The following is a 72,089-nucleotide window of genomic DNA, read 5'->3' on the forward strand; positions in this document are numbered from 1 at the left end:
GTCGAGCACCGTCTTCCTCAAGAGGATAACTATTCCGAATCCACGGAACTTCTCTAGACTCCTCACAGAGACTTCTCGAATCCACGAGGAAAGAAAGCAGAAAATAGAAATAAATTCTAATAAATTTGAAATTGATTGATGAATAATTAAAAATGAGTTCACAACCCTTTAAATAAGGGTACCAAGCAATGGGAAAGAAATCAGAATCAAACTACAACTCAAACTCCTAGAATCCGCGACTTACTATAAATAGTAAACTTACTATTTATAGACGGTCGTGATGTCTACTAGTGTGCAAGGTTTTCGGCCAAAAATAGTAAGTGTCCAATTTGGATTCACCAAACCGTTCTCCTAATTATTCTAAGCTCTTTTCACGTTGGGCGCAACTCCTAAATCCTGACGGAGGAGGAGTTATAATCAAACTAAAACTTACTATTTATAGTAAAAACGGAATTAAAACAGGGAAACGACCATCGATCAAGGGGTTTTTCGCAATTTCGGGCTGCGCAACCCGACGTAGCGGGTTGGTTGGCTAAAGTAGCTCGTTCTACCACAAAATCATATATTTTACGTCGGATAACTCATTCCAGATTGCGAGATACGCTCGATTTAAGGTCCGATGGTCCGAATCACTTTTGTCGTCGACCGGACCTTTTCTGATCCATTTTAGCCATGAAACTGTCCGCGACCCGCTCTACATCACAATCTAGTCATACAGACCCAGGTGAAAGGGAAAAAATAAATATCAGCTTGATCCAAACTTTTATGGCCCCAATAAAATTTTAATGGTCAGTGTTCATTCAACACTATTTCCTGTAATGTGGTTCACTTGAGATTGTGATATACTTCATCTTTGGTATCATACTATAAAATGATCTAGAAAAACAATTATTCCTACAATTGAAACCTTCCTAAAGCACACACCGATGTTTAGTGATATATATATATATATATATATATTATATATATATATATATATATATATATATATATATATATATATATATATATATATATATATATATATATATTATCGGACTCCTCCGCACGCGCGGAGCTTAAATGAGAGCTTCTATATGTGCTGTTAGATCCCCTTCATCGGCTGTGATTCAGCAGCCATGAGAAGAGAGAGTCTCTTGAAGGAGGACTTGCGTGGCAATATTTTCGACATCTCACGGCGCTCCTACTGAAGTGACGTCTCCAAGTTCTGTGGGCCACACCATGATGTATGTTTTGTATCTACACTGTCCATCCATTTGGAGAGATCATATTAGGGTATGATCCAAAAAATGAATCAAATCCAAAGCTTGAGAGGACCCCACCACAAAAAACAGTGGGTAGAGTGACACCACCATTAAAAAGTTCTAAGGGCCACGACAATTTTCGTTCAGGTGAATATTTGTGTTTTCCTTCTTTCATATCTACTTTAACACATGATTCCCCTTATCGGCTAGGATTCAGCAACCGTGAGAAGGATATAAAACACATACATCACGGTGGGCCCACGGTCAGGATCACACCCACCTTGCTTTATCCGGGTCGCTCCTAATCCGCATACAAGCGCTTATGGCATGCATGCATGTGCAAAATCCTGCCTGTTGTGTCACGTGTATGGTCAGGCCTTCATGTAAGATCTTGTGTGTTCATCTGTGCCATGTGGCATGTCTGCTTTAACACATGATGCCATTGCTGTGAGCAGGCATTCAATGCCCATTGTTTCCTATAGTGTGGTCCACCTTAGCTTCGACAACAGCCGCTGGACTGATTCAAAATACAGGCACAACATATCTAATCTAACGTGGTGGATCCACTGCAATTTTCAAAGGACCTGATCTCCATGGTCTGGTTCATCTCTTGCATGATTTTGATGTCGCAAGAAAGACGTGTGACCATAACAATTCACGTACAGTGCCTATGCATAATCATTTCTTCATTTTGTACAAGTGGGTCCTTGATTAAGTAATCCAGACCATTGGTTTGGTCGGCCCCACTATGCATGTTCCACACCAGGAAAATCTCCTCTTCGGGAGAAGTGTGGTCTTTCAAGTTTCCGCTTGCAGATGCACAGTTAAAAATAAGTAAAAAGATCCACATGCAACTGGAGAAAGGGGTCAACATTGGTGGTCGGGATCTTCCACAAGTACAATATCCAAGCCATCCATCTAAAGGATACCACTATGTAGATTTCTCATCCCAAGAATCGGAACGGTCCAATAGTCAGGTGACCCACAATTAACTGAACAAATACACGGTTGTGAAAAAATCGACCCAAGTTCTCTAACCTACCCTCTCATTTCCAATATCATCACACCCCTTTTCCACAGGAGCATCTACATGGTGAGGTCCACATGATAGATGGCTTGGATTGAACCTTGGATCACTCACACACATGACGGCCCGGTCCAACCACCCCACTACCAGAAAATTTGGCAAAGGCTACGGAGCCCAGTCCAGCCATCCCCACTACCAGAAAATTTGGCAAAGCCTACGGATTTAATCTGTAGCCATAAAGCCATCAAAGATTATTCAATTCAAACAGGATAAAAGAAGAACACAAGTATTCCAAGATCACATAGAAGATGGAAACAAGTATCCCAATCAAAGGTTGGCTTACATAAATCCCAACATACTAAAACAAGATGCGCTGGGATTCTGGAAATTGGATTTGGGCCTTGTTCAAAGATACAAACTGTTTATACAAAATGCTTGGTAAGCATAAGGTCACCTGAATCAGAAGAGCTGGCATCCACAATGGGTAGAAGGTTCTTCATCTCATTCTGGCTAATCTGGCTTTAGTTTATCTTTGTAAACAATTGTCCTGCAAAATCAGAGCTATCTAGTTCTAGTAAACTCAAAAACTATAACAGCTTCAAAAAATGGAAGAAAAAAACATAACTCCTCTTTGTTGATGTAGGTTTTGAGTACAATAAGAGCTATCTAGTTCTAGTAAACTCAAACCCACAGTGATGGCCAAATGCAAATTCATATATGTTTGTATTTTTATTTTTTTATTTTTTTGCCTAAATCTCAATCTAACTTATTTTCTTGTTTAGCCCCAGCACATCTGCATGCATACACATATATGCCTTATATTGCATTGATAGGTGATCATGATCTTCGTCACGTGCAAAATGATTTGCGGTTTAAGTGACAATCAAGAGACACATTTATTTGAATAGCTAGCAATGTTTTTTGCACTCAACTAGAATACATATGTGAGTAAACCCATTATTTACTAACAATGCTTGATAGTGATAGCTAAAATACAGAGATAAGCAACTTTACATCTGAAATTTCCTCAAAATCATGAAGTTATGAAACAGAAGTGGCACCCTAAATAAAGGCTTTCGGCTATTGGAAACCACCATTGGTTGCATAAAGTGACATGGGGCGTATAAAGTAGATAACAACAATGAAGACTCCGTGACAGCAAAACTCAAATGAGGTTCTAGACATGCGTGAATGGTAATCTGTCCGAGTTGGGATTTCTAGGGTCACCGTGATGTAAGTGTTTTATCCACGGTTCATCACTTTTATCAGATTATTTTAAGATATTATGCTAAAAATGAGGCATGTCCATAGCTCCAGTGGACCACATGAAAGGAAGCTGAAGTGATACTTACACACCATTGAAACCTTTCTAAGGGCCACCATGATGTTTTTTTTTACCATCCAACCTATTCATAAGGTAACAGCTTGTGGATGAAGTGAAAACACAAATATCAACTTGATCTGAAACTTCTCCCGCTCCCAAGAAGTTTTTAAAGATGGACGTTCAATCACCACTTTGTGGTCCACTGCAGATGTGGACCTGCTTTATTTTAAGGATCATACCTTAAAATGATCTGAAAAAAGCGATGAACGGCGTGGATAAAACACTTACATCACGGTGGGCCCCACAGAGCCCTACCGTCCGGGCGGGGTTAGGATGCAATCCGAGTCCGAGAAAGATTCGTGTGTGAGGACGGGGATTGGATACTAACAGGCTGGCTACTGAAGTGATGTCACCAACTTCTATGTGCCCACCATGATGTCTGTGTTGTATCAACACCGTCCATACATTTGGAGAGATCATTTTAGAGCATGGTCCAAAGAACGAGGCAAATCCAAGGCTGGGGTGGACCCCACCACAGAAAACAGTGATGAGAGTGACGCCCACCGTTGAAACCTTCTAAAGTTCCACCATGGTGTTTGTATGAGATCCCACATGTTCATGTGTTAAAGCAGACATGAAAGAAGGAAAACACAAATATTCGCCTGAATGAAAACTGTCGTGGCCCTTAGAACTTTTTAACGGTGGGCGTCACTCTCCCCACTGTTTTTTGTGGTGGGGTCCCCTCGAGCTTTGGATCTAATTCATTTTTTGGATCATACCCTATTATGACCTCTCCAATGGATGGACGGTGTAGATACAAAACATACATCATGGTGTCGCCCACAGAACTTGCAGACGTCACTCTATTAGGAGCCCCGTGAGATGCCGAAAATATTGTCGCGCGAGTCCTCCTTCAAGGGACTCTCTCTTCTCACGACTACTGAATCCCAGCCGACGAGGTGGATCTAATGACACACATACAAGCTCTCATTTAAGCTCCGTGCGGCCTTGTGTGTGTGTGTGTGTGTATACACACACACACATATCACGGTGTGCGGAAAGGTTCTATGCGGTCAAGCTCATGAAAACTTCCCATGAGGTCGAGGTGTGTGGGCCCCACCATGATATGTGTAGAACATCAACACCGTGCATTTGTTGGGTCCCCTTTAAATTATGGGCTATCCCAAAAATCAGCCGTATACAAAGCTCAAATGGGCCATACCATCTAAAATCATGTGAAGACATGCCTAAAACATATAAAAGCACTTGTGGGGCCCACCTAAAATTTGGATGCATCTGAAACTTGGTCTAACCCCTCATCCAAGTGGGACACACATAATGGATGGGCTGGATTTCTGAACCACATCTCGGTGGGCCCAACAAATGATTATGAATGTTTTAATGGAGGGTAGCCCCTCTCAACTTTTATATGTGGTGTGGCCCACAATAGTCACGGATTGACTTGATTTTTAAGCCCTAGGCCCACCATGGAATAGTGCATCTGATTGATGGGGTAGATGTTCGACACGCATCACAGTGGACCCACACAACTCGACCTCATGGGAAGTTCCCATGAGCTCGACCGCATAGAACCCTCCCCCCCCCCCCACACACACACACAAATTTTGACGACATCAACACACCACCAATGTTTAGGAATCCTCTACAACAACCAAACATGCCCAGCCCTACACTGTACATGTAAAATCTAGGCGCGGATTGGGTCCTACCCTCGCCTGTTCCGAGCTAGGGATAGACGGAGGCTTCGAGGGCCACTGAGGGGCTACCATGATTTATGAACTTTATCCACACCATCCATCAATTTTTTTATATCATTTTTAAAAACTGGACCGAAAGTAAGATATATCCAAGGTTCAACTGGACCACACCACAGGAAGCAGCGGTGCGAAGGACGCCCACCATTGAAACCTTATTAGGGTCCATCGTATCGTTTATTTTCCATCCGACCTGTTGATATAGTCATATACACCTTTACGAAGTGAAAGAACAAATATTGTCTTGATCCAAAACTTCTGTAGTCCTTGAGAACTTTTCAATGGTAGAAATTTAATCCCCATTGTGTGGTCCATTTGAGGTTTTAATATGACTTATGTTGGGTCCAATAAATTAGAATGATATGGAAAAATGGATGGACGATGTGGATAGAATTCATACATCACAGTGGTTCCTCAGTGGCCCTCGGAGCCTCCACCTGTCCTGAGCTCGGAACAGGTCGGGGCATTGCTTAATCTGCGCCCGTAAAATCCACTTTGTTAGTTAGGTTTAGAGCTATACACGAGCAGATTTAGCTCAGTAACTCGCTCAACTCGACTCGGATTGAAACTCTGTTCGAACCGAGTCGAGCTGTTTTTTGGGAACTCGGAACATTTCGAGTCAACTCCGAGCTGGACTTAGCTCGACTCGGCTAGACTCAGTATTGAGCTCGACTCGGCTCGGACTAGACTCGGATCAAGTTTTAAGTGGAGTATATAAAAGTTTTTTTTTTTTTTAAAAAAAAAAAAAACCCATTCGCCCAACCCAAGAACCCTAATCCATTTCTCCCTCTCTTTCGCCTAAATCGCCTGACCCTAACCCATTTCTCCCTCCCTTTCGCCCAAATTTGCCATCCGTTCACTCAATACTCTCCTCGTTCTTCACCGCCCGGCGAAATTCTTTCTTCCAACATCTGTCTGGACGATCTCCTCTCCCAAAGTGAGTCCTCTCCTCCACTCTCTTCATTTTGTCCGGCGAGTAGCGTTTGTCTGAGTAACGGAACACATTCGAACTCGACTCAAAAACTCAGCTCAAACTCGGCTCGAACTTGGCTCGAACTAGACCGAGCTGCTGGCCAAGCCGAGCACGAGCTGCTGTTCCAAGCTCGAAGGTCGAGCCGAGCCGAGCATGACCTGAGACTCAAGTTGTCTGAGTCGAGCACAAGCTGGGCAAAGCTCGGCTCGACTTAACTCGTGTACACCTCTAGTAAGGTCCTATAGTCGGACACCCGATTAGATACTTACAATGTAGGGAAATGGCTACTGAAGTAACGTCACCAAGCTTTGTGAGCCTCACCATGATGTATGTGTTGTATCCATACGTACATCCATTCGGAGAGGTCATTTTATGACATGATCGAAAGAATGAACTGCTGGCCGAGCCGAGCACGAGCTGTTGTTCCAAGCTCGAAGGTCGAGCCAAGCCGAGCACGAGCTAAGACTCAAGTTGTCTGAGTCGAGCACAAGCTGGGCAAAGCTCGACTCGACTCAACTTGTGTACACCTCTAGTAAGGTCCTATAGTCAGACACCCGATTTGATACCTACAATGTAGGGAAATGGCTACTGAAGTAACGTCACCAAGCTTTGTGAGCCCCACCATAATGTATGTGTTGTATCCATACGTACATCCATTCGGAGAGATTATTTTATGACATGATCGAAAGAATGAGGTAGATCTAAAGCTCAAGTGGACCCCACCACAGAAAACAATGTGGGCAGTGACACTCATCGTTGAAACATTTCTAAGGCCCACCATGATGTATTTTCGAGATCCAACATGTTCATAAGTTAACATAGAGATAGATGAAGTAAAAACACAAATGTCAGCTTGATCGGAAACTTCTGTGGCCCTTAAGAAGTTTTGAACGGTGGATGTCACTATCCCCACTGTTTTCCATGGTGGGATCCACTTGAGCTTTGAATCTGCCTTATTCTTTGGCTCGTTCCCTAAAATTATCTCGTTAAATAAATGGACGGTGTTGATATCACGCATACATCATGGTAGGGCTCTCACTACTGACATTATCAATATCTAATCCGCGTCTCCTTCCCACATCTAAGGTGGGCCACACTGGGGATGGAATGATAACCGTAGGTTTGTGTGTATCCACTATGCTTGTATCTTTTATCAAATCCATTATTCAGGTGTAGCTCACTAAGATGAAGCTGAAATACCAAAATCACTCCAATCTAAATACTAGGCAGCCACACCGTGTGAACTTAGGCTGATATTTTGTAAGGTTAGGATAGTTCAAACCTGATAGACGGAGTGGATTTACATCTAAAACATGGTGGGCTTTTTGGACCCACCATATCATATATGTAAAATCCAATCCATCCTGCAGGTCCTATATTTAGTTCTCAGCTCTGGAGATAAAAATAAGTTATATCCATTAATCAGGTGGGGCACACGGCAGGGAGAATTGGGGATGGAATCCCTACCATGAGTTTGCATGTTGGGCGTCATTAATTAGTTGTAAGTTGTAACTGTAAAGATTAAAAAAATATGCCTGGCCCAAAACTCAAGTGAACCACATGGAAAGCTATGCTCTGCATCCCATTCCAGAGTTTCGTAGAGTTTGTGGAACTAGCTTTGATGGAGTTGATTTTACATTTAAAACATGGTGGCCCCCATGTGGATGGGTGTTTTCATGAGTGTTGTAGAGGACTCCGCTAGATTTCTTTTCATCACACCCATCTAAATTTATATGTTGAATTGTAAACAGGCATTAAGTGCCGGTTTGAATTCGTTAAAAGTATGAGAAATGAAATGGTGTTTATTGAAAAAGAATTTATTTTTAGAAAACTGTGAGAATGAAAATAGTGTTTTCCTTGTTTGGTTTTCAACAATATTTTTGTATAAATTTAGAATCTACTTTCAAATTTGTTATTTGGCTAAAAATAAAAAATAAACAATCACTAGCATGCATGAGATTAGCACATGCAACATATACAGCATATGTAAGCATTTTAAGCTAAATTGTAGCATGCATGGTATGTGTGAGGTGCTTGAAGTTGTATGAGGATACATGTAGCACAAGACATGCATTGGTACATTTGAAATGTGGGCACCAAAGTTAGATGACGATATTCGTGCACATTGGCACCATTGGCACGTCCCATATTTGAAGGATTGAAGATGGACAATGGCACGTGTGGCACATTGGTGCATGTGGGATGCTTTCCACATGTGTGTCATAAGTAAGATGAATGGTAGTACATGTGGGGCACAGGAGAATATGGATGGTGACCAATATGGCACATTGACACATTAGGGGCTTTTTACACATGTGGAACATGAGATTAAATAGATCGTGGTACATGTGGCAAAGTGGCACGTGTAGGCCGTGATTGAAGATGGGCAATGCCTCATTTGACACATTTGACACACGTGGGATGATTGAACATGAATAGGGGTACATTTAAGCTTTAACCGTTTAAAAATCTATTTTCTTTTTATTGTGAGAAAATGCATTTCTTAGGGATGGAGGTGAGAAAATAAATTTATTTATTTTTTCAACAAATAAAGAAAATGTGAAATAGTGTTTCCCACAATTTTCCATGAAAAAGGCTTAATAAATAACAAAAATTGAATTTCATGGGAAAACACTATTTCCTTCTCCATGCTTTTCATGAATCCAAACAGGCCCTAAGAGGAAATATAGAGACAAAAACGAGTAAGATGATAACTAACTTCATACCCATAATCAAGATCGTGATGAATAATGGCATAAGTCAAAGTTTAATATTTTCTTTTGGGTTGAGGTGCATACGATACCATTCTCTTTGAGATAGTCCATGTCCCTTGATGTGACAAACCAATGCAGAAGGCTCCTGATGCGCTACCCATAAGATCCAATGGCCAACAAAACAGATCTTCATAGCATGCATATGTCATGAAAGTCCCGCATACCTAAGTCTGTTTGAACCGAAACCTGTATCTTAGCGACCGCGTCGTCGCCGCGACTCGCGCACCGAATCGATACCCAGGCCAGGAGAAGTAGGCCAGCGTTTGTTTCGAAGAAACGCCGCGCGTTATGAATATCGAGGGAATCTCTATGATATGTCCCATCAATCAATCAATGTCAAGTACAACCATACCTCAAATACAACAACTCATCCCTACTTTTTTCAAAAGTCCACTCCCTCTCTCCACCTCACCATTCCCTTTTACAATTTTCAAACTCACCCATACCACTTTTACAAATTTTTAACCCAACCCATACTCTTCCTTACATCACCCCATCCATATCATTCCCATCGCCTCACTCCCTCTCTCATTTCTCAATCTCCCTAAAGCAACCCAAAATTCCAACGTCCAAACACTCTCCCCAAAGCCAAGTGTAGCCCACCCTCTCAACTCTCATCCTCACCATCAAAAGTCCATCAACCTCCATCAAAAGGCAAAGCAAGGAGCATAGAAGGCTAAGGGAGCAAGGAGGAGGCCTAGAGGTGGGTGATCCACCGTTGATTTCAACTTTTGGGCCCACTTGTTGGTGGGACCCATTATGATGTATGTATTTTGTTCATGAGGGGCCCATAGTGGCGGGGCCCCCCTCTATCTCACCGTATCTCTCTCTCTCTCTTCCACCCTCTCTCTTTCTTTATATGATGGTGATGATGAATGGGTGTGCGACCCATCTGTTGTGTGTGTCCCACCATGAAGTTTAAATTTTATCCATGCCATTCACCTACATGTGGGACCCACCTAACGGATGTGTTGGATCTACACCATCCAGCCCATTAGCGGGCCCGGATGGAAGGGAGAATGCAAGTATCAGGCGATCCAAACGGGTGGGCCACGTATGTGTGGGACCCACCATGATGCCCTGTTTGTCCATGCCGTCCAGCGTCTCTGGACGCTGGACGTGCTAGGGGAGTGGTTGCATGGAGTGCGTGTACTGGCAGGGTGTGTACTTGCAAGCTTTTTAAAAAAAATACTTTTGGAGTGGGCCACTCATGCAAGCCCAAGCTTGATGCATGTGCTTAATCCAAGCCGTCCATCTTCTTCCTCAGATCATTTTAGGCGTTGGGCCGAAAAATAAATAGAATCTGAGTTCCTAATGGCCCATAGTATTGAGAATAACAATTTTTGTCGTTGAAATGCACCTCGATACTTCTGTACACCGAAATATACCCAATATTGGGCTTGATAGGTGTGTATGGGGACATGGAGACCAAAGGCGGGGTCCGATTTTCCTGATGCGGGCCTCACCTATGCAAAACCTTAAGAAAACCCCAAATCAAAAAAAAAAAAAAAAAAAAGAGAGGAAGAAGGCAGTGCTGACGCTACTGCTGCAAACGCAGGCAGCGCTTGCGCCTGACGGACTGGCGGATTGGGCTGGGCCTCACGGCCCAGCTGTGGGCCCCACCATGATGCATTTTGAACATCAACACCGTACATTTGTTGGGTCCCTCCTAGTAGTGGCCCCCTCCCAAAAAAAATCAGCCGTATACGGAACTCAGGTGGGCCATACCGTCTAAAATCATGTGAAGACATGCCTAAAACATATAAAATCACTTGGTGGGGCCTACCTGAAATTTGGATGCGGGTGAAACTTGGTCTGAACCCTCAGCCAAGTGGGACGCACCTAATGAGTGGGCTAGATTTGTGAACCACATCACGGTGGGCTCCCTGTCCACGTGATAAAAATAATAATAAAAAAATATAAAAAATATCACGGTGGGCTCCCTGACCTGACCGTGTGACCCTGTCAACGGGTTGCATGGCAAATAAACGTTACGGTGGGCCCCAGTCCCACCCAGGTCCACGTGGCCTTGTGAACAGATTGGATGTAAATAAACATTATGGTGGGCCCTGGTCCACGTGACCTTATGTACAAGTTGGATGTAAATAAACATTATGGTGGGCCCTGGTCCACGTGACCTTATGCACAGATTGGATGTAAATAAACATTATAGTGGGCCCAGGTTGGGTGGAAAATAAACATTACTGTGGGCCCCAGGTCTGAGTGACCTTATCAATGGGTTGGATGGAAAATAAACATTATGGTAGGCCCCACATGGGACCCACTTGTGTATGTATTGTAATCCACACCCTCCATTAGTGTGGGCTCCATCATGATGCATGTGTTTCATCCAAACCGTCCAACCATTTTGGAGGATATTTTAAGGCCATGTGATAAGGCCCATCTTGGTGTGTTTGTGGGCCGTCCGTCGAGGCCCACCTTGATATATACAAGGCCCACTTTGATTTGTATAAGGCCCATATTATGAGGCCCATTGTGATGTATGCAAGGCCCATGTAACTAGGCCCATCTTGATGTAGTTGTGGCCCATCCGTTGGGGCCCATCTTGATATATATATATATATATATATATATATATATATATATATATATAAGACCTATATATGAGGCCCATTTGATATACTGGAGGCCCATGGGTCAAGGCCCAATAGGACGTATATAAGGCCCATTGTAGTGTGATTCCACCATGGTATATGTGTTGATTTTATAGTGGGCTATACCTTTGGAGCAATGATGGTTTGATGTCCACATTGTAAGGATGATGTTGGTTGAATGACCGCATTGTCACTCTCTCCCTAGGGCCCATTAATAGGCCCATACCTGTAATGTGTAGGCCATCTAGGCCCATCTTCATTTTGATTAGAGCCCATCACTATATAACATGTTTAGTATAGATTCATGATCTATGATCATACGCATCATATGTATGCCTGATGTAAGGATTGACTGATCATTGCACATGCCTTCGGGTAGATGGTTTATGGACTCCCTAATAGGCGGAGTTACCCTACATGAGCGCGCGGTACGCGTAAGATTGTTGCATGTCTGATGGTATGATTCATGCACTTGCATTTATGTGATTGTGATCATTGTATGCCCTAGCAACATCAGGGCCAAAGCCTCCACAGACACATCGTGGGTGGCTGGATTGGATACCGAAAATATTGTTACTAAGCATCAGGGCGCCATAGATGTCTCTGGGTGAAAATTCCTAAACCCGATGGTACCAGAGGATGACTCCAACGTCGAGACCGAGTGGATATATGAGCGCACGAGGGCCGAATACTAGGAGGTCGTGTCTTCCACTGTGTCGTGGAGTGTGGCCTTACTCGCCCGAGGGTAGGGGGTAATATTAGGCTGAGTTTGACCAGTTCGTGAATGGGTCCGCTATCGACGTTCCGGATAGGTATTGGCAGACTATTAGTCAGGCGGATAGTGAGGTTTCTTACGCTCACTTGGACTGTGCGGCTAGGAGAGCGATAGTGCCGTTTGGAGTGTACTGAACCCCGATGATTATCTAGAATAAGAACTGTACTGATATATGATGAGGATTGACATGCTTGAGTTGCATCTCGCATCGCATAGTCGATAGCATTTATATCTTACATCGCATAGCCTTGGTACGGCTGATTGCATTCATGTACTCATCACCATGATTCCGCATTATTCTAACATTGCATTCTGAGTACGCTTATATTGCGCACACACTTACACCACCCTCTAAGCTTTCTATAAGCTTATGCACGATTGATGCGTGCAGGTGACGCCAGGACGCAGCCGTAGTATAGTAGCAGCAGGAGCGTGCAGGCGAGCTTCTAGAGTTTTGTTGCTTTCGTCATATTGTATTTCCCTTTCATACGCATTGTATCCAAAAGTTTTTGATCATAGTGGATTCTGTGATGGTGTTCTTGTGGTTATTGTTCGTGGGTTATGCTTATGGTTATGCTCATTATGAATTAAATTGATATTAGAAATCCTCCTTATAGGATCCCAGGATCGGAACCTGGTAAATGGGTGCCGAGAGCCAAGAATGGGGTTCTACGGAGGCTGTCGGCGCCGGATTCGACGATCGAAAATTTTGTGAGCCCGGTTTCCGAGTTCGGGGCGTGACATGACAAACCAATGCAAAAAGCTCCTGATGCACTACCCATAAGATCTAATGGCCAACAAAATAGATCTTCATAGCATGCATATGCCATGAAAGTCCCACCACCAAACCTCAAAAGAAAACACCACCCATATTTCTTTATGCCTAGAAATAAGAAGGAAAAGAAATAGTTTGGGAGATTAATGTAGGGGAGAGCGTGAAGAGATAGTGAGGAAGATCAACATCTACCTCAAGTATGCAAAACCTTAAATCCACAAGGTGTAATGGCTCTTAAATCCATGAGTTAAATGAAAATTTGAAAATACTTTATTATTGTCTCTAATATTAAATTACAACGCTTAAAATAATAAAATGCAAACCTTAGTTAAGAATCATAATTTGACTAAATCAAGACTTACCCGAAAATAGTAAAATTTATTAAAAATATAAAGTTCTAATTTAACTTTTTTCGGATGATTCCTAATATAGAAAGAAGCAAATCCTAAAAAGATATCACATATTAAAACTCTATGATGAAAGAAATACATCCAACCTATAACTTATTAAAAATAATAATTTTTTTCGAAAAACAACAATTTTGAATAAGAATAAGTCACTTTCTCGTGAAATGGACGATTGACACACTTATCGGAGTCGGTTAACCCAAATAACCTGTTCCGGTCAAAATTCATAAGTCATGCGTCTCATAACAATACTCATATCAAAAGTTATGATCAATTAACGATTTACACTTCAAATGGCAATTTCTCCCTGTTCGGATTGAATTTCTTCGAATCGGATGCTCTTGGGGCCTAATTAAATCATGCCCTATGTAAGAATGGGCCTGGATCTAACTGACTATATTCACTTCCATTTGGCCTTCTTTTGGTCTAGCCATACTAAGAATGTACCTACACCACGTCCTATATCATAGATGTTTTTTTATAAAGAAAATTTAGTTGTATGAAGAACCCTTTAAAATATTTTTTTAGTAAAAGACTTATAACAGAAGGACCCATTGTGATAACTGCCTTAATAGGTGAGTCATAGTTGACGATTATAGTGGATTATAAAAAAAAAAGTTGTAAAATTGGACAAAACTATGGCCATTAAGACATAACTCAAAGGGAAATTCACACCCTCCTATGCGTGAGGATTGTTCACGCACACTCAATTAATTGATCTTGATTGGTTTTTCCCTCGTGCTGACCTTGTGCTCATGTATGGGCTAAAACATAATATAGCATATTTTTTATAAGCAGCTTAAGGAAGAAATGTTTTATATGCACTACTCAATCTCACTCCCTATTCGATGGTGGATTAAAGTTATACACACAAACAAAAGCACTGTTTTTTTCTTTTGTATTTTTAAAATGAATCAATAATTTTTCACTTGTTTAAAAACAATACAAAATTTGAATATAAGGAAGATTCATTGTGCATAAAAAATGGTGTTGAAATGTCTTGAGCCTATTTAATAAAATATATTTGGACTACAAGAAATTAGTGAGTCAATCTTAAATTAAATTGCTTTTAAAGTAGCTCATGCACCAACACATGGTCATTTAAATGTTTTCAATGTGTTCAAAGCCGAATGTTACTATTATGATCTCAGTTTCGTGAGCACTTTGGAGAATTAGTCCATTTTTCATTATAAACAACTCTAGTTTCACACTCTTATAGGCGAGTTTATCAAGGATATCTCTGTAACAATTGTCACTCCTTATAATAAGGTTATAAACTCATTAAGGGACATACACCACCTCAATACATTACATAAATTTGCATTACTAACTGTTAAGAATAATATAATTTCGATATATTCATTTTAATTTATTTCCATCTTTGGTTGAGATTCGATTATGTTGTAAAAAATTTAGAACTAATTTGATATCATTGTAATATTTTTTTTTAAGGTTATTCCTCCCATATAAATTCAAAATATTATGCTCAATAAAAATAAGCAATTCTTAATCTTTAAACTTTAAAGAGGGACTTAGAGAAATGATTTTTTTCTTCTTATAAACATGTAATGCATATCAATTAATGATTGCATGAAAACTTTTTTTTTTTTTAATATGATTTTTGGAATCCCTAGTCTTTTTGTTAGGTTACTATTTTCGATATTTTATTTTTCTACAAGCTTAAGTCTGGTCTCCTCGATGTTTTCTGGACTTTTTTCTCTGGCTTAGCCTTTGGTTAATGAATCTACTATAAATTTCAATGGATATTGCAAAGTTCAGAGTTAGTAAATTAATTTTTAATAGTTACCCCACACAATCATGCTTCAGATAAATTTGTTTGGATCTTTCATTAGAACACATTATCAGTTGTTGATGCAGAAATCTAGTTAGCCCCTTTTTAGACCTGTTTACTTGCAGAAGGAACAGATGGGGAAGACCCTGGTTAGAGCAGAAGACTCTTCGATGCTTAAGTTAGGAACAAGATCTAGGTCTAGTCGAGTTTTGGAGGTTTAGGACTAAAGATAGTATGTACCTTTCACCATTAGAGATACCTTATTTATATATTTAGGAGAGGCAGTGGCATAGAGGGAATCTCCCCATTTAGTAGGTGCGTGATGGATTTGGATCTTGGATTAGTAGGAGGATCTTCCAAGATCCTTGGCAAAGATCTCGGGGCTTCGATCGTGTCGCGGATATCCTCAGAGATCCTTGGAGAAAGCCTCGAATAGATCTCTCTTGGGTGATGTCTAATTATCTTAAACCAGTGGAAATGTGCAATGAGAGGCCGAGGTGGCCTTGGCTATCGGCTAACCTAACCTAGGAGTGGCGTGCCGCTTTTGAGCTATGTCGACCTAGGCTGCGAAGACCTAGGTCACGCCGACCTAGTTCATACCGATCTGGGCTAAGCCAACCTGTCTCCTTAGTCAAGCAACGGGGACGGGATGTTCCTAATGAACTTCGGGGATCTTGGAATCGACGAAGGTAGTGCTCTTTCGGGTGTTTGAGCACGTCAGTAGGTGTTTCGATCTGATGACAAGATATCAAGCTCGATCTTACTTCTTGCTTGGGTTCTACGGATGGGATTGAACCCGCTATCATGTCCGACTTGGGGAAGTGTGCAAGGTTCTGACCTGACCTTTCATAATTAGTTGTCCTATTTTTCCTATAACATCAGCTATTCCCATAACAACCGGACTATCATAATGAAATGATGTAAGTGGTGTCAATTGAAAAAGTTATACTTCTTTACCGGTTGTTGTCAAAGTAATTAGTTCAAATCCCATGGTAAAATAAGCTATATGAGTTTATTTTTTCATTTCAATGAAAAACTGTGTACCATAGTGAAAATATAACCATTAGCAGATTCACAATCATCTTATTATGAATTACAACTAGGATCACTATATCCTTTAATTATGAAAGGTGTAACATCCACTAAAGTGGGTTGGTTGTTACCTAGTCCGTACCATTGCGCAGACTTCGCGGTCCTCCCGGTCGGATTCCGGCGACCCACGACGCGTAGATAGCATTTACACGTAATTTTGAGACGTATCCCGTATTCCTGAGTCGACTCAACTCGAGACTTGTACCCTTGCGACCGCATCGTCGCAACGGTTCCGAGTCGCGTCTCGCACGCCGAGGCGATACCGAGGCCAGAAGATGTGGGCCCGCGTTCAATTCGAGAAAAAATGTCACGCAGCTACAAAATTCAAGAGAAAACTTTCAAATCAATCCCATCAATCACATCTAATGTCAAGTATACATCACCTCACACCCCATCCCCAAGCAACCCCAAAGTCAACTCTCTCTCTCTTACAACCCATCCTCTATCAAGTACATCCATCACTCACATCTCTCATCTCTCTCATTCTCCTAAGCAAACCAAACGTCCCAACCTCCATGAGAGAGCTTGGTGTGGCCCACCTTCCTATCACCCAATCCCACCATCCAAAGTCCATCTCAACCATTAAAATCCACCCCTTAGAGCTCTATATCGTGTTGGCAGAAGAAGGAAGAGGAGATCGACGGTAGGTGATCTTTATTTTACTTTTTTTTTGTGATTTAAGGGCCCACATATGGTGGGACCCATCTTGAGGTATGCAATGTATAGGGAGGGCCCATAGTGGTGGGGTCCCTCCCCTCTCACGTTCGTCTCTCTCTCTCTCTCTCTCTCTCTCTCTCTTGATGTCGTGGGCCTACTCGATGCGTGTGGTGTATCCACACCATTCATCACGGTGGAGCCCACTTGATATATGTAGTGCATCCGCACCGTCCAGCAACTTGGACGGTGGGTCTCCACCATGGCGTGTGTGTTTCATCCATCATTGTGGAGCCCACCATGATCCACGTGATATCCAAGCCGTCCAGATGGTGGGACCCATTTGCTGACTGGCGTTAGCAAGTTCTGTGGGCCCCACGTGATGTATATGTTATATCCAAGCCGTCCGGATGGTGGGACCCATCTGCTGACTGACATCTGCAAGTTTTGTGGGCCCCATGTGATGTATATTTTATATTTAAGCCGTCCAGATGGTGGGACCCACCGCTGGACTGACGTTAGCAAGTTCTGTGGGTCTCGCGTGTGGTATGTGTTGGATCCAAACCATCCATCCACCATAGGGCCCCCATGATGTATTTGTTTCCTCCACACCGTCCAGACAATGCTAGACCGGGCTGGACAATGGTTGGACGGTGCTGATTTACATAGACAATGTTTAGATGGTGTTGATTTATATAAACAATGTATGGATGGTGCTGATTTACATGGACAATGGTTGGACAGTACTAAGGGACCACCGTGATGTATTTTATTCACACCGTCCGTCTGAACGGTGTGTTGTGGGCTACCATAATGTATGTTGTGTATTCACACCATCCATCTATTGGTGGGGTGGGCCCACCCCACACGTGTGACAAGTGTGGTAGGTGGGACCCACCTTGATTTATATATATATATATATATATATATATATATATATATATATATATATCCACATCGTCCCTGGTGAGTGACGTGGATACCCACCCTGTTGTATATGTTTTATTCATGCCATCCATCTGTGGATGGAGTGGGCCCACCCCACACGTGTGACACGTGTGGGTAGGTGGGAACCACCTAGATTTATGTATTCTATAATCCATGCCACCCGTCTGGATGGTGGATGGGTGGGGCCCTCCATGGTGCATGTGTTTCATACATGCCGTCCATCAGTTTTGTATTGTGGACCCACCCACACGTGTCAAGTGGGAGCCACCTTAATCTATATGTTTTATCCACACCGTCCATCTGTACGTGTGGCGTGTGGCCACACTTGGTGTATGTGATTCTAGCCACGCCGTCCACCTTATTTGCTGGACGGGTGTTCCACCCCCCCCAATGATGTATGCGATGTGATCTCACCGTCCTGACGGTGGGACCTGCCTGTAGCCACGTTGTCCACCTGTCTTGGCTGACAACGTGAGGCCCACCTTTTGAGGTATTGTATATTCATGCCGCCCATCCACGTGGCCCCCACATGATGTTTATGTTGATCCAAGCCATCCATTGTGGTAGGGCCCATCTGGAACATGTGGGGCCCACCTTGACGTGGTGCTTATGTGGCCTGATTGTTGAGGCCCAGAGTGATATATGCAAGGACTATTGTGATACATTTTGCGGCCCATATAAGAGGCCCAATCTGATGTTTGTATGGCCCATATGTACGGCCCAATGAGATGTTTGTGTAGCCCATGCAATAAGGTCCATGTGATGTGTTTAAGGACCATGCAATGAGGCTCACCTGTTGTGTATTGAGGCCCATTATGATGTATTCCCGGCCCATTGTGATGTATTTTCGGCCCATTTGGTAAGGTCCATCATGATGTATTTTTGGCCCATGTGCGGGGCCCACCTGTTTGTATTTTTGGTCCATGTGAGTGATGAGTGTTAGGCCCATGTGATGTGGCCCATAGTGATGAGTGTTAGGCTCATGTGATGCGGCCCATAGTGATGTGTACTAGGTTCATGTGAGAGACCCATAGTGATGTGTATTAGGCCCATGTGATGCGACCCATAGTGATGTGTGTTAGGCCCATGTGAGCGGCCCATAGTGGTGAGTGTTAGGCCCATGTGATGTGGCCCATAGTGATGAGTGTTAGGCCCATGTGATGCGGGCCATAGTGATGTGTATTAGGCCCATGTGAGAGGCCCATAATGATGTGTATTAGGCCCATGTGATGCGGCCCATAGTGATGTGTGTTAGGCCCATGTGAGCGGCCCATAGTGGTGTGTGTTAGGCCCATGTGATTTGACCCATAGCGATGAGTGTTACGCCCATGTGATGCGGCCCATAGTGATGTGTATTAGGCCCATGTGAGAAGCCCATAATGATGTGTATTAGGCCCATGTGATGCGGCCCATAGTGATGTGTATTAGGTCTGTGTGAGTGGCTCATAATGATGTGTATTAGGCCTATGTGAGAGGCCCATGGTGATGTGTATTAGGCTCATGTGATGCGACCCATAGTCATGTGTGAGTGGCCCATAATGGTGTATGTTAGGTCCGTGTGATGTAGCCCATAGCGATGAGTGTTAGGCCCATGTGATGTGGCCCATAGTGATGTGTATTAGGCCCGTGTGAGAGGCCCATAGTGATGTGTATTAGACTGGTGTGAGCGGCCCATAGTGATGTATTTTAGGCCCATGTGATGCGGCCTGATGTGTCATATATGAGGCCCATATGATGAGGCCCGATGTGATGTATAAGGCCCATGCGATGCGACCCGCTTGATGTATAAGACCATTGTGTAAGGCCCATTGAGATTGTATGTGGCCCATTATGATTGTATGTGACTCATTGTGATTGTAGGTGGCCCATTGAGACTTGTATATGGCCCATTGTAATTGTATGTGGCCCATTGAGATTGTATGAGGTCCGTTGTGATATAATTATGGCCATTGATGAGGCCCGATGTGATATATTTATGGCCTGGTATGATATATATTAGGCCCTTGTGTGAGGCCATGGGCCCACTATATGTTTGGCTTTATGTGGGCTACTCCTTGGGAGCAATGTTGGTTAAATGTTCACATTAATGGACAATGGTGGTTAAATGTCCTCATTGTGACCTTCCCTTAAGTCATTTGATAAACCGATTATCGATGCCGATTATCGATACCGATTATAAGTATGTGATAGCATAACATCATAATACATACCCATACGCATCATCTACATGTTTGTTATGAGATGTGAATGACCATTGCATATGCCATAAGATAGTTGTTCGTGGGACTCCCTGATAGGCGGAGTTGCCCTATATGAGCGCACGATATGTGCAGGATTGATGCATGATTGGACTGTGTGACTCATGCATCTTGCATTGTGTGATTATGATTACTGTACGCCCTAGTGACATCAGGGTCGTAGCCTTCACAAGCATATCGTAGATGGCCAGATGGGATATTGGAAATTTGTTCTACATGGGGTGCTATAGATATTATTGGGTAAAAGTCTCAGAACCCTCTTGGTACCAGAGGTTGCTCCAACATCTAGACCGAGTGGATGCATGAGAACATGATGGTCGTATACCGTTAGGCAGCGTCTCCCACTGTGTCATGGTCGGTTGGAATGGGGTGCGACCTTACCCACCCGAGAGGAGGGGGCAAAGCTAGGCTGGGTTTGACCAGCTCGAGGAATGGGTCCGCTATCGACGAATCGGGCCTGATATTGACAGGCCAATAGTGAGGTCTCTTCCACTCACCTTGTTGCGCGCGATAGGGCGACAATTTGGTTTGGAGTGTACTAAACCCCGATAATTTTTCATAGAGGAACTATATTGATATGTGGACTTATTGAGTAAAAGTTGCATACTCATTCATTCACTATCCACTCGGACTGGTGGTGCACAACCAATTGTTGTGTACCTTCGTAATGGTAAGGATTTCGGTTGGGGCGCGCGACTAACCTGAGATCAGGAGTCTACTACATTGAGTTTGACTATCCAAATTTAGGTACGAGACTGGTTTGGATAGAAGTCCATTGTGATTAACCCCATGGCCTGCGATACTACATGCTATCATCCCGACTTCACTCTAACTTGGTCATTTCATCCGTATCGCATATTGCATTGCATTCATAACATTTAGCATTTTGGGTTGCCATGTTTCTATATTTTTATGTCCGTTAGCATTCATGCCTTGCATTGCATAGTCTTGGTACAGCTGATGACACTCATGGACCTACCAGTATATTTCCGCTTACTTTGATGTCGTATGATTCATGATCTTGTCAGTATTTCCGCTTATTCCGATATTGTATAATTTATGGCATTGTATTGCATACTTGACACTTACCTTGTGCACACACTTTCACCACCTTCTAAGCTTTCTATGAGCTTATGCACAATAGATGCATGCAGGTGGCATTAAGTTGTAGCGGCATTGAGCTTTAAGCATGGAGCGGACTTCTAAAGCTTGATTTTTTATATATGTATTTTCCTTTCGGCACTGTATTCAAATGTTTATATTAGTGGATACGTGATGATGGTGTTGCCTTTGTGATTTGGGTAAACTTGTAGTTATGCTTATTGCGAGTTAAATGTACATTGGAAAATCCTCCTTGTAGGATCCCATGATCGGAATCTGGCATATGGATGCTGGGAGCCGAGAATGTGGTACTACGGAGGTTGTCGGCACCGGATTCGGAGATAGAGAATTTTGTGAGCCCGATTTTTGAGTCTGAGCCATGACAGGACAGGCATTCAGAGAGTATCAGAAAGGTTGGGGTTAGGTGGGATGGAATTGCATTTAGTCTTATATAATTGTATTTGGTGTCATGCATGATATCGTGGATTTTGAAATCTACAATATGTAGGCCCCACATTGATGCATGCGTTTATCCATGCCGTCCATCGAAATACACTGTTTACACATGACATTCTGGTTATATATGTGTACAAGTGAGGGCATGTTTGGTCGGTAGAATTGAATGGTATTGAGCTGTATTAGGATTAAGATCATTATTGCACAATGATTGCTTGTTTAGAAATACCATGGTACTGTAGTTATCCAATCCTGCGTTTGTGAAAATTTTTTTGCTACGATAAAACATTACATTAAGCAAAATCATGTTTGACAGACCATGGAATTGTAATTAATAGACCAAATTCACATCATATATCATTCACTTGTACACATATAATATAACTAAAATGCCATGTGTAAACTATATATATAAATATATATGGACGATGTGGATAAATGCATGCATCAATATGGTGCCCACATGCATAGTGGATTTAAAAAATCCACATAAATTCGACATGGGACCAATCCCAATTCCACGGGACTAAATGCAATTCCATCCCACTTAATCCCAACCTTTCCCATCATCTTCGAATGGATGAATTGCACGGGATAAAATGCAATTCTATCTCACCTAATCCTATCCAATACCATGCGCCAAACACCCTCATTAAAACTGAATTAACCTAAAGCAGATCCACAACTCCGGTGGACCATACTGAATCAAACACTGTCAATTGAGCAACCACCGTTAAAGCTTCCCGAGCTACAAAAGTTTTAGATCAACCTTATATTTGTGTGACATAATCAACCGATTAGATGGTAAATAAATGTTGTACTAGATTATAGGATTTTTTTAACGGTAGGCATTCAATCACCACTATTTCATACAAGTGTAGCTCACTTGATGTTTGGATATGACTCATTTTTGAGCTCTAACCCTAAAATGAACTGAAAAAATAGATAAACGGAATGGATTAAACAAAAACTATGGTAGGGCCCACACCCTCTACCTATACCGAGATAAGGGGTCACTCCCGAATCCAAGTCGGGCGCGGCTTCGGTGGATCCCCCGATCCACAGAGGTGGGTGGATCCATGATCGTAGAGACCACCATGATATATGTTCCTTACATCCACACCGTCCATCTTTTTTGGAAAGCTCATTCAAGGGTATGATTCCAAAAATAAAGCAGATCCAAACCACACAATAGGAAATAGTGGTCACTGACCATTAAAAACTTGTTGTGGGCCACAAAAGTTTTGGATCAATCTGATATTTGTTTGACCCCTTAATCTAGATTTTTATAACCTTATCAACGGTTTAGATGTCAAATAAACATTTCAGTTGCCCCCAAAGAAATTCGTAATAATGGTATTCAATTACGGATGTTTCCTGTGGTGTGGTCCACCTAAGATTTTGATCTTCTTCATTTTTTGTATAATCCAATAAAATGAGATTTAAAACCGGATAGACGGCGTGGATGTAAGGAGAATACATAAAGGTGGGGTCCACACTCAGGATCCACCTAGGTATCCACATAAGCCGTGTGTATTTAACTCCGTGTCTCCAAGTACAAAAGAGCTTCCTTCACCTCCGGTTTTCTTGATTCAGAAGAAAAAGCATCTGTGAAGAAGAAAAGAGAGAGAAGAGACGGAGAGAGATAGAACCCTAGCAGCTCAGCAATGGCAGCAGCAGCGACGATGGTGAGCTCGGCGAGCGGTCTGCTGGCGATGCTGAACGAGCCACACCCGATGCTGAAGCTTCATGCCCTCTCTAATCTCAATACCTTTGTTGATCTCTTCTGGCCGGAGATCTCCACCAGCGTTCCCGCCATGTCGGTCTTTCCTTCAGCCCTCACCCTCCATCTCTCCTCATCTCCTTCTCTTTACTTCTAATTCTGGTTGTTGATCTTAACGATGATGATACATTCCATACCTAGCAATTTATATTTTCAAGACGATGATTATACATTCCATACCTAGGAATTTAAATTTTCCGTGAAGTTGAGTTTTTTATCTGTTATGCAGGTTTTGGAGTTAGGGTTTTGATTTTGAGTAGGATTTCTAATACCCATCTGGAAGAATACTTTTTTTTTTAATTTTTAATGGATTGTTTTTTTTTCCCCCCCCTAGGGTTTCGTACGTATTTGGGTTTTAGCCAATGGAAAATTGCTTCCGAATCGCTTGTTTTTCTTTTAGATGTTTCGAATTTTCCATTTGTAGGCTCCATTTTCTTATCATTCTTAAATTTTTTTTTAAAAGGTTCATGTTTGTTTGACGATGATCGTTGTTGCCATTGTTGACTCTTTTTTTTTTTTTTCTCTCGTGAAATTTGCTTGAGCTGGATTGATTAGAACTGTTTGGATGTGCTATTGAATTAAGTTGCAATAATTAGTCTCCGTTACTATGAAGCTGGGTTTGAAAGGGATTTGATTGCAATTTGGTGGCAGCTATACTTCCTCATTACGGGTACCAGGGCATGTCGTTAGTTTTTGTGTCTTCCTGTTGATTTATTTGAGCAGTTGCAATTCCATTTGCTTCTGATATCCAAACATTCTAGAATCTAGAGGCCTTCCCTGAATGATATCTTAGCTCTGGTGCAGCCTGTTTGTGACGTCCATCTTACAACTGATGGGAGTGTGCTTCCACTAATAACGACAATGGGATAAAAATTATTGGGTCCTTGATGCATTCTTTCACTGCCATGACTGCCCATGATTGGGCTTGAAATTATCAACCCCAAAGAAGCCTCAAAATGCGGATTTTGGAGCTACTGCTTTGGAATGATCAATGAATATCTCGTAGTCAGCTGCTCCAATAGTAAATGGATGATCCCTAGGACATTCTAATACCGACTGTTGGGGCATGCATTTAATTGTTCCAGATGCCCCTTGGGATTACAATCAAATGGAAGAGATTTTCAGACTCTCATTATTGGGTAGTGGTGCATGGACAGTTTGATATTATCAAGCACGATGACTCACATGATCCACTGTTATTGGTTCCAAAAATATTTATGTGGTTTGCATAGACATTAGGAAGATATCTAGCTCCCTTTCTCTCGAAAGTAGTTTTCGTAGATGTCATGGCAGTTTCTCTATGTTTGGAGGTAGTCTTGAAAGAACAAAAATGAAAAGATTGCAATTCTTTAACATTCTTTTCTTAGGTTGAGGAATTAGGAATATGGGATACAAGTGCATTTTTCTTTCGCGCATGGAAAACTTTAACAAAGGTATTAAATGGAGATTTCTTTAGGATGTGGTGGAATGGCAGGGCACCACGTCAATATTTTTGGGACCTGTTTTCACTAGTCAGTAGGAATTTGGGTTTGAATCTGGATTCATGACATGTGAATAGAGTGCTGTTGCAGCCATGCCATATAAGTGGTAGCCGTGAGATATTCTTTCTAGATTTTGCATCTGACAGTTATGATAGAAGCCATTAGATAGTTTAAGGTAGGTACTCCATTCCGTTGACAACTCTAGAACATCTTCTTTCCTTGGTCCTAGTTGGGAGAATCTCATGTACATGCATTGTGAAGTTACAAAATGGATATGTATGGCACTGGTATGCATGGATTTAAGAAAGGAGTGGACATTGTGACATTGTCATTGTCATTGTCATTGTCATGTAAGCCTAATCCCAGTTATGATATATTTATAGATATTTCATGAGGCTATTGGAAATCTGTTGTCCCTGATGGCATTTGAGTGACATTGCAAGGCTTGATCTTAGAAATCAGGCCCATCCCACACCCAAGTGGGTCACACCACAGGGAACAACAGGATGTGATGCACACCATTGAAATCTTCTTGAGACCCATGAAGTCTTGGATAAAGCTTGAGACCCATGAAGTCTTGGATAAAGCAAATATTTGGTTTTTTCCTTTCATCCTCCATTACTCACCTTATGAACGGGTTGGATGTCAACAAGCATCATAGTGCCCCCCTGGAAGATTTCAATGGTGGATGTCACTATCCCTTGTGGCCTATTGTGGTGGCCTATTTGAGTTGTGGGTCGGCATGATTTTTGGGATTATGTCTTAAAATTAGCTGTCTCAGGTGATGGACAGATTGGATGTCACATGTACATCATGATGGTGCTCATGGAGATAAGAACGAATTAGTCATATGGCACATGATCTTGCTAGCAGTCTTTTGGGGGGGTGGGGGGCACAAAATAAGGTGCTTCGAAAACAAAACAGGGCTGTGGGAGGAGATAGTGGTGCTTCGAAAACAAAACAGGGCTGTGGGAGGAGATAGTGTGGAAGATTAAAAGAGATGTGTTAGAATGGGTATTTGGGATTAAGAATGTTAAAGATAGCAACATTTTGTCTTCTTTTAGGTTGTAATTTTTCTCTTTGACCTTGTCAAGCATTATCAATAAAATTTGGCTCTTCCAAAAAAAAAAAAAAAGTGCTTGCAGAGATTTATGTTGCCCTTGTTGAGAGGAGAGGACGCATGTCACTGTAATACGGCGAATTGCTGAGTGATTCAACATAGAGTTACTTGACCACATTTATAGTGGAGTTGAACTGAGCTGTTTAGTGAGTTCAACTAATTACAGTAATCCAGTTTTCAGGTTCCATTGCTGGTTATTAGTTTCCTTTACACTTTGTCAATGGTTCAAGATTTCCTTTTCTTTCAATTATTGATGCTTCTATTGTGGTAAAACTGTTAGACTGAATTGTCTCTGTGAGTCCCCAACCAATATGGTACGACTAACATTTGGTGTGGTGCAACCCAGTTATCGAGTCAATGAGATGATCTCAATATGCAAACTGCAAAGAAATTAAAAAAAAATACCCACAAGAACTATAGAGTAGAGAGGGAGAGCTTTTATTGATTTCAACCTTTTTTCTCATACAAAACTTAAAGAAGAGCCACACTTAGAAAATTATTCGAATGACTAACTTCTGCACCACTACCACCCCTTTATAGATCCTAAATGAATCTTTAATTGAAATCTTTCCAACTAAGAGAATCACCTACAATTTATTACAAACTAATCAAATCTTTCTTCATATGGCAAAAGCCTAATGAAAATCAAACATAGCAAGCAATTATATCTCCAAATTCAGCCCATATCTTCAATCATATCAGTTACATCCTCATTACATCTTTAAATCATTCCCCATATCTCCTAAAAATGAACTTATTATCTTCAAATCTATAATTAATCAGCCCAAAAATAAGCACATGTTAGGCCTATGGTGGACTATGGGCCTCTGTTATTGGCGGGTTCTACAGTGGGCCTAGACAGGCCGTGGGCCTGTATCAATATGGCATTTCTACGATGATAATCATTTAGTTATCTAGATCTTTACCATGGAGAACTTGGAAGTTGGGTAGTCTTCTCTAACATCTGTGGCATGTTCAAATTCATGCTGCCAAGTACATAAATACTGCATTTTACTGTTTTGTGCTTAGAGACTCTTAATAGCTTTATATTCATCAAGTTATGATGAATCATCAGTCAAATTTACAATTGTTGATAGTTTTTTTCCTTTTTTCTTTTTTCTTTTTCTTTTCATAGATGAACAAATGATTCTTGTTGTATTTACAATCTGCATTTTTGTTTTGAAGATATGGGGAATTCTAGCTATATATTGCATTTTAAATTCGTATAAGCATGGTGCATTTTGTTTTGTTGAAATTACTATCCTTGGAATGACTAATTTGCTTGTCTTCTGCAGTGAAAGTTTATATGAAGATGAAGAGTTTGATCAAAGACAACTAGCTGCATTGGTTGTTTCTAAGGTCATAACTTATGATAACTCGGTTCTTACTCTTTTGTTCTGTCTTTAAAAACTGGAGTATCTATATTAATGGTCTCTACTCTACACCATTGGAAATTTCTTTGAGCATGTTGCACTTAACTAATTTGTCAGCATCCTTCATTTATTGTGAGAACTGAATAATTTATTCAAAATCAAGATTGACATGTACAACCCAAAAGGCACATTATATTAAGGGAGAGAATCTCCCAATACAAAGAGCCCGCTATGCCCCCCTTGCTAACTAATGAACTGGCGATCTTGTAAGTTGCTCAGCCAAGCAAGCGATAATTTTAGCATAGAAGCGTGATGGCAGATCTCTTAGAAACTGAGGAGATAGCCATCCTTGAAAGAAGAAGAAGAAGAAGAAGAAGAAAGACAGGAGAGAAATAACGTCCGTGGTTAATCTTTTAGTCATCCAATATAGGAAATCGTGAGAGTCGCACTCTGCAACTAGCCCCATGTGTATGAAACGGGGAAAAGGAAAATCTTAAAAGCTTCATTCAAACTCTACACCTTGGGAATTAGTTTCCATATCCAACTTCATAAGGCTGGTTTTGTGCAGGTATTTTACTACCTTGGAGAATTAAATGATTCATTATCATATGCGCTGGGTGCTGGACCTTTGTTTGATGTATCGGAAGACTCTGACTATGTTCATACACTTCTTGGTAAGAATTTTATTTTGTTTTGATCTGTTCATGTTTTCTTGAAAGCTAATTGGATTTCTCTGCCATTTTAACTTACCTTCTTGATGCATTGTTTTGCTTGGCCATTCAGCTAAAGCTATAGACGAATATGCAAGTCTCAAGTCGAGAGCAGTGGAGTCAAATGATGAAGCAGCAAAGGTGGATCCGCGATTGGAGGCCATTGTGGAAAGAATGCTGGACAAGTACAACACTTGAAATGTTTTTGATTGCATGAGAATGCTTCAAAGTTTAGGTCTTGTATCTTATTGCATGAAACTGCTTCAAAGTTTAGGTCTTTATCCTATGTTGGTTTTGTACAGATGTATTTCTGATGGAAAATATCAACAAGCAATGGGAATTGCTGTCGAGTGTAGAAGATTGGATAAACTTGAGGAGGCCATCTCAAGCAGCGACAATGTTCATGGAACACTGTCATATTGCATAAACATCTCTCATTCTTTTGTTAACCGCAGAGAATATCGGCGTGAGGTAAGGAGATTTTCCCATCTTTGACAGCAGAGTGAACAAATCTATCATTTCCATTATAAAGCATCAACAATCACTATTACTCAAAATCTGTTTTTTTTTTTTTTTTTACTTGATATTAGTTATATTTGGACTAAATGAGATCAAGTTGGTCATTATGATAGCCTCCTTAAGGAGTAACTTGCATATTTATATTCACTAAAGTGATGGGCTTTTTTTCGCCCTTTGCCATTGTAAGAATTTATTTGACTTTTGAGTGTGTTTTAAGCTTTGCTTCTATTACCTTATTGTTACTTGTACGACCCTATTGTTACCTTCTTCAGTAATTTATTTCCCTTCTGGATATAGGTTATAATATGATGAGTTTTTTCTCTTAAACATTCAATTAATGGTTGCAATGATGTGACAAAGTTTCTCACTTTTTTTTTCATTAGAGCTTTTTAGTCAAGTTAAAAGACAACTTCTTCATAGATGAAGTCACTTGTCATCTAGCATGTTGGGGGCGTGTCGTGAGGGAGGGGTGGGGCGAAGGGATAAACAATGTTTTTGTGTTTTTTAATTGGTTGTATTTTAGAATTAATGACGCTATTGACTCTTTTCTTTAATGTACTCTTTGTTTTTTTTTTGTTTTTTTTAAATTTTTATAATGTATTGTTCATTTTAAGAAATCAAATCAAATATTAGAATGACCTTTATCACCAATTACCCTCTAATTGAATGACATTTCAAAATGAATATTTTGTACTCCTTATCTGAGACCTTAAGAAGTAAGGTAGGATGCTCACCAATGGTAAGGGCAATGAACTTTTCTCCCGCTTCAAGATAGCGGGTCTCCAAAACAGTTTATCTCATTTGCAATATGTGGATGACACGCATCTCTTTTGCGAGGCGAATGGGGATGCAATGCAAAACTTGCAGAAGATTTTGGTTTGTCTTGAAGCGATTTTGGGCTTGAAGATCAATGCGGCTAAATCCGAGATGCTGGGCATTCATGTAAATTAGGCAGAGTTGAGTCAGCTTGCTTCGACATTTGGTTGTCGTCCAGGTTATTTCCCTTCCAAATACCTTGGTTTGTTGCTTTGCATCGGGAAATCGACGCTTCACTTATGGGACATGGTTATTTAGAAGATCGAGCAAAGGCTAGATTCTTGGCAGTGCAATTTTATCCTTGGAGGGCATACTTACGTTGATTAAGTCTTTTATGTTCAATTTGCTGCTATTCTATATGTCTATGTTTAGATGTCCAAGACTCGTGTTGGAAAAAATTGAGAAGCTTCGGAGAAACTTTCTTTGGAATGGAGCGAAGGATGGGAGGAAATTCCATCTCTTGAGATGGGAGGAGGTGTGCAAACCCGTGGGTTAAGGGGGAGCAATCATAAAATCCCTAGGCTCGATGAGTTCAACGCTCCTGGGGAAATGGTGTAACGTCCCAGATTTTCGCTATTTTGGATTTCTAAAAATCCTTGAAAATTTTCGATATACTTAGCTTACGTTGTCACTAACCCACCCTTAACGCTCGAGGTGAGCCTATACGTGGGTCATATTAGTAAAGAATCGCGCAAATCTGATTAATCAACCGTACGAAGCCAACGAATCCACCCGACCACTTAAACATCCAGTTTAGCTTCGCGATTTGTTCATCTAGGGCCTAAATCTAGCTGACCTATCACTGACTAATCAAGACAACCATAACTAAATAAAAATCTACTTAAAGCCGAGACGATTAGGGGTCAAATCATAATTAATGAAGTAAAGTGACTCAGTTACTCAACTGGTATAAGAACCGATGGTTTATGGTGATTATGAATGAGTCGTCATTTTCGCTAGTTGCAAATAGGCCACATTATGAACATAGCTAATCCAAACCCTAATCATTGCGCACAAGAAATATTGATACCTAATTCATTACAGAAATGCCCTTATTATCCGAATAAGCTCTAGACCGCTCATTGGTGGGCCATTAAATCCGAGGCTATAGAAAGACGTTCGTCTTTCAAATCAAAGAAAATTTAAGTAAGATTCATAGAATCTAACATGAGATAGTTTAAACAGGAGGTAGGATGCATTTCTTACCTCCGATCGTGCGTAGGGGTGGATTCGACAGAGGAAAACGGTAATAGCTTGGGTTATGTCGAATGAATTCCGATGCAAGCAAACACCAATGACCTCACACACACACACACACTCTCTCTCTCTCTCTCCCCCCAATTTCTAGGAAAAATTCGTACGAGGAGGGGGTGTGAAATGAAATGGCATTTATAGTGTTAAATGGTGCAAAAATGGCCCCAATGGCCCTTTATTCATTATATTAACCCTGGAGGGGGTTGTTCTTGACTTATGGGGCCTTTCGGGGGCCCACTGACCTATCTATACCATGGAATAGGTGCCTTGCTACAAGATATATGTTTGGTTACAACCGGAAGACGATCAGACACTTAGATCAGCCATGGGAGCCTCACTTATGATTGATGGTAGTCGGTGATCAATCGGGGTTGCGGTTATATGGATATGAGCGATGAAATATCTTTAACTCACACATCAAGTTTGGTCGCAATCTAATGGTCAGAAAGACACAATTTCGCAAAAGAGTGGAATGTGTATTTCACTTAAGTTTCGGGCTTCAGCCTAAGGCATTCGCATATTTCAAGCACTCGTCCTCTGGCCCAAGTTGAACTGTTCTAGGTACTTTCTTAATTCGCCACCCGCGATTGACACTAAGCCCACTAAGACGAATGTCTTTTTATAGCCTCAGGTTTAGTGGCCCGCGAATGAGCGGTGTAGAGCTTATTCAGATAATAATGGCATTTTAAAAATGAATTAGGTATAAAGATTTCTTGTACGCAATTATTAGGATTTGAATTAGCTAAGTTCATAATGCTGCCTATTCGGAACTAGCAGAAATGACGATTCATTCATAATCACTATAAACCGTTGGTTCTTATGCTTGTCAAGTAACTGAATCAATTTGGTTCATTAATTATGATTTGACCCCTAATCGTCTCCACTTTAAGGAGATCTTTATTTAGTTATGGTTGTCGGTGATAAGTCAGCTAGATTTAAGCCCTAGATGAACAAATCACGAGGCTAAACTCGATGTTTAAGTGGTCGGGTGGATTTGTTGGCTTCATGCGGTTGATTAATCAGATTTCTGCAATTCTTTATTGATACCACCCATGCGTGGGCTCACCTCGAGCGTTAAGGGTCAGTCAGTGACAACGTAGGCTAAGTATATCGAAAAATTTCAAGGTTTTTTAGAAATCCAAAATAGAAAAATCCAGGATGTTGCAAATGGATATGGAGATTTTGTGAAGAAGACAATAGCCTGTGGAGAGAATTAATTGCGGCCAAGCACGGGGTGCAAGATGGAGGGTGGTTCGTTTAAGCATCCTCGGTTTATAGAACTTTGATAGCTTGGAAAGCAGTCATGACATCACAACACTTGGTAAGAAGGGTTATTACCTTCAAAATTGGCAACGGATCCTATTTAAGATTTTAGATAGATGTTTGCTGTGGGTCTCAATTGCTTTAGACTGTGTTTTTGGCTATCGCGGCTCTAGCCCTTGACAGGTTCGTTAGTGTCTCAATGCTATTCTGCTAATGTAGAGGCGGTAGTTGGAACCCCCCTTGCTTTGTTGAGTATATCGCTTTGTTGGCTCTTTTTCAGACGATTCAATTGGTGAGGACGGAGGAGGACAAGGTCATTTAGACTTTTTATTCATTGTTCTTTTGTTGAGAGGGTCTAGGATTATTTTCTTTCTACTCTTTAGGTGGAATGGGTCATGCCAAAATCAGTTCAGGACTTGTTATGGGCGTGGCGTGGAGGAGGGAGCGGGAAGGCTTCTAAAACTTATTGGCCTTTACTTCTCTTGGTTGTGTTGTGGGCTATTTGGGGCTCTAGGAATGGGCGATGGTTCCGGAATGTGAAGGAGGGGGTAAATGTTGTGATTAGGGTTGTACACGGACCGGGCTAGCCCGGTTAACTCGCTCGACTCGGCCCGACCCTGAACTGAGTTCGGTCTGGGACGGGCCATTTTCTTCAGCTCGAAACTGAGTTCGGGCCGAGTTCGAACAGGTCCCAGTTCCGCCCGACTCGGTTCGAAACCCGATCCGGCCCGACTTTGTGTGTGTGTGTGATATATATATATATATATATATCCCAAATCTTTACCCTAACAATTTGAGACAAAATTGATAACGCCGCCCGACCCATGAACTTGCTGTAAGGTCCGAAACTGGCCCGAACTTGGCCTGAACTCGCCCGATTGCTGACCGAGCAGAGTTCGGGCTGGACATGTTGGCCCGATGACTGGGCCGGGTCGGGTTCGGGCTGGGTTTGGCTGGTGACCAGGCCGGGCCGGGTTGAGCCCAGTTCGACTCGGTTCGGCCTGATGTAAACCCCTAGTTGTGATTGCTAGGATTTCTTTGTTAGTCAAAGAGTGGGCGGGCTTTGTTAAGGCAGCTGCGGCTGCTCCTATCCTTGCTTATTGCAAGGAGTAGAGCAACTCCTTGAGTAGAAGGTTCTGATTACTAAGGAGGTGATCAATTAAGAGCTCTTGGATTTTATAATTTGTCTAAAATTTTGAAACAAACCATCAACAAGGAGGGCACACCTTCAATCATTAAAACGTTGAGTGTATCTCCCATTCTCCCTTAATCAAATGAATCCATGCGGAGCTTTATGCCAAACGACAAACCCAGTTGGATTGTGTTCATAATACCAGCTGCTTTGACATAAACAAACATGACCTCCCTCTTTTGTTAGTGAAGTCTATTTTGAGGCCATCTTGTTTTAGGCGGCCTTTGTTGTTACTAAGTTTTAACCATGAAGAGGTGGTCATATTTTGTGCAGAAGGAGATAAATTTTAGAAATCCAATAGTCATTCCCTTGATGAAATTTCTTTAGTTATTGCGAGATTTCAAAAATACCTTGATAAAAAATAAAAATAAACAAGAAGTACAAACATACTGTGAAGTCCCAACATGTTCGCTGTATGAAGTTTACCAATTGATGGTTACATAGGATACATAATTGACTCACTAAACTTTGGGATGTTTGACAGGCTGGGCCCGAGGTTGGCTTCAGTTTGGATTTTAACTGTTCATGTCAGGTCTATTCAAGCCCCTTAATATCTGCTAATGCTTCCATCAATGGTGTATTTTAATTTGCCTTTTGGTTTTGTAATAAATTTCAGTCTTGAAAAAAAAGAATATGAGATTCTTTCACAGTATTGCCAATGCTTGTGCAAGGAACAATATGATTAGTAGCATTGTTGTGGATGTTTACAAGGACTTATTAACCAGGGAGGGTTGGAAACAACTTTAGATGGATAACTCGACGTTCGACCATATCTCAAAGGACTAGGAAGATGCATAATCTCTTGAGAAGCTGGTTACTGAGGAAGAAATCAAAGATGTTGTGGAGTCAATAGGTAGGGATAAGGCCTCAAGCCTAGATGGCTTCCCATTGGGCATTTTTATAGTTTTATTGAGATGTTGTAATGGGTGGACTGATTAGTTTTATTTCAAAATGTTTTGGAAGAGGCAGATTGTTGATGGAGTTATGCTCTTCCTTTAATGTCATCCTTCGTAAAGTTGAAGGCGTGGACAGTTTGAGAGACGTAAGGACTGTAGTCTGTAAGTTTCATTGGGGGGTCATAACAGATCTTAGCTAAAATCTTGGCCTCTAGGTTTTAGGCGGTCTTGGCTAATACAATTTTTATAGTTCAAGGCAGTGTTCGAAATATCGATACTATCGGCCGATATATCAGCCGATGTTATCGTTATCACACCCATGCGAGACGATACACCCCCGATAACCCCTCGAAGATACCAAAAAATCCCAAATTCAGATTTCGGCCGATATATCATCGATATCGCACGATATTTCGACGATATCGTGCGATTTTCTCGAAAAAATCGAAAAAAAAAATTCGAAACTATAATTATCCGAAAAATTCGAAAAAAAAAAAACAAGAAACTGGTACCTGTACAAGAGATCGTCATCATCGAAAGCTTCCATTTGGTGGGCCATTCCAATCGAAGCTTCTTTCGTAGGCTAGTGCAAGCAAAATCTTCGATTTGGGAGAGAAATCCGTCAAAATCCGAAGAAATCCGGGTATTTGGGCGACATCGGGGGAAATCCTCGTCGAAATCTAGAGAATCTTCGCCGGAATCCGAAGATTTGAGAGATTTTGGGGTTGGAATCCTCTCTGCTTAGAAAAAAAGGGCGTTCGGCCCTGTTTTTTGAATAGGGTGGCGTACCGCACGAAATCGGATTGCGTTCTGAGTTACTTAGTACACTCTTATCGTACTGAGTTACTTAGTACACTCTTATCGTACTGAGTAAACTCAGTTGGGCCCACCTTGAATGTATGTGGTCTATCCACGCCGTCCATACGTTTTTCCAGATCATTTTAGGGGTTGAGCCCAAAACCGAAGTATATCAAAAGCTCAAGTAGAACATACCAAAGGAAACAGTGGAAGTATTGATTTCCACCGTTGAAACATTTCTAAGGCCCCAGTGATGTTTATTTGTCATCCAAACTGTTTATAAGATCGCGTAGACATGGATGAATGGAAAACACAAAAATCATCTTGATCTAAAACTTTTGTGAGCCCCCAAGAACTTTTCAAAGGTAGACTTCAATTCACACCATTTCAAGTGGTGTGGTCCACTTAAACTTTGTATATAATTAAATTTTGGTTTAAAGCCCTAAATTTATATAATAAATTGGATGTACGGAGTTGATACAATGCATGAATGACAGTGGGCCCCATAGAGTTTACTCAGTACGCTTAACGTACAGAGTTACTCAGTACGCAATCTGCTTCCGTACCGCCCCCCACCAACTGGTGTGTTGATGTCGTCACCCAGTTTTGTGGGTCCCATCATGAGTTATGCGTTATATCCAAACCGTTGGTCCATTTGACGAGCTTGTCGTAAGACTTGAGCCAAAAATTAAGACAGATCCAAAGATCAAGTGGACCACATTGAAAAAAGCAGTGGAAGATTAAAGGTCTACCATTGAAACCCTTTTGGGGTCACAAAATTTTTGGATCGATATGATATTTGTTTTTCCTCCTCATCCAGATTTGTGTGACCTAATGAATGGATTGGATGAAAAATAAACGTTATGGTGGGCGTTATGGTTGGCCCTACAAAAGTTTTAACGGTGAGAATCAGTCCCCACAACTATTTGTGGTGTGGTCCACTTGAGCTTTGGATATTACTCATTTGATCTAAAATGATCTCTCCAGATGCATGAACGGTATAGATATAATAAATACATTACTGTGGGGCCCATTTCACTTTGAACTGTTCAGACAACCTGAGCGGGAGGAGCGCCTACGACGGAAGCGGATTTCCTACGAAAGACTTTCGCATTAAGTTCCTGCGTTGGGAACTCAGTTGGGGCCCATTGTGATGTGTGTGAGAAATCCTATCCGTTCATCCGTTTTGTGAGTTTATTTTAGGACACGATGCCAAAAATGAACCGTTTCCAAAGCTCAAGTGGGCCGAAAACATGATAATTGAATGTCCATAGTTGAAATATTCATGGGCCATGAAAGTTTTGAATCATGCTAATATTTGTGATTTCATTTCATCCCTATAGGAATGAAGTTATTAATGGTATGGATGGCACGTAAACATCACTGTCGAACTCAGGTAGGTTTCAACGGTAGGAACTTCCTTAACCACATTTTCCTTTAGCACGGCCCACTCGAGGTTGGTTCATTTTTGGCATATTGTCCTGAAATGAACTCACAAAACTGATGGAAGGGAAGGATTTCTCACAAACATCACAGTGGGCCCCATCTGGGTTCCCAGCGCAGGAACTCCCTGCGAAAGGTTTTGTAGGAAATCCGCGTGTCTGGGGTGGGAACGACGTAGTGAGTAAATTCTGTGGGGCCACTATAATTCATGTATTTTATCCGCTCCATCCATCCATTTTACCATATAATTTTATGATTTTAGCCCAAAAAGTGAAGCATATCCAAAGTTCAAGTGGCCCACTAATGGTCAATCACCATTGTTTCCTATGATATGGTCTACCTGATTATTGGATTTGCTTATTTTTTTGCATAATGTCCTAAAATGATATAGAAAAACAGATAGACGGGGTGGATACTGGATATAGTTGTCTTAGTTCAATTGGACAGCACAGAGCTTAGGACCCTCTACAAAGGAAACCTATCATGTGCCATTCTTTTTTGAGATTTTATGATTTAAAAGTGTGTATGGAGGTCTTTTTTAACAATCCTCAAAGTTTCATTAAAAAATTCAACCATTTTCCCAATGTTTCCCTTGTTCCCCAAAAAGTGCGATAAACTATGCGACACAAACGATATATCCCGTGCGATAACCGATATGTATCTGTATCCCAAGGGTGCGATACATTGTGCGATACCGATATTTCGAACACTAGTTCAAGGAGCCTTTGTTGTGGTTGTGGGAGACAAATTTGGATAGTGGGATCATTGCCCATGAATGCATTGATTCACGGTATAGGGAGGGCTAGTTGGACATTGAGAAGGCATATGACCATGTTGGTTAGGAATTTCCGAACTGCATGTAGGGGCAATGGGGATGTGGCCAGAATTGGAGAAGGTGGATCCAAGAGTGCAATTGGCTAGATTCTATGTTCTGGTTAACGGATCTCCCAAAGGTTTTTTTTTTTTTTCCATGGCTTCTAGGGGCCTTCGGCAAGGAGATCTTCTCTCTTTCTTGTCTATGGTAATTGCAGAAGCCGTTAACAAGATGCTGGATAGAAGTGTTCCGACTGGTATAATTCGTGGTTTAAGTTGGCAAAAATGGGCACTCAGATTTCTCATCATCAGGTCCTAGAGTACCTTGTACCCGTCCTGATCGAGTTCAGGTCTTGCTGAGTTCAGTTCTCATTTTTTTTGAGGACTTGGATCTAGATCTGATTGGGTTCAGGTCCCCGTTGTGTGCTCATTGGATCCTTCGACCTTTGTTTTTTAGTCAGGTTCGGACTGGGTCCGGGTCAAACAATGGCACTTACATGGTGGGGCCCACCCAATAGATGGATTAAGTTGCATGTACATGTGCCACTTTGACACATGCATGGTGTGTAAATGGGCTTTCTTACATTTGTGTGGCTTAACTAATCTCATTTTGTTGCTAGGATAATTAATATACACAATATAAGTACTTTTTGAAAGATAATAATAAAACTATTAAAATTAAGTACAAACCAACCCGGACTTGCCAATGCCCGATTTTGACCGGGTCAAAGTTGGTGGACCTGACCTAAACCTGATCAGACCTGAGTTTTTACTGGGTCCAAAACCTGAACCCAGTCTGAATTCTATAAAGGTTGGAAAAGTTGATAATCCCTAGCCCATTAGAATCAGATCGGGTACTTTAGGTACTGACGGGTCTAGGTATCCATTGCCCTACTTGAAATGCCTCTTGTAGGAAATGATGGTTTAAACTTTAAAGCTCTTCCTCTTCTCTCTGCACATGAAGCTCATGTTTGGAACGATAAAATTCTGTTTTCTTTCTTTCTTTCTTTTTATTTTTTATAGAGATTGTCAATCATGAGGGGGTCTAGGTATCCATTGCCCTACTCTAAATGCCCCTTGTAGGAAATGATGGTTTAAAGGCTCTTCCTCTTCTCTCTGCACATGAAGCTCATGTTTGGAACCATAAGATTCTTTTCTTTTTTTTTTTTCTAATAGAGATTGTCAATCATGAGGATCGTATTTGCCATAGCTATCCATATGGACTCATGGAACTCTAGGAGGGATAGAAGACCATACCTTGGCAAGCTAAGAAGGATCATGTTCCTCACGATGGCTCAAAGAAACGTTCTGGAACAAAACTTGCCATTTTTTTTACCACAACTTCTTTCCTACTTTTGGATTAATTCTCGAACCATACAACTTCCCCACGAGCCTACTAGAGGGCCCAATTTCTTCCCCTCTAAGATACCTCCAAGTTAGCACGTTTCGGACCACTTCGCCTCCCTCAAAGTCATATCACCTTAGCTTCTTTATAAAAGAGAGCATGCAGAGAGGGAATAGGTTCCACAATGGGGACCTTGTTGATCCACACATCATCCCAGAACCTCACCCTATCACCTCAGTCAACAATGAATGGAGTCTCCTTCTTAAAAGCCATACTTGCCTTTGGGGAATGATTCTCATTGTCATCATTGAACACCCAACTGAGCAGACTAATGTCTTTCCACATTTCTTTGGGGAATACCAGGAAATCATCCCCTATCGGAGGTAGGGTCTTTTGCTTGATGAAATAGGGAACATTGTCTGTAATGGTAGTGTCCACAGAAGCATATCATTTACCATTCAATAAACCTAGCACTCACACCTTCTTTTGAAGGTAAAATGAACACTTTTATCCAAATGGGCTGGGTGCACTTAGATCTGTTAGATAGTTCATTTCTTTGAGGATCTGTTTTACGGGACTATACTCAAAGCAACAGACAACATGTAACAAAACACTGAACCTTTGAGACTGTTTACTCATAAATGTTGATAGCTGGCATCACCCTTAAGAACCCCAGTTGGTAACCTACTAGTAAAATTATTAGTCGTGACTGATTCAGGCCAAAATGATTTTGCTACTTCCGTCTCCACAAGAAACCTGAATGATTTCAAGAAGATGACTTCTGCTCTCAACTTCCTGTCGGAATCTAGTTTCTTCAAGTATCCTGTTTAAGTTCTGCAAATATGTGGTTTAGCCAAATTATGGTTGGCCTCGGTTCACTATCCATATGAAAACTTTTGAATTGTTGAGGTGTCCCTCCACTGACCATGTTTGCCCCTGTGGTTAGGTCATGGATATTGCAATGTTAAGTTCCATCCTGAGTTCCTGACTTTCCGACAAAAGAAGGTGACTCAATCATTGCTTCTTAAAAGCCAGCATGTGGGTTCACACTAGGAGCACTCATAAACTGTTCTTTAATTCAGCGACCACATTGCGTATATCAGTTCATGGTATTTGAAGCTTCCTAGTATTAGTCTTTCAAGAAAGATCTTCCATATATCTGCATGTAAACCAGAAGACTATAATAGTTTAATTTGCTATAAATCGAGCGCATCGTCCTGCATGGCTGTCTCACCTTAAACAGCTGCACCCTTAATCAAGTACTCCAAGCAGATCTTTTCAGTTTTGTATTTTGTATGAAATGAAAAACTTCAGATAATGTCCAGCTAGAGAATTTGCTTTGAATCATCACTTATAGACTTTATATGTGAATGTGGCAATGAGGTTATAATGTATGCCATCCAAAGTGGTGTATATCTTAACTGCTTGCTTCTAAATTATATTCACATGCTGTAGCCCTCTGCCCTGCATGCTCATGATGTTGGGTCTAATGCATAAAATTTCTGATCGCATAAAATCACAAAGTTATGGTTTATTACACTTTTAAGAAGTTGGTGATGATCTTCATGATAACCAGTGCTCTCTGACCCTTTAGCTGGTGCTTACAGGTTCTTCGGCTTCTTGTTAAGATTCATCAAAGATTGCCCTCTCCCGATTACTTAACCATTTGCCAGTGCCTCATGTTCCTAGATGAGCCTGAAGATGTTGCAAACATATTAGTGAAACTTCTGCAATCAGGCAATAAGGTAGTTCTTTCATTACATTTTGTTATTTCCAATGTATGACTATTGAAATTATGTTGATGTCCTTAAGTACTTTACAGGATGAAGCACTTTTGGCCTTCCAAATAGCTTTTGATCTTGTCGAAAATGAGCATCAAGCATTTCTTTTAAATGTGAGAGATCGCCTCCCTGATCCCAAGCCTCAATCTTCAAGTCGCTTGAACCCTGAGCAATCCCCAGAGGTGGTTGAGCCTCCATCCAGTGCACCAGATTCTGCTCAAAATGGAAATGCTATTACCGGCAATACCAGTCCTACAGGTACATCTGAGGATGTTCACATGACAGATGGATCTCATGCTCCTAATGGAAATGTACATGCAATGGATCCAATTGAAGTTGCTTATGCAGAGAAGCTAGCAAAAATCAAGGGCATTTTGTCTGGAGAGACGTCAATACAATTGACATTGCAGTTCCTTTACGGCCATAACAGGTTAGGCTATTAGCTTGTAAATAAATTTTTTTTTTATATTACATTTGATATTTTAAGGTTTCCATCCAAGTTGGTTCTGAAATTGTTGCTGATACCCCAATGACATTTTGGATTCTTATATAGGTCGGATCTTTTGATTCTGAAGACAATAAAGCAGTCGGTAGAGATGAGAAACAGTGTCTGCCATAGCGCCACCATCTATGCCAATGCAATTATGCATGCTGGAACAACTGTTGATACATTTCTTAGGGAAAACCTGGTGATTGGGATACACTTTGTCTTGTTTTCTCCCCTCGTAGACTAATTTCATGATGTCTTGGACTCTTATCGGGTTATGTTTTAGACTTAGGATTACTTTCATGCATTAAAAATCTTCGGACTTGTGTCTTGGCAGGACTGGCTTAGTAGAGCTACTAACTGGGCTAAGTTTAGTGCTACTGCTGGGCTGGGTGTTATTCACCGAGGTCACCTTCAGCAAGGCAGGTCCCTGATGGCACCTTACCTGCCACAGAGTGGTGCTGTGGGTGGTGGAAGCCCCTACTCAGAAGGTGGCGCTCTTTATGCTTTGGGCCTGATTCATGCCAACCATGGAGAAGGCATCAAGCAATTCCTTCGAGAAAGTCTTCGCAGCACAAATGTTGAGGTAATATTCTTTTTATGATCAGTTAAGGAATCAAAACTCCTGGGTGTGTGGCCATGGATTTAAGACTCCACAACTTGGCCCGACTTGTCTGGTCGCAAGTTGAGTCGCTGCCTGGCTGAGTTGGGGGGTGACTCGTCTGAGTTGATAATCTCTATGAACTTTGTTGGTTCGTATTGACTAGATGAGTTTTAATTCCAAGTAATCAATGGACAATGAAAAAGTCCATTGTACCTTTTAAAAAAAAGTTGATTGTTCCTTTTTAAAACAAAGTCCATTGTAAATCTCTAGTTTAGAAGCCATCCTTGTTCTAGATAACCAGTCTTATGTTGTTGGTGTTTTCTTGTGCAGGTTATTCAGCATGGGGCATGCTTGGGTCTTGGTTTGGCGGCTCTAGGAACAGCAGACGAGGAGATCTATGATGATGTGAAAAATGTTCTTTACACAGATAGTGCTGTTGCTGGTGAAGCTGCAGGTATCAGTATGGGTTTACTTATGGTCGGAACTGCAAGCGAGAAGGCAAGCGAGATGCTTGCATATGCACACGATACACAACATGAGAAGATAATCAGGTAAGTAGACTCTTGGGATCATGCATACAAAGCTTCCAGTCCATATATCATTGTTGTTTTTCTTTATTTGGCTGCCTATAATTGTTATAGGGGATTATCACTGGGAATCGCACTTACGGTTTATGGAAGGGAAGAGGAAGCTGATACATTGATTGAGCAAATGACACGGGATCAGGATCCCATACTGCGTTATGGAGGTATGTATGCATTGGCATTGGCCTACAGGGGGACTGCTAACAACAAGGCCATCCGCCAGCTGCTGCATTTTGCTGTATCAGATGTGAGTGATGATGTAAGGAGGACTGCTGTTCTAGCTCTTGGATTCGTTCTATACTCTGAACCCGAGCAGGTTAGTGTTTTTTTCCCCGTTCATGTTGAAGGCTCTTAGTTTAGTTGGTGTTGAATTTTGTTTGTTGGCAACTTCCTTTCCAATCGCTGGGCTAGGAAGGAACCAGGTTTTCATGTTAGCCATGGCAAATTGAAATCATCATCATCGAAGCCTTGTCACAACTATTTGCAGTCGGCTTTAGTAACCTGTTTGACAAATCATAAAGATTTCAAAATAGTTGTTCTCATGATTGCTTGGCAGAAGTTTGATGACGGGCTGCTTGCCTGACATCAGCCTCCTTCATCTAGGGTGGGGACTGGTGGAGGTGTTGCTACTGCCAGTCCCATATTTGACGACAATAGGAATGAGAAAACCTCTAGAATACCTCCATTATTAGGCTATTTTGTTGGAATGCCTCTATAGTTAGCATAATATCTTGTCCCATTATTCTTTGGTCTTTCATTAAAATTCCTTTTGACCATAAGTCAAAGGCTCTTTAAATGTGAAATATCAACTGTGCCCTTAACCAGTTCCTTATGGAACATCGAAATGTTGCAGAAGGTTTGGATCACGTGTGCCTGTTTCCACCCTTCCCATGTAGGTACTTGTTCTGATGTGAAAATGTGTATAAGATCTAACCTTACCATCATGTATGCTAAAAAAATTTAGACTGTCTACTTAAAAATCAAGAAATTCTGGAGGTGGTTCACATCATCCAAAATAAGTGAATGGCTAAAAGAAAGTGTTATTGTCCGTTACAATGTGTATTGCAGCCTATTGCAGCCCCCTGATAACTGGATTGACATTATTTTTGAGACAATAGGTAAGCATCCTTTCCAATTTTATGTAAAGCTTGTTCTCTATGAGCATGCATGCTTGCATGTGGTATTTGCAATTTAAAATCTTTCTTCGAATTAGCAATGCTCTACACATGTTCTGCATGGGCATGTGGTATTAGCAACCTAAATCAGCCTGGGAATTAGCAATGCTCTGTTTACACAACCTTCTCCACCTCAGGTTTTGTTCGCATGGGTTTGAATGTACAGGGAGTTACTGAGCTGTGTGGGGCCCACCATTATGTGCAAGTGCAATCTAAACTGCACAGCTAGTTCTCCCAACTGCGTGAGGCATAGATTTCAAAATCCAGCCTGATCTGTGACTCAGGCCACACCAAAGGAAACAATGGAGGACAGAGGGGAGCTAATGCTTACCACACCAAAGGGAATTAGCAATGCTCTGTTTACACAACCTTAGACTATCCATTTGTTTTTCTTTTTCTTTCTTTCTTTGTATCAGTTTAGATGAATTTCTTACGGGGAGAGGCATTCCAGTAAAATAACTCGAGGCATTCCAAAGGTTTTCCAATGAGAATGGCCGATCACCAAATGGCTCGCCTGTTTTGGGCAACAATTGAAATGGCAGAAACATATAAATGATAAGTGATAACTGAAAGTGGAGTTAGATTTTGTTAGATCTTCAGTATTTTTGTGGAATTTTGGACCTAACAAGGAATTAAGAATCTGAATCAGTTAGCTGGAATGAATATTCTGTAATGGAAGCTTAGTACTTACTACTTGCTCTTTTTTATTGAATTATTTTTTATTTTTATTTCGAACACATGGCTTCGATATTGGGGGGCTTCTCTTAACATGTTGCCGCTTTGTCGCGATGAATATCTTTTCTTTCTCGGATCAGCAATTGGCTCTGTACCAGAGACCAGAAAACACATAATTATTGATTGCCAATTGTACAGTCAGCCTAAAGTTAGGCTCAGTTCCAGCCTGTTCATTAATCTGATCTTCAAAGTGTCAAGCATAGTCCTGCTTGTCAATACCTGGGCTCCAGCAGGCCTCAGTAGAAAATTTTGACGAACCTGGTCAGGGTCCTTACCCATTTTCAAATTGAGTTTGAAATCACGACTCGGCCCAAACCATAGGCATTAGAAACCCAGGCTCTCTCTCAATTCTAATTCTGACCTTGTTTCTTTTTCTATCTTAAAACTTGCAGACTCCAAGAATTGTTTCTCTTCTCTCGGAGTCTTATAATCCACATGTCCGGTATGGTGCGGCCCTTGCAGTAGGGATCTCCTGTGCAGGCACTGGTCTGAGTGAAGCAATTTCTTTGTTGGAACCTCTTACTTCAGATGTTGTCGATTTCGTTCGTCAAGGGGCCCTCATTGCAATGGCTATGGTCATGGTGCAAACGAATGAAGCTTGTGATTCTCGCGTGGGAACATTTAGGTTTGTTTGCATGGTTTTCACCATTGAAAATTCCTCTTACCCTGTTCCAGTGCAAATTTATTATTGGGGCCCAGGTGGCCTCGTGCATGACATTAATGCTCATTGCACAGGAGGGGTTTACCATGGTCTGCCAAAATCACCATGATTTGACATCCATTTCGCAATCCTTAATCGGGTGGTTGTGATCATATCCAGTGAGACTGATTCTTGGATCATATGTAAACCAATGGGGACCGCTGCTATCCAGGGGTCCACCTTGATTGTCGGGCGCCACAGAATTCGTTGTGGCTAGTGAGAATCCTTTTGTAAAAGATCATTGCTCCTCTTAGCGTTTTTATTTCTCCATCTTTACACATCCCTCCTTATCTCACATGACCATTTTTCATAATGTTAGGCGTCAGCTGGAGAAAATTGTTCTGGATAAGCATGAAGACACAATGAGCAAGATGGGTGCAATTCTGGCTTCTGGGATTCTTGATGCCGGCGGGAGGAACGTGACCATCAGGCTGCTGTCCAAGACCAAGCATGATAAAATCACTGCTGTCGTTGGGCTCGCTGTTTTCAGCCAGTTTTGGTATTGGTATCCGCTCATATACTTCATCAGCCTTGCCTTCTCTCCCACTGCTTTCATTGGGCTTAACTACGATATCAAAGTGCCGAGATTTGAGTTCTTGTCACATGCCAAGCCATCCCTGTTTGAGTATCCTCGCCCGACTACGCCGCCAACCACGGCATCTACTGTCAAGCTTCCTACTGCAGTCCTGTCAACATCTGCAAAAGCCAAAGCTAGAGCAAAGAAAGAGGCAGATCAGAAGGCTGGTGCGGAGAAGGTATCCAGTGAAGAGGCTTCTGCTGCCTCGAGTTCAGGAAAAGGTCCTAAATCCAATGAGAAGGATGGCGACTCCATGCAGGTAGACATGTGTTCTTAATGATTGCCATTAATATTCAGAGATGTGAAATTATATTCTCATCAGCAAATGCACTAACCATATGGAGCCCATTGTTTGGTGATCGGCCCGATTTTGGAAAGAGGATTCCCCGAAATCTCCTATATTGGTAGATCTGAAGTCCGCATCTTTTTACCTACAAGATATATGGATTCCTTAATCCATGGTGGCGCCATTAGATTAGCGTTTGAGATTGCCAAATTGTGGGCCCACAATATTTTTGCTGATAAGGACCCCTATAATTCCTGTGGTTGGAACAGTTTAGAACAAAATTACCTAAACTGTAGATGTGTTGGTGTAGCTGTGAATCGACAACTGTGTTATTTGATTTTCAGGTGGACAGCACTTCGGAAAAGAAGGTAGAGGTCGAGCCATCATTTGAAATTCTGACAAACCCCGCTAGGGTGGTCCCTGCACAGGAGAAATATATCAAATTTTTATCGGAAAGTAGATATGTGCCTGTGAAGCTAGCACCATCTGGATTTGTTCTGCTAAGGGACCTGCGCCCAACGGAACCAGAGGTACTTGCACTCACCGATGCACCCTCATCCATGACCTCATCTGCAGGGGGATCCGCGACAGCAGGTCACCAGCAGGGATCGGCCTCGGCCATGGCAGTCGATGAAGAGCCCCAGCCCCCACAGCCATTCGAGTACACGGCATGATCATGACCCGAATGTGGGGATACTCTATTTATGGTAGTCCTCCAGTGAAGAGCCTCTTTTGTTCCTCAGGGAGGTTGTGGCCTCATCTCCATGCATCTCACCGGTGCTTTTTATGTTAGTGCCCTTTTCTTTCTCGTAAACTGAGAGATGGGAGACTGGAGATGGTTACAGTGGCTACCTTAGTTTATTGGACTGTTTGTTTTTTCTTCCCCCTCCATTTCCCACCATTGTAACATCAAGTCTAGACATACACAACAGCATCATCTCTACCACAAAATCATCGTCATCGTCATCATCTCTTTCAAAAGTTTTTGTAGCGAGTGATTCAAGCGGAAAACGGATTGAATCTGCTGAGAACTCTTTCAGATTTGATCAAGTTTGTTTCCATGTTGTGGTTCAATTTAGCACGGTTTCTTCTAGGATTGTGCGTCGGTTATGAATGCATGTGATTGCGCATGTCCAGATATGAGCTTTGGGGATTTGCTGAGCCAAATCTACTGAATTTGAGACTTCACCTCTCAAAAGAAAAGAAAGGAAAAGAATTGGAGACTTTTCTATATTTCCTTAAGGTGGGACATATGGCCTGGCAATCCATACCATTGGTGTATTCCCAAAAGATCTCCTGACTGGAAAATCCCAGGTCCCTGACCATTAGATTTGTGGCCTACAAATTGCAGAGCAGTTGCTAAGATATTCCAGCCCAGAAGATCAGTGGTGCATTGCTCTGCAATGGGAAGCAGCAGATCAATGGTCTTGGCTAGTGGGCCATGCAGTCCTCACTCATTAGAATTTAAGATTAAGTTAAGCTTAGCATTTATTTGGATATGCGTAAATGAATTTAGACACTTGAATGCATTTTTGAAGTTGGAACTCCAAGTACAAAGCTTTTTGAATCTCAACTTTATAATGATGGATGGTTGGGGTTTAAAGTGGGGGGGCTGCGTCCGGGTCTTTATCCATTGGAAGCGCTAGCTAAATGGACAGGGCATTGGTGTCCACGTTGCGGCCTTTCAAAAGCCCCCTTTGGGTGATGCTCTTGAACCACGAGAAATCATTTCTGCCCTACTTTGAACATTTTCTAAGATTTCCCTAGATAAATGGGTAAATGCAGCTAGCTGTCTGCACGAGCGACCATGTTGGAGTAATACTGTGATACAAACCGTCCATTAGGTGGGTCACACTATAATCATACACTATCTAAAAAAACTCGAGCCCCATCTACTCTACAGAAGTGAAATCTAGCGTCAGAATGGTGTCATTACGATTATGGGTGGAAAGTGGTCAGTTTGAGGTAGGTGGTTCTGGGCCGGACTCATTTAATAATCAGGTTTATAATTTGGTCCCAGATCATACCCATTGAAATATTGGTTAGGTCTGAGTAGGGTCCAAAGCAGAATAAGCTGTCCCATTTATTTTACCAGTCAGGCTTGGTACGGGATGATCTAGATCTGAGACTTGAGATTGATGTTTCCTTCTCTCTCTCTCTAATTTTTTATTTTTTATTTTTTTAATTATTTATTTATTTATTTTTTTTCCATTGACAACAAAAGTGAGGCATTGTGAGATTTGGTTTCCATGACAGAGAGAGATCTGTAAGTGTAAAAGACTTACATTTGAATGCACGTAGATTGGAGCTTGTAAATGCCAAATGGAGGTAAATGTATTGAGGGTAAATTTGCCTACTCAATTGTGTTTGGATGGAAGTAAATGAAATGTATTTGAAATTCAGATATTTTGTTTAGATGCTTGTAAATGGGAGGAATTGGAATGGATTGAAATTTTTTAATTTATTCATGGGAACATATGTGATATCCCAAATTAACTTTAACATCCTAAATTAGTGTACATATATGATATTTAATATAGTGATTATAATAAGCCTATTGAAATATATACTTCAGTAAAAATGAGGAAATTTTGAGTCTTGGGTGGGCCACAAATGTAAGGATCGCAAATAAGCAACTTGCCAAAGTTTTTTAATCGTTCATTTAGATGGTTGATCTTTGGACGGTTTGGATCATTCTATTGGTGTGCTTTTAGTGATGTAGCTGATAATTTGATTGTTTTGGAATATCATTAGCATGTAGACAAGTGCGCAGCCGCACCTTTGTTTACTTGCACCTCTCCAAGGAGCTTAAGAAAGCATTTTACCCCCATTTACTTCCAAATTCTCTCTCACAAGAGAAGATTTCATTTTCCTCCATTTCATTCCCCCCCAATTTACTCCCCATTCAACCAGCCCTTTAGTTCTCTATGTATGTTGCAGTACCTTTTTAAAAAAGTTGCTTCGTTAATCCATATAATTATCAAAGCATTACCTTATTCTTTAACTGCTGGTTGGGTGGGGTGCAAGCAAAAGGGTTGAGTGCTTGGGTGGGCCCACCATGATATTTATGTAAAATCCAGCCTACCATCAGGTGCATCACCTCATACTAGGCCAAAGGACTGAAAAGCACTCCATCTGTGACTAGGTGCACCATATAATTGGAAACAATGTACAGGAAAATGATTGCACAATTTTCCTTGGTATGGTCCACCTAAATCATAAATGGGCCTGATTTTTAGAATCCGCTTAAATTTTGGTGTGTCATTTAACAGTAGTGTATCTCATATAATCATTGCGTTGAGCCTATAAAAATAAGGCTGCATCTCTCTCTGGGCTGTTTTCTTAGGTTAGCCACCCCCACCAGGGATCGATACCAAGACCTTATCTCCACTCAGTCTGCCTGCTGAGCTTATGATTTTGGTGGATCATACCAAAGAAAAAAGTAGGAAAAGTCATCCACCCTTGATTTTTACAAGGCTTACTGGGATAATTATATGAAATGGAAACAGTTTGGGAGGTGAGCTTTGCCCTATACACTGTTTTTAATCATATTGTCCACGAATATTTCATTGCAATAGAGCTGATTTTTGGGCCCTTGGCCTAACATGAGATGAGTTGGTTAGATTTCACATAATCATCAAGGTAACCCTTCATAAACGTCTTTAAAATAGATAAATTTTGTATTAATCAGGTTTTTTCTTTTTGTAAAATTTTCTAAAATCATATATAACTATTATTTAAGTACTTCTCTGCAATAAAAATAAAAATAAAAATACTAGGCCTGTCAATAGACTGAGGTGTAGCCTGCCAAAATCAAAATTTCTAATTGTTCTGTCGCTGGGCCTGAAACTATTTAATATTCGGGCCCAACGGCCAGCCTATTAACAGCTCTAAAAAAAATACTTATTCCATGACTTTACTCTCTCTCTCTCTCTCTCTCTCTCTCTCTCTCTCTCTCTCTCTCTCTCTCTCTATATATATATATATATATATATATATATACACAACACATTTTATCTATTCAAATGCCAACAGGCCACCTAATCAAGATCCAAGCCATCCATAAAATTCATGCCATCTTCCAAATGCCCTCGTGCAAAAATCATGATCTAGATCCTGAAACAGGCTATTCATTCATCAGCACAACATCTCAGTGGGCCAGCCCATTTTTTTTTTTGGCAATGACATCTATGAGGTGGAACACGTGCGATGGATGGCTTGGATCTCATGTTACCATGGCACATGTGTTACGGATCCAATCCGTCCATCACTTGTGTAATTAAAAGGATAGATGGCCATGTCCAAAAGATATCTATAATCCTAACCGTTGGATTGATGGCCTGCAAATAGAAAGTTGAGAGGAAGAAAGTAGGGACTCTCCAATTGAATTGGAAAAGTGGAGAAGATTGGATGGCTAGGATCTTCCAGTATAGGCCAGTTGTGTAGTTTGAGAGCCTGTACAGTGCATACGTAGTCTACCGTGACCATGCATGGGAAAAGTATGAGTTGCGACTAACAATCCTAGCCATTCAATCTATGTACCAATACAATCAGAAGAGATCAATGGTTAGAATTATTTTTGGTTTTGGTGGCATGTGGATAGCTCAGCTAGGAAGTTATCTGTCCACAATGCTGGGTCTGGAAAAAACCAATGGTGGGCCACTTGAATTTTGAGGATCCAAATCGTACATTAAGTGGCAACATGCCTTGATCTAAAAGCAAATCTGGTCCCTCCATCAGGTGGGCCACACTTGAATATTGAATTTAAACCATCTGTCATCGTTCTTTTTTTTTACCCCTTTTTTTTTTTTTTTTTTTTTTTTACACATGATTCAGAACTATTGGCTTCTCTAATCTTTACCAAGATTCTTCTGATGAAGACAAATAGGCCAAGATTAGGACCTGCTAAGAAAATCAGGAGCCAATCTCAAACCTCAAATCAATCATGTTCGCTCATCTGGTGGCCCACCTCCTCCAATTGAGTTATTGGATGGTTTAAACCGAACCACCTCCTACATTTAAGTGCTAGAGGGATTTGACACGTAATACCGATCTAATTTTCAGATTCTCTTTATTCTAATTGAACTACAACTACCAGATTAGGTCATCGTGCTCTTCCATTCTTTTAATTACTATTAGTGTATAGAATTGAGACCAATATGGCTGATGTGTCTGTCTCTCCTTATTTGAGACCAATTCACAACCTGATTTGTTTAGATATTAGTTCGATCTTTCAATATTTGAAACCTTCTCGAATGTTATAAAATCTCCTGGAAGATTTTTCATTTTGGAAGGACTGTGATAAACAACCTCGTTAACTATATCATAGCCAGATACATGATAAAATCGGCATATCTTTTATAAGCATGCTAAGTATGTCGCTTTATTACTTAGCTTGATACATATGACTACGTGGCATCCTTGTATTCGCTCTCCATGTATGAGTCTTCACTTCTGCATCAATAATAGGATGCATAACATTAGAGGAAGATCAAACGAAGATACTCTTCGATATCGATATAGATAATCTTAAAATAATAATAATAATTTAATTCGTAATAATCTTTTATTGGTCCACACATGGGCGCCGAAAATAAGTGTAAGCAGTAGGATTGACAAAATCTCTAGTTGCGATGTTCTTAAAAGAATAAGCTTGGAGGGCCTTGATTTTCATCACGAGAAAGCATTATCTTCTTTCCATGTCTTCACGGATCAGGTGGCCATTGCATTCATCACATGACCCTTAAAACCTTTTTACTTTGAACCGCAACCTCTTCCTGTAGCTTTCACAGAACTCGTCTAACCTTAGACTTCCTAGTTTAAAGCTGGGTGGCCCCACGTGGGATGCATGTAAGAAATTCTAACCTTACAAAATATGGGACCTGCACAAGAATCAGGTGGGCCACACATTTTAATCCGTCCGTTGTTTCCATACATGGCTAGCCATTCTAACGAGCGAACGGACCTGATTTTTTATCAAAGTCACGGGCCCACCATGTTGTATGAGTGAAATCTACTCCGTCCATCAGACCGTGGGACCAAAAATCATCCAGACCCACGAGGCACGTGGAACAACGGGGATGAGATACCAACCATAGGTTTGTGTATGGGGCCACCATGTTGTGTAGTTTTCATCACAGCCCTTCATCACATTTCACTAGCCAGGATGAAAGGAATATACAAAAATCAGCCTAATCCAAAACTGAGTCGACTCAATTTTACAGTTTATCATTGGTGTGGCCCATCTGAGTTTTGTAATTCGTTGCTTTTTTACATGTACGGTTAAGATGAGGGTTACAACCTGATGGACGGAGTGGATTTCACATATGCATCATAGCAGCCTATGGGGCAAACCACAACCTGAGTCAATCTTTATATTACGCGACACGTGGCAGCTTTTCTGTGAGGTGTAGCAAAAAAGAAATTTCTATTCATGCATCTTTTCTTTCCTGACTGTAATGTATGACATGTGACTTCGGACTGCTAATACCCTACGTGGAAAATTCTGGTCCATTCATCTAGGTCATGCCCCAGAAATCACTACAGTTGGACATTCCTACTTGCTCCAATGGTGCAGTCTGGCAAAAGTGTGAATGGTCAGGATTAGGGATGGAAATGGGCCGGGTTCCAGGCCCACTGGCCCATCTGAAATTTGATCAAATCCTTATTTATTGCATTAATGATTCTAATCAAACCGTCCATCAAGTGAACGGATGCACATATAGAAATAAACATTAGAAAAATGAAACCAACGGTCTGGATGCAAGATGTTGTACGAAATCATGTTGAGCTGTGTAAATGCGATAGGGCTGCCACTCATTGGCGATGACCCATCAGATGAGTGGTCCAGATGTCGTGCACGTGTCACAATCCACTGTGACCCATCAGTAAGAACGGTTGATCTTACTTGGGCCACTTATATTTTACCAAATAAATAAATGGAAAGCTCAGATCTAAGACATCCCTGATAACCCGACTTTGTGGGGCCTATCATGATGTATGGTTTAATCCATGCCGTCCATCCTTTTTACCAGCTCATTCTAATGCATGAGCTGAAAAATGAGACAGATCCAAAGCTCATGTCAACCACACAACAGGAAGCAGATCCCCACTGTTTCCTGTGGTGTGGTCCACTGGAGCTCTTTGCATCTGTCTCCTTTCTGGACTCATGCTTTTCAACTGCAGGCATTCAACCCTCTGTTTTCAGTGATATGGTCCACTTAAGCTTTGGATCTGCCTCATGTTTGAGCTCCTGCCTTTGCAAGTATACTTGCATCTCTTACACAACGAAGGCTGGAAGAGCAAGGGAGGGATTCTCCAACAACTATGCCTTTCAACAACTAACACAAATATGCAATGATATAGTAGAATTTGGACATCATGGTGCAAAACTAAGTAGATTATCTTCCTATGTTTATTTTTGAACAATGTAAGAAATGATTTTTTTAGTTGTGTTTTTGTAAGAACTCTTCCTTAGCTTCTTTAATGATGTCATTTAACAAAACAACAGTTAAAAGAGACTATCCATGTCCAAAGTAAAAGAGTTAAATGATAAAAAGGTTGAAGTATTCTAATCTAAGAGTTTATTAGAAGAAATTTTATTAAGCTCGTGCATCTACAAGGTAGATTATATACACATCAAGTTGTCAGTGGCTTCAATTTACACATGGAACATGGTCTCAATAAATAAAACAACATAGTTGATTGATCAAATGAGTCTCATATATAAAGATTAATCTTTGAATTGTTTTAGACAATCTTGACAGAATTCGAAAAATATTTGTAAACTCTCTAAACACTTTTGACTATGTTTGAGTGATTAAACATGTGGTGCTCAATCGATGGTTAGATCAATGGTGCACACAATTTTACATATCTACACAATTAGTTTCCTATTCCAGGTATTATGCTATATATGTGGGTGTAATCGAGGGATTAAGGTATTCTAATTAGGGCTTTAACATTTTTAGGATTTGAAGAGGAGAAAATAATGATTCTCTTATTTTTTTAGATTGTAAGTGTATACATTTCTTATGCTTTCCACTTTAATAATGATCATTGTCACTTTGTACCGTGATTTTTTCCCACGAGGGTTTTTTCATGTAAAAATCGTATGTACTTCTGCATACTTTATTTTTATTTACTTATTGTTGTGTTATCTGGATTCAGAATTTACTTCCGCGGTTTTCTAACACATCACACGTGGCAACATGGCACATTGTTGCTAGATCCAACCATTTATCAAAGAAATACCAATATATATATGCTCTCAACTAAAAATCAAGTTGCTGCACTTGTAAGGTGAGCCACGTGCTATAAATCACTATCATCATCATCTAAGCCTCGTCCCATTTAATTGAAACGGCTACATTAATCTTATTTTACCATTCCACTTGATCACAAGCCACTTGTGCATTGTTTCAGCATGTCACTTTCAAAGAACACCTTAGCCAACCTTTACCTATTTTCCAGTGGGTTCTAATGCAAAAACACTTTAACATGCAGTTTGAAGATGTTATTTTTTGGATTTATGATAGAAGTTATTGTTGTTAAACAGATGTCTTTAATCTTGGTGGTTTGAGGTACTCGGCTAGTCGAGGGACTACCTTGACTAGTCAAAGGTCTATTCGACTGGTCGAAGCCCTCCTTCGACTAGTCAAGGGTTACGCAGACGGTGCGCGGTTCGTGCATGGACTACGTAAATTTGATACGGTTTCTAGGGATGTGCGTAAGTAGGAGTTCCCCATCTATAAATAGGAGTTTATAGGGCCATTCTAAGATATTCTAAGGCTTTCTAAAGATATTTCAAAGGTTTTTAAAAGGATTCTAGGGTTATCAAAGGGTGTAGCATGGGTGAGATTCAAGGTTGCTCGAATCAGGTAAGACTTTTTCTCTTTGTAATTTTTATTTTCATAGTGAAGATCTATCACTTTGTGTCGTAGTTTTTTCTCACAAGAATTTTCCACATTAAATCTTTGTGTTCTCTTGTGTTTGTTTAGTGCTCTTGGATTGCTATCCTAGATCCATATCTGTGTGATTCCACAGACCAAATCCCAACAGTTATAGTTGACACTAGCTATAAACTAATCAGGCATTGTTGTGACATGTCATAAGCTAACTGGGCATTGTTTTGATGCATCACTTCCAAAGATACCTTAGCCAACCTCTGCCCATTTCTCATTATGCAAGGGTTTTCATACCGCACATCGCTTACAAAAACACTCTAGTATGAGCTTGGAATGTCATATTTTTGAAATCATAATAAAAGTCATGGTTAACACTATCTATCAACCTCACACAAATATCTTCTTTTATTCAAGCTAGGGACTAGCAATGAGAGCACAAAATTTTTACAGACACAATGTAATAGACCATCACATATGTAGGTTAATTATAATCAAGCTCTGTCTAATAATCTATAACATACATTGATTATAATCAACTAATTAATTGCTTAGGCTACGAAATATATGTACATACAAAAAACACATTTCCCCAAGTTTTCATACTCATTGAATTGTTTCTAATACTATTAATTGTTGAATGAACCAAATTCAATTTTGGGCAAGAATATCTAAGTATAACCCATATCTAATGGAATATTTAGAGTTGTCAATGGGGTGGGCTCAGGCCTGGCATACTGAATGCAATTGAATAGAGGATTATCATTTGGACAATTCAATCAATCAATCTAGACCATCAATTGGGTTTGGCAACAGCATGAAAATCATAGTGCCTAAATTATCAATTCCATTTCTAAGTTTTTTTTTTTTTTTTTACACACGCACACACCACAACACATACTCATGTCGTAGTGGGATTTCACCACCTATGGATACTCAAACCCTTGACCAGGTGTTGAAACTCTTGAGAGTCTACCACCGGAGTAAGAGTAAGGATCCAATTCCATTTATAAGTTGGCCTATATATATATATAACAAAGCATTTCCCAATTAGAGTAGTATGCGAGTTAAACTGAGTTGAGCTTGGCATAGCTCGGCTCGACTCAGCCATTAGCCAACCCCAACTCGAACTCGGCTTGGTTCGGTCCTTGAGCCTGACTAGCCAACTCGGCTCGGTTTGGTTGGTAGCTCGTGCCAATTTGACATGAGTTCGAGCTTATGCGACATTTTCTCCAACACAGATAGCACAACTTCAATTTTTCACGTAATGCAAATAGTAACAGCAGTATACAGGTATTTCATCAAACATTGGGCAGGCAACATCAAAATCATGATTTGATGGCAGTTTTATAATGTGAAGTTATTTCTTTGTAGTGATTTGTTTTGTATCTATTCCTTCCTCGCCACTATTCGATCCTGCAGAAAATGTATGCACTCAAAACAACACTTTATTGAGTCATTTCATCAAACACTTAACGAGCAACATCAATATCAAAATAACCCAATCACCAAGCCGATTCGATTCAAGTTGAGGTTTGATCCAAGTCGAGTCGAGCTCGGGCAAGCTTGAACTCGACTCAAATTTTTTCGAGCTCAAAAAATCAGCTCGAACTTAGTTTCGAACCGAGTCGAATCAAGCTTTTTCGAGTCGAGTCAAGGAAGTTAACCGAGCTAACTCTGTTCATGTAGAACTTTGTTCCCAATACATGAATTGGGTGGTTAGGATTCTCTGATTGAAGTGATTTTTAAGTGTTATAAGGATTTCATGATGTGATTAAACAAAGATATGGCTCAATACATGATAAGGCCTATTTTTCTAAAAATGATTTTAACTAACCATTTTATAGGCCATTGATTGGATTTTTAGAATGGTCCAATCAATGTAGTTCGACAGGTGGCGTGCTGGGCATAACGGATGGACTAGATTGGATTATTCAAAGTGTCTGATGGAGCTGGGAGCCCTATAGCCTATTGTTTTCTTGGAGCATCAAAACATTGCTAGAAGATAAATTTTTACCATAAAAATCAAATCCTTTCGATTTACAATATAACCAAATAATGCCCCACCATTAGAATCGATATGGAAGTCTTTTGAGAAAGGAAATTACAAAATTACCCTTATTCAAAATACTATTTAAAATTAGAGTCGTACACAAGTTGATCCGAGTCGAGCTTTGGCACAGCTCGGCTCAGCTCAGCCAGTAGCTAGCCCCAGCTCGAACTTGACTAGACTTGGTCCTCGAGCCTCTCTAGCCAGCTCGACTCATTTTGGTCAGCAGCTCGGGCCAATCCGAGCTGAGTTCAAGCCTATGCAGCATTTTATCAAACACGTAGAATGCATCATAAATTTCACATGGAATGCAATACAGTAACAACACTTTACAGGTATTTCATCAAACACCCGGTATCCAGCATCAAAATCAAACACCCAGCAAATAGCATCAAAATCAAACACCCAACAAGCAACATCAAAATCAAACACCCAGCATTTCCATTCTTTACTCACCAACATTTCGTTGAGTCATTTTATCAAACACTTGGCGAGCAACATCTATATCAAAATAACCGAGTCACCGATCTAATTCAATCCGAGTCGGTTCGAGTTGAGGTTCGATCCGAGTCGAGTCGAGCTCGGGCAAGCTCAAACTCGCTCCAAAAACCAACTTGACTCTGCCCGAATCCAATTTCGAGTCAAGGCAAGTCGAGCTTTATCGAGTTGAATCAAGCGAGTTGACCAAGCTAACTCAACTCGTGTCCAACTCTATTTAAAATTTAGGGGTTGTCAAGACTTTAGAGGCCTCCTGGTATATGTATGACATCCAAGTCATCTAATATATGCACCCTACCATGGTAATTGCATGGACAATAAATCAAGCCATTCAAATCATCAGATGAGCTACACTTGAATTTGGGTGTTTTCAGTGGTGTACGTAATTTTTTTATGGATTGGTCCACCTTATGAGTTGATCCTTGATACTTTTAGTTCGCCTAATAACCATGTTGGTTTGCCCTTGGTGCACTTTGTAAATAAAAAATTTCAAGGGCAATAATGTAATTTCTCCTTTAAAAAGCTACCAGGTAAAATCAGAATCAAGGAGGCATTTTATGATAAAATCCATAACTATATATTCAGATATTTTGAAAATGTGCTAAAGTTCAAATCAGATCTATATTGTTGGACCCGTTAACAAAACGGGCTGACCCCAAACCCGATACCTAGGGTTGCCACGATCCGGGCACCATTGACGGGTGAGCGGATTAGGTGAGACCCACACTCACCCAAGATAGTGCGGCCCTTACTATGGGGCCCACCTTGATGTATGTGCTCTGTATCCAGAGCCGTCCATCTGTTTTTCCACATCATTTTAGGGCATTTTCCACAAAATGAAGCAGATCCAATTATCAAGTAGACTATACCATAGGAAACAGTTGTGATTGAACACCTTACCATTAAAAACTTCTTAGGGTGCACCTTAATATTTTCCTAGTGTTAATTTATTTGTCATCCAATCCATTAATAAGGCCATATCAGCTTGGATGAAGAAAAAAATAAATATCAACTTGATCCAAAACTTTTGTGAGCTATTAATGGTCAGTCACCATTGTTTATTTTTTGGACAATGCCCTAAAAATGATACGAAAAAACGGATGTAGTTTTAGATACATAATACATAAATCAAAGTGGGTCCCATGGTAAGGGCGGCACTATCTTGGGTGAGTATGCGTCTCACTAAATCCACTTCCCATTGATAGATTTGAGTTGTATCTAACCCAGGTCATAGGAATCTCTACTAACCCCAAGCTCCGTGCTCCATTTTAAGACATGAGTACAAGTGTGTCTAATGTAGAAGAGGTTGTAAATGCATTTTTAGCACAATTTGAATAAAGGAAGTCAGATCAGAAGTGGAATTAGTCTATCAAAATTAATTAGGCCTAATCTTTTTTTGGGTGTGACGTAATTGGGTTCCACGCATGTTCGTTTTCAATAAGAGAAATCAAAATAGGAAAAAATTGTTATTCCAAGTGTTGACCATAAATTAATTATAACTTTTGATATAAACATCATCATAAAAAATGTATGATCTATCAATCTTTATGTAACCATGCTTTTTAGGTCAAATAGCCTGATATGTGAGCTGAATTTCAACACTGCGATTTTAGAAAAACTTTATTACTTTTATAAATTTTTATTTTCATCCTATCCCTTTATTTTTTGTTTTAAGATTTCTACTTTTTAAAAAATTGCTTATAATAATATAGAGAATATTCATAAATTATACACACATTATTTAATAAAACTTATTTAAATTATCTTTCTCTTTCCTGTGGACTCAAAACTGCCATGGTAAATTTAGACAGACAGTTATATTTCTTTTCATTGTTTCACACTTCTTCGAAAATAGTGCCACATCACAAAAAATGATGTAGATTGAGATCTCATTATTAAAATCTTATTGGGATCACAGAAACTTTAAATCAAGTTAATATTTGTGTTTCAACAGTAGGATCCTTTACCACTCACTTGAGTTTTAGATTTATTTTTATTTTTATTTTTTTGATATTTTGATTAATGTGCTAAAATGAGCCGGCCAAATAAATCAACAGTGTATATTACTTAAACATTACGTTGGCCTCACAAAGATAAGGGGTTGCAGGGTTGATGCCGAGTCACTCTGGTGCCCACCGTGATGTTTAGGTAGCATCCATCCCATCCATCCATTTCTCTATCTCATTTTACGACATAAGCCAAAACATGAGGTAGATTTAAAACTCAAGTGGGCCACACCATAAGAAAGAGGAGGGATCAAAACGCCCACCATTAAAACCTTTATAACCAGACCTTGATCTTTACATGTCACTCAACCTTCTTATAATGTGATTCTGACCTGGATGAAAGGAAAATACAAATATCATCTTAATCCAAAACTTCCGAGGCCTTAAGAAGGTTTCAACGGTTGGCATTAAACCCTTGCTGTTTCCTACTGTGATGGGAAACAGCAATGGGGTGCTGCAATCAATGGCCCTGTTTGTTTTATACAGTACGGTGATGGAGAATAAGGGACGGTGGTGATGATACCGTAGATCCAGAGGAATTGGAGTGTGTGGTTGTGACAGTCACATTGCTGCATTACACGTGGCAGGGTTATACCTTAGTCAGGACTGTCCAACTAGTTGGACCCACTATAGATGAAATTATTTTGAGATATGCATAGATCGGATCAGATCGGATGATCCTATCCATCAAAAGAGTGGCCCTAAAATCTACAGTAGGAAAGAAAAAAAAAATGGTCAACATTAAGTGCTGGAAATTGAAGATAAGTGACGGCTATGATCTCTTCTGATAAGTATGATTTTTTAAACGTCGTCCATTCATAGTGGGGCCCACTAGTTGAACAATTCGTAGTGATGGATAACGGGGCCACGTGTAATGTAGAGAGATGGCTCTACCGTATCAGCTCCATGGGATTAATGGAAAGTTCCCCTTTGAATAATCTTGACCCATAGATTAATTGAAGGGCTGGGATTGCATGTTTGGTATTTCTTCTTCTTTTTTTTCCTATTAGGAGCAACCAACAAGATGGACGGCTAAGATTCATTAACCGCACATTCACGTGTTACCGTATGGGCTAGATTAATGGACGCGAATTGCGTGGTGACCAAGCACCACGTAGCTCCATGATGTCAGGACTGTAGGACCTACCTTTATGTGTATGATTTATCCACACTGTCCATCCGTTTTGCCAGGTCATTTTAGAATGTGGGCCTAAAATTCAATCATATCCAAAGCTCAAGCTCCACACCACAGGAAACAGTGGGGATTGAATGATGACCGTTGAAAACTCCTTCGCGGCCACATGAATTTTGGATCAAGCTGATATTTGTGTTTTCCCTTCTTTCAGTCCTATGTGACCTAATCAACAGGTTAGATGACAAATAAAAATCACTGTGGGCCCTAAGAAGTTTTCAACGGTGGAAGTCATCATCCCCGCTATTTCCTGTGGTGTCGTCCACGTGAGCTTTAGATATTCTTCAATTTTAGGCTCATGCACTAAAGTTATCTGGAAAAACGGATGTACGGCGTGGATGAAACTCATTCATCTCGGTGGGCTTCACAGAGTTCTGACACCACGTAGCTACGTGGTGTTGGGTCACCACGCAATCCGTGTCCATTCTAGATTCGACCTTGTTAGATTATGAGAGTGCCCATTATTAGGATTGTACATGAGTCAAGCTAGCTCGAAAAGCTCGCTTGACTCGGTTTGACTCAACTCGGATTGACTCAGCTTGAAAGGCCGACTCAAGGCGAGTCAAGCTTGTTTACTAAAACTTGAGTTGAGTTCAAGCCAAGTTTGTCCATGGTGTATTTCAACTCCACTCGACTGGACTCGAAGCTCAAGCTTGAGCTCGACTCGGCTCGAGTAATATATTTTAATAATATTATATATATATATATATATATATATATAAATATAATATTTAAGTTTTTTTTTAAAAAAAAAAGTTAAAATTTAAAAAGTTTTTACTAAAAAATTCCATCCAACCCTACTTGTCCCCATTTCCACTTTTTCTTTTTCTTACCTTACTAAGGTAAACTTGACTCGACTCGAGATAAACTCAACCCGACTCAAACAACTAGCTCGACTCGAACTCGACTCGAAAGCTTTAACAAACAAGCCAAGCTTCAATGTTGAGCTCGAGGGCGAGCTCAAGCTTGAGCTCGAACTCGAGTATAGCATGGACAAGTTAAGCTGAGCTTGGCCCACCTCGACTCGACTCGGCTCGGCTCAATGCACAGCCCTACCCATTATATGACACGTCACATGGGGAAGTACATCCGGACCGTTCATCTAGTTGATCCTATCGTGGACAACCCACGGTTGAAAAAATCACAAGAAATAACTACCTTGGTTGTGCAAACACTAGCCTTGTAACGAGCGGTAGAAATGAAATTGGTCAACCGTCAACATTCAACAGGAAAAATAAAAAAAGGGTGGCTGGATATGGATCCTATCCATCGATGAGGCCCACTACATGGGTGGTTGGGATTCACAGCTGCAGCCACCGAATCGAATCCCATCCGTTAATCTCATGGGTCCCGTATCTGCACCGACCTTAGCTGATAATCACATACACCGAATGATCCCAGCCGTTAGTTTCCCCCACTGAATCCACATCTTCATCTACACCGCCCATTTGGAGCCCAAGGTCCACGTGGGTCTGATTTTGATCTAAAAGGCACCCCACTTAAGGACGCTCCACGTGTCAGACATGGGCCAGAAAACGTGTGTACGTGATCAAGAGCGTCAAGGAAAGGGTCTAGATAAATGGCTGTCATGAGAAAAGGCAGGTAAGAAAAAGGTAAAGAGAGCGTTGTAAGCCTGTGAATCGTATAAATAACGGAGGTGAGAGAGAGGGAGGTGGAATTCATCTACCCTTTCATTTATTGCGCAAGGCTCCCTCTCCACCGTTAAAAAAAAATGCTTAAAAGAATAAAAAGGACCAACTGACACGCTAAGTCGATTCGCATGCACGCGTGCTCGATCTAGACCGTTCATCAATAATTCCACCTTGATCATGCCTTTTTCACGAAAATTCGGTTTTACATGCTTTATGTGGGCCACAATTGTACACTAAATATAGAGATCACCGATGATCTATCTAAAAACCGTCCATTTTTTACGCACATGCATGGTCCACATGATGAGAGAACCATCTAAAATTTTAATACATAAAATGTATATGATACTATAATACACGATGAACGGATCAGATCTCATTCCCATAATCCATATTGTCACATGTGCGGTCCATATTCTACACAATGTCTCCTCGCGCGAATATCCATAACATGTCTAGTGGGCCATAACTAATCATCTTCCGTTTTCCTACATCGCGACTAAGAATAAGAAATATGTGTCGCCCATTTTAGTCCTCATGCATACATAGTACGATAATCATAACTGTTCCTTTTATTATTTCTATAAAAAACCTTTTATTATTTCTATAAAAAAAAATCTACGTTACAGAAATCCAGCTCAAAAATAAATCCTAGCCTTCGATTTTTAAATTTAAAAATCATCCATTGAAAATCATATATTGAAAATCAAAACCATCAGATCATCATAAAAGTAAAAAATTAGTCTACATAAAGTATCATCTATAACATAGACGGTTCAGATCATTAGATCATTACATTCTCATGCAGACCCAGTGGTGTGACATACATGCCTATTATCAATCGCGACATAACAAAACGAACTCAACCCTACATGTAAGACCAAAATGTCTCACTCCAGTTATCTATCAGATATCAAGACATGCACGTCACTGACCATCTATTCCTCTCTCTCAAAAAGCCCAAGCTGTTATCTTCTCACAAAAAACCCAAACTGTTATCTTCTCATTTTCTTACGTTTGTTTGGAAGATTCCAATCTCATCAAACCACAATTCTAACCGTTTGTGATTACACTCAATCGTAAAATCCATGTACTTTTTACAATCTTCGTCGTGTAGTGCTAAAATCTCTCAGTAAAACCCATACACTATAATGGAGAAAGACCAAGAAAACTACACTGTATTCTCTCTCTCACTCTCTCTCTTTTCATTTTAATTTTATTGAATCCATGTCGATGGTGTTTTATCATTTAACTACTGAATTATTGCAGACTAGTTTCGCTGGCATCGAAAGTTCGCTCGATCCTCACCATCAACATCAGGTTGAAGATAATCAAGTGGGCCACAATAGTGGAATGGTGGTTGATTACATGTTGAATAGCCCTCCACCTCCAAGAATCCCATCTGGGTTTGGTGCATCTTCGCCTCTAGATAGATTGAGCTTTGCAGATGTAATGCAGTTTGCTGATTTCGGTCCTAAATTAGCTTTAAATCAGCCAAAGATACCTGGTGATGATACCGTTATCGATCCTGTCTACTTTCTTAAGTTTCCAGTTCTGAGTGATAGGTCACAAGATGCTATGGCGGTTTCTTCGATGGCGGGTGAGAAGAACGAAGGTTTTAATGGATTGGGTGTTGAAAGTAAAGGAGTGGCGGTTGTTGAAGATGAATATGAAGGAGAGGAAGATGATGGGAGGGCATCTGAGAGTAATATGGTGCAGCTACGTCTCATTGGAGGGGTTCAAAAGAACGGGGCGACGGAAGGGAAGAATAGAAGGAAGAGGCCGAGATCGTTGAAGACGAGTGAGGAGGTGGAGAGCCAGAGAATGACTCATATTGCTGTGGAGCGTAATCGAAGGAAGCAGATGAATGAGCATTTGAGGGTGTTGAGATCTCTCATGCCAGGATCATATGTTCAAAGGGTAATTTTATAAATATTATGATTGAATACATTGATGAAATTATTTAATTTTTAGATATTAATTTATTAGGCTTGCACTTTCGAAGATTAAAACATAAAATGATGGTTTTTCTTTTCTTTTCTTTTATTTTTTACTTGAAGAAACAAGAGAGACAATGATAGATTTTCTTGTAGACTTGAAATATAAAAAAAAAAAAAAAAAATGGTTTTTGCAGATTCAAATATATGCTTTGGTGAATTTGTTAAAAGAAATTTAGGGTGTGTTTGGTTGCACCAAATTTCGTGAAATTTTGACAAAATTAGACTGATTATTCTTGAATTATCAAAAAACTTCATGACATCCCGTGCAACCAAACAAACTATCTTTTTTTTTCTTTTTTTTTTTAAAACTTGAAGAAACGAGAAAGAGAGCGAGAACAATAGATTTTCTTGTAGACTTGAAATAAATAAAATCTTGGTTTTTGCAGTTTCAAATATATGCTTTGGTGAATTTGTTAAAAGAAATTTGGGGTGTGTTTGGTTGCACCAAATTTCATGAAATTTTGACAAAATTAGACTGATTATTCTTGAATTATCAAAAAACTTCATGATATTCCATGCAACCAAATGAACAATCTTTCTTTCTTTTTTTACTTGAAGAAACGAGAAAGAGAGAGAGAACAATAGATTTTCTTGTAGACTTGAAATAAAAAATAATAATCTTGGTTTTTGCAGTTTCAAATATATGCTTTGGTGAATTTGTTAAAAGAAATTTAGGGTGTGTTTGGTTGCACCAAATTTCATGAAATTTTGACAAAATTACACTGATTAGTCTTGAATTATCCAAAAAAATCATGATATGCCCGGCAACCAAACGAACGATCTTTTTTTTTTTTCTTTTTAACTTGAAGAACCAAGAGAAAGAGAGAGAACAATAGATTTTCTTGTAGACTTGAAATATATAAAAAAAAATCTTGGTTTTTGCAGTTTCAAATATATGCTTTGGTGAATTTGTTAAAGGAAATTTAGGGTATGTTTGGTTGTACCAAATTTCATGAAATTTTGATAAATTTAGACTAATTAGTCTTGAATTATCAAAAAACTTCTTGATACTCCATGCAACCAAACGAACGACCTTGAGTGAAATTGTATTTTTAAGAATTGGAGCAAGAACATATATAGATTTATATATTGTGTGGATTTTATGTAGGGCGATCAAGCATCAATCATCGGTGGTGCCATTGAGTTTGTTAGGGAATTAGAGCAGCTTCTTCAATGCTTAGAATCACAGAAGCGACGGAGAATATTCGGCGGCGAAGCTTCTCCGTCAATCACAATCCCACCATCGGAACCACCGATATTTCCCTCTTTGACACTTCCCAACGATCACATAAATCTCCTTGATTTTGATAGTGGCCTTCGTGAAGAAACGGCCGAGAATAAATCTTGCCTAGCTGACGTTGAAGTAAAGGTCTTGGGCTTGGATGCCATGATTAAGATCCTCTCTCGAAGGCGGCCTGGCCAGCTTCTTAAGACAATTGCAGCCCTTGAAGATCTGCAACTCAACATTCTTCACACCAACATCACAACTATCGAACAAACCGTGCTTTATTCCTTCAATGTTAAGGTAATGATCTGATCATTGATCAAACAGTAGTGGGCCATCTTCCTTCATTCAATTTCATTTTGATCTTAAGATATTTTCAATCTATTTCATGTTCAGATCACAGGCGAGTCGAGGTATACGGCAGAAGACATTGCGAATTCAGTGCAACAGATATTCAGTTTCATCCATGCAAGCACCATATGATCATGCAAACCATTGCAAGCTCCAGTTTGAATTGTACCATGCAATCTACCATATGATTTTATTATTTTTGCTATTTGTATGTACAAATGCTCGCACACAACTAGTTGTACGTCCAACTAGTTGGCTTGTGGGGCCCACTATGACATCTTGACCGTCCAGCAGGTTGTCCTCATGAAAATTCGATGCCCCAAAAATCAAGTTGATCGAATTATCAAGTGGGGCCCACCATAGAAAACCCAAAAGACTTTATAATAATCAAGTGGGGCACCCCATTTTAAAGGTTGGATTTACCTGTTTTTTGGGGCATCTCATTTTTATGGTTGGACAATCTTACTGAATGGGTGAGATTTCATGCAAACAACATGGTAGGCCCCACACGCCAACTACTTGGACGTATGGCTTGTTGTATGTGAGCATTTCACTCACACACATGCATGTGTGTGTGCGCGAGGGAGAAATGTTTTTTCTGCAAATGTATGGAAGGATTGAAGAGATTATCTATCTATCCATGATTCCATGTATGTCTCTATCCATTTGAGCTGGAGGTTGTATTCTAGGTAGGCTACGGGAGTATGGCCATCGGTAGGCATCCACATTGCAAATGTCCATCTATTCATTCGTTGGGTGATAATACAATAGACAACTATCCAATTACATTTGGAAGGGTAATGCATCAATCTAGACCGTCCATCTGGAGTGGCCTAGGATGGCTCGAGTTTCCAAATTAAAACATGCCTCTCTGACAATCCCAGCCATCTTTTTTTTTTTTTTTCCTGCATTTCCTATCAAGTGCAGTTATCGTTTCCTCTACTGTTGCTTTGAAGGCCACTGATTACATGGCCGGATCACCCCATGTACATAGTACTTTGTACCATTTTCCATCCAACGATTGGCAAAACTAGATCGATGGTCCAAAATGACAAGTCACCTTGTTATGCAAGTGTACCAGAGATGGGTCTCCCAGAATGGAAACTGCCTATGCTTTATGTGGGGCTCACTGTTATTTTTGTGAGACATCCACTCCGTCCATTGGTTTTCCAGGCTCATGTCAGGACATGCCAAAAAAGGGACATTCAAAACTCAAGTGGGCCGCATCAAAAGAAACATTGGGGATTGAAAGCCCTCCATTGAAACGCTGGGTGAAGATGCATGTTTTGGAAAAGGATGGTATTTCTGTTTTTAGTTCATCCCTGTGGAAATAAGCTTTGAGTTTTTTTTTTTTGTTAGCTTGTTAGTACACCCCACCCTCACTTGACACTTCACCGTTAGCCACCCCCACTAGGGATCGGTGCCAAGACTTCAGTGTTGAAACGAAGCTTTGAACAGTTTGGATACAGTGTAAACATCAAAATGGGTCTTGAAAAGGTTTCAACAATGGATGTTCTACTATTCTATATTATGTTGTGCACTTGAGTTTTGGATGTGACTGATCAATATAGTGGATTTCTCACAAATATTGGTGGGTCTCACATAGCTTTCACCTTCAGGAGCTCTTTATGAGTGTTATCTTACCATCATTGCTTACTTGATAATATTGTAAGATTTGATTGGATGACAAGCTACTTATTTAATGTAAAGCTAATGAAAAAAATGTTTGGTTACTGACTTAATGGGTAGGGATTAGCTACTAACAAGATGAATAGCAAAATTCTTTGCTGAAGTGATGTCACCAAGTTTTGTGAGCCCCACCATAATGTATATATTGTATCCACACCATCTATCCATCTAGAGAAATTATTTTAGAGCATGATCCAAAGAATGACGCAGATCCAATGCTCGAGTAGACCCTACCTCAAAAAATAGTGGGAAAACCTTCCTAAGGTCCATCATGATGTTTATTTAAAATCCAACCCATTCATAAGTCAACAAAGACATAAAAGAAAGAAAAATAAAAATATCAGCTTGATTGAAATTTTTGTAGCCCTTAGAAGTTTTTAATGGTGGGCATCACTCTCCTAACTGTTTTTTGTGGTGGGTCCACTCAAGCTTTGAATTAGACTCATTCTTGCTCAAGCTCTAAAATGACCACTCCAAATGGATAGGTAGTATGGATATAAAACATACATCATAGAGGCCTACAAAACTTGGTGACATTACTTCAACAGCTGTCTCACTTCCCAACCAATCAGCAGCTAATCGCAATCCCAACTTATGTAATTAAGTGCTAGATAATTTTGATGGTACAATCAAATCCCACTGCGTCATGTCAATAAAAATATCCATGATAACACAAATGACACGGCAGTATCAAATCCGCGTCGACAGAAAAGGCATAACCGCTCTACTGTATGGAATTGGATAGGTCGACTATCCTTACCAGGTTGACTTTTTTTGGTCGAGACAGTCAACTGTCCTTTATAGTCAATGATAAGATGGTTAAGATCGTCTTGTAGTGAAACTTTTATTACTCATCACCCATCAACCTTCAGTCCCCATGATTTGAACGATTTGGATGGGGATGCATGCATCCACGTATACCTTGTCTCCTTGCATGCGCGTGGATGGTCAAACTCTGGCAGTGTACTGGTGTTTTTTTCCTCTCTCTGTCATAGGTAGAGGTGCGTTTTGTACTGGAGCGGTGCATTGCAGACAAGCTCTGCTGTAGTTTCATGATTTAAAATGAATTGCACGTATCTGTGACGAAAGTCAACCCACTCGTACTCGGCTGCCGTGGGTTGACCTGTCAGACCGGATCTTGTTTGCATTTGGGTTCTCTGATATCCATGCACGAGGGTGGGCCCCACACCATCGACTCGTCTGGATTGCTCTTCGTCTGTCCAGTCGTTATGTGATCCTCGGCCTCAGGTGATTTGCACGGTGTGCTCGGGTTTGGGAGTATTTGATACTCTGGCGGAGTGGGATGGTTGGTACGCGTGCGGTTTGGAATTATACTACATTGAGTTATACTAAACCATGCAGATTGTAGAACATGCCATGGATAGGTAATTTCGTGAAAATCATATAGATTGAGGGGAAATAAACGTTGATCAAGGTCTAAATGTTTATTGAATTAGGACCGTTGATTAGATTTCATTTTCGACCGTCCACTTGATGTCCAAGGATCGTTCAGCCGTTTATGATCAATATAAGTTAGTTCCCACGATTTGGATGGTTTTCTTTGAGCTTCTCATTCCCAAAAAGATCTCCGTATTGGACGATCCTAGCCACTGATCTAGGGTCATTTTGGATGAATCATGAATGTGGACGGTTGTTGTACATTTCTTGTCATCCGTCCATTTGGGGGCACAGATTGAGAGGTTTTGATTGTTCTGTCCAATGGATTTTTGTATCATGGTCCATGGACTGGGATCAATAGTCAGGATTATTTAGACATGGGGTCCACTAGTGCTGTGCATGTCCTCAGGTGGAGAATGCTGTGATTCCTTGTGTCTGTTGATCTTTTACTATCTTGGGAGGCATGCCCATGTGGTGATAAAGACCATTCATCTAGAAGGTCCCAGTAGATCTGAACCACATGTTGTAATGTCATTGATAACAGATCACAGCCGTTCGTGATATAAAGTGACTTAAAACGTGCTCCATAATCCATAATTCAACACGTATATATGAACCGTTATATCCTAATCAGTGGGATTTTTTAAGAAAGGCTATCTACAGTGGGACCCGCTAATTTAACGGTCTAGATCACCTCGAGGTGGGCCAGGCGAACTTTACAGTGAATCCCTGTGGTCAGTTGGATATTCTCATTTCTCCTCCCATTCGCTTTTATTTCACGTGACATCAGGCCGGAAAGGCATGTCGGTGTTACAAAGGAGAATGCAGTTCAGCTGCACGTGTCAACTCCCTTCAATTCCATGCAAGTCCAACCTACACCTGGTTGTGCTATTTGGTGAATCCACTCCGTCCATTTGGTGGGCCCCACCATGGATGGTCCACAATCCAAAAAATAAAGGATCGGGTTATCAAAATCACTCAAGTAATAGACCGTTTCCCCTGTGAATATGGACCCTCGATCTTTATCTTGCCTATTGACGCTGTTAGTAGCAGCCATTAGCTAGTAGACGGCGATATGTGGGCCCCACCATGATGGATTTGTTTTATCCACTCCGTCCATCCAATTTTTTTGATATCATTTGGGGGAATTAATATAAAAATGAGGTAGATAAAAATCTTATGTCAACCACACCAGAGGAAGCAGTTGTGATTGAACGCCCACCATTAAAAACTTCTTGGGGACCACAGAAGTTTTATATGAAGCTGATATTTTTGTTTTCCCTTCATCCAGGTCTTTGTGACCTAATCAACAGGTTGGATGACAAAAAAAAAAAAAAAAACATTACGGTGGGCCTTAGGAAGTTTTAATGGTGGATGTTCAATCGTCAAAGTTTTCTTGTGTGTGGTCCACATGAGATTTGGATCTGCGTCATTTTTAGTTTCATGTCCCAAAATGATCTTTAAAAAAATAGATGGACAGAGTAGATAAAACAAATATATCATGGTAGGGCCCACAGAACATTGTCCAGTAGCCAGCTCGCTACTTGCAGCGTCAGCAGGAGTGCAGAAGATCAGCAGCTGGCATTTTTACTTTTGTTGGACTGATTGTCCACGGTGAGTCCCACTAGATGAATGGTCTAGATTAACAGACTGTACGGACGCACGTACGATGGAGTTGAAATGAATTGATGCATGTACAACTACTACAATAAATGTCCCATGCAACGAAGAAATGTAGAGTCTTATCTCCTCAGGTCCTGCACCATGATTCAGATGGACCGTCTCAGACTCTCAGGCGAGAACGGATTGGCTACTCCCTCTGCCACCAGCCCGGTGGCTGATGGTCGGTGTTCTGTGGGCCCTCGATGATGCATGTGTTTCATCCATTCCGTTCATCCAATTTTACAGATCAAATTAGGCTTAATTTCCAAAATGAAAGAGATATGAATCTCAGGTGGACCACACCACAGGAAAACAATAGTGATTGGATATCCATCATTAAAATCCTCCTAAGGCCCACTGTATTGTTTATTTGACATCCAATCTGCTTATTAAGTCATAAAGACACAGATGAAGGTAACAAAACAAAGATCAGCTTGATCCAAAACTTTTATGTACCCCAAAAAGTTTTTAATGGTCGACGTTCATCTAACACTGTTTCCTGTAATGTGTACCACTTGACATTGGGATATACCTAATTTTTTGTTTCATACTATAAAATGATCTATAAAAATAGATGGACGGCATGGATGAAACACATACATCATGGTGGGGCCAACAGAGCACCGACCACCAGCCATTGGCCGGAGGCAGGGGAGTAGCCAATCCGTTTCCGTCTCAGGCACGCCTTTAGGTGGATAAATCATGCAACGTGTCCATGCATGGTCCACACATTTTCGTTCTCAGCAATGCGAGAAATGCCAAGTGTCCAACGGGCTTGATAAGTTACCCTACACGTGATGAATAACTACCAACTGCTAGACTTTGTGTGGCCCACTGGACGTGTGTCTCAGCTACAACCTGATGGGGTCATACCATCATGAAAATTGACTTTCAATTAATGTTAATAAATATAAATAGGGGAAATAAAAGGGGTCTCAGGCTCAAGTGGACCACCATGGTATTTGTTTAAAATCTACTCTAACTGTGATTAAGGTGGTACAATTAAAAGCAGTGTTCAAGGGAAAGCTCAACCTCTAAATTTGTTTTTCTTAGTGTGCCCATATGAATTATCAATGGATCTTATTTTTGGACCACAAGATTAAATTTTAGTGTAGCATCAAATGATTGAAGTGGACTCAATATAATAATAGCGGTGAGCCTGATATAAGGATTAATGGTAGACGTCTCTCTCTCAACTATTTTCATTATTGTGGTCTTTTTTATATCCAGGCTTACCATGGGATTACACATTTAATGACTGAAATGGATCTCACGTATACATTAATGTGGGCCCCTTCAATAATCAAGGATAGGCATCCATCTCCTACCTATATTCACAGGAAACATTATTTATTCTCAGAAAGATAGTTTTTACGTCCAACCAGCTTTATCATGGGCTATGGTCCACTCATATGATAACTTTCAGAGTATTGAGTGCGTGTGAAATTCAGTCCTTCCAACCAGCTGCCCCCACCATGAGAATCACCTAATGAAATTATCATTGCTATCTACTCATCAATAAAGTTGGACAATATAAAACAATATTTAGACATTGGTGAATAGCGACACAAAAGTGTGGTCAATGGCTGTTACAAAGTTTTTCAGAAGGTAATGATCATGATGGGTCAACTTATAGACGGTTTTGGATGTTGTACACACGTGAAAGGTTAAATTACTTATACCTGATTGGACCTTAACCTAAAGTCCAACCAATTGTACTTGAGACCTTTAGAAAAAA

General features: G+C 40.6%; 2 protein-coding genes across 2 annotated transcripts; both read left to right on the forward strand.

Annotated features, from left to right (window-relative positions):
* Positions 1-23,550: 23,550 nt before the first annotated feature.
* LOC131246453 (26S proteasome non-ATPase regulatory subunit 1 homolog A-like) lies at positions 23,551-46,816 on the forward strand. The gene is made up of 14 exons (XM_058246611.1): positions 23,551-23,809; positions 27,670-27,733; positions 28,316-28,421; positions 28,531-28,642; positions 28,760-28,928; positions 40,404-40,541; positions 40,619-41,007; positions 41,131-41,266; positions 41,402-41,650; positions 41,999-42,219; positions 42,310-42,568; positions 44,555-44,787; positions 45,182-45,698; positions 46,070-46,816. The coding sequence occupies exons 1-14, from the start codon at positions 23,658-23,660 to the stop codon at positions 46,397-46,399; spliced, it is 3,075 nt and encodes a 1,024-aa protein (XP_058102594.1). The 5' UTR covers positions 23,551-23,657; the 3' UTR covers positions 46,400-46,816.
* Positions 46,817-62,987: 16,171 nt separating this feature from the next.
* LOC131246455 (transcription factor FAMA) lies at positions 62,988-66,255 on the forward strand. Its single transcript, XM_058246612.1, has 4 exons — positions 62,988-63,204; positions 63,296-63,946; positions 65,135-65,551; positions 65,648-66,255. Exons 1-4 carry the CDS (start codon positions 63,178-63,180, stop codon positions 65,732-65,734), a joined length of 1,182 nt encoding a protein of 393 aa, XP_058102595.1. The 5' UTR covers positions 62,988-63,177; the 3' UTR covers positions 65,735-66,255.
* Positions 66,256-72,089: the final 5,834 nt, after the last annotated feature.

The sequence above is a fragment of the Magnolia sinica genome, chromosome 5 (assembly GCF_029962835.1).
Source record: "Magnolia sinica isolate HGM2019 chromosome 5, MsV1, whole genome shotgun sequence".
NCBI lineage: Eukaryota > Viridiplantae > Streptophyta > Magnoliopsida > Magnoliales > Magnoliaceae > Magnolia > Magnolia sinica.

What these genes read in the sequence shown, in the direction of transcription:
- LOC131246453 (XM_058246611.1), top strand. Translation starts at nt 23,658, where the DNA reads ATGGCAGCAGCAGCGACGATGGTGAGCTCGGCGAGCGGTCTGCTGGCG. An exon ending in TTCTGCAATCAGGCAATAAG is followed by an intron (nt 40,542 to 40,618) that starts GTAGTTCTTTCA and finishes AGTACTTTACAG; the next exon opens with GATGAAGCACTTTTGGCCTT. An exon ending in TTCGCAGCACAAATGTTGAG is followed by an intron (nt 41,651 to 41,998) that starts GTAATATTCTTT and finishes TTTCTTGTGCAG; the next exon opens with GTTATTCAGCATGGGGCATG.
- LOC131246455 (XM_058246612.1), top strand. Translation starts at nt 63,178, where the DNA reads ATGGAGAAAGACCAAGAAAACTACACT. An exon ending in CAGGATCATATGTTCAAAGG is followed by an intron (nt 63,947 to 65,134) that starts GTAATTTTATAA and finishes GATTTTATGTAG; the next exon opens with GGCGATCAAGCATCAATCAT. An exon ending in TTTATTCCTTCAATGTTAAG is followed by an intron (nt 65,552 to 65,647) that starts GTAATGATCTGA and finishes TTTCATGTTCAG; the next exon opens with ATCACAGGCGAGTCGAGGTA.